Here is a 72,089-nt window from a genome sequence, read left to right as displayed (position 1 = left end):
AACACTCCGAATAGTGCCGAAGACAACCACAATCCCCTCCAGCACGATGTAGAGCCGGAGGATGAACAAGCTAGCCCTCCAGAGCAGGCTGCAGATGGAGAACCGGAGGAGGATGATTACATGCCTCTCTCCGAAGACGAGGCAAGCCTCGGCGACGAAGAATTTATCGTGCATGAGGATGCCGTCGAGCAGGAGCGCTTCAAGCGCTGGCTTATGGCCACACCAAATAGCCTGAAGAAAAAGCAACAACAGCTTCAAGCTGATCAAGACTTGCTAGGAGATAGATGGACCGAAGTCCTTGCGGCCGAGGAATTCGAACTCGAGCGCCCCTCTAAGAGTTACCCAAAACGCAGGTTGCTACCTCACCTCGAGAAGGAAGCATTGAAACCTCCATCACCAGTGTACAATGTGGCTGACCGGCCACGGTGTGGCCGAGCCGGAGAGGCGTTTCAGCCCGAAGTTCAGTCCGCACCCCGCCACCACTCAACCAAAAATACCAAGGCCCGGAGCAACACACAGGACCTACGAGACGTATTCGACAGTAAGGCAAAACTCGCAAGGTCAATATACGGGCCACGGGCGCGTGCGCCAATGCGGGACGATGATCGCCGCGCCGGATACACCAAAGGTAAATCCGGCCGGGCCGAATACAACAGACAAGACTCATATGAACTGCGTCAGGATATAGCCCGGCACAGAGGCGCCACACACCCCCTATGCTTCACTGATGAAGTTATGGATCATGAATTCCCGGAGGGTTTTAAACCCGTAAATATCGAATCATATGATGGTACAACAGATCTCGCTGTATGGATTGAGGATTTCCTCCTTCACATCCACATGGCTCGCGGTGATGATCTACATGCCATCAAGTACCTCCCACTAAAACTCAAAGGACCAGCTCAGCATTGGCTGAATAGCTTGCCAGCAGACTCCGTCAGTAGTTGGGAGGACTTGGAAGACACATTCCTTGACAACTTCCGGAGCACTTATGTGCGACCACCGGATGCTAATGAATTGAGCCATATAACTCAGCAGCAAGGGGAATCAGCCAGACAATTCTGGACGCGGTGCCTGACTAAGAAAAAACAAATTGTCAACTGTCCGGACGCAGAGGCCCTAGCGGCATTCAAGCACAACATCCGTGACGAGTGGCTTGCCCGCCACCTAGGCCAAGAGAAGCCAAAGTCTATGGCATCCCTCACGACACTCATGACCCACTTTTGCACGGGCGAGGATAGCTGGCTGGCTCGCAGCAACAACACATCAAGGAATCCGGGCACTTCGGATACCAAAGATGCCAATGGCAGACCACGTCGTAACAGACCAAAGCGCCGCAATAACCGCGATAACACCAAAGATATGGGAGTCAATGCCAGATTCATAGGCTCTAGATCCGGTCAGTGGAAAAAGCCATTCAAAAGAAGTACTCCGGCTCCGTACAGTTTGGATCACATACTGGATTGCTCGTGTTAAATCCACGGCACCCCCGACAAGCCAGCCAACCACACCAACAGAGAATGCTGGGTGTTCAAGCAGGCCGGCAAGTTAAATGCCGAAAACAAGGACAAGGGGCTGCATAGTGATGACAAGGAGGAGCCCCGGCCGTCGAACACAGGAGGACAAAAGGGGTTTCCCCCACAAGTGAAGATGGTGAACATGATATACGCAACCCACATTCCTAAGAGGGAACGAAAGCGTGCACTAAGGGACGTCTATGCGATGGAGCCCGTCGCCCCAAAGTTCAATCCATGGTCCGCTTGTCCGATCACCTTTGATCGCAGGGACCACCCCACTATTATCCGTCATGGCAGATCCGCCGCACTGGTCCTAGACCCCATCATCGACGGATTTCACCTCACTCGAGTCCTTATGGACGGCGGCAGCAGCCTCACTACAAAAAAAATACACTTCCGTGATGATACGTGTTTGTCACAGTAGGTCGCGTTTTTTGTCATGCATGTACATCCATGACAAATTTATGACAGAATCAAGATAGTCATACCTGTGCTTTCATAGAAGTGTTCCATGACATTACCAAAATTATCATCACGGAAGTGTCCACTTCCATGACGATAAATCGCGCGTCACAGAAGTGCTTTCGTCAAGGGTGACCAACACGTGGCATCCACCGTAACGGAATGCCTTTAAGCTATTGGGTCGGGTTTTGGATCCGATAACCCGTTAACAGCCCCGACCAATGGGAAATTTCCACATGTAAAATTCTTATTGGCTGGATGAAACACGTGTCAGCTCGTCAGTGGGTCAGATAGGCACCTATGATATGTCGACACGTGCCACGGCCCACCACCGGCCCATTTAGCTTACAAAGCCGGCCCGTTTGACTTGGTCAAAAGTTAACGGGCTGGCCCATGAAAAGCCTGTTAACGGTCTCTTCGCAAATATCCCATTTTACGGCCCATTAACTCATGGCCCGTTGGGCCCTAAAGGAAATCGGCCCAACAACGTCATGTGGGCCGTCGAATATAACACCAGCCCATTTCACTTTCGGCCCATGTATGGCCCATGAGGTCTTTCGGCCCATATGAGGCCTTCGTATCTTTCGGCCCTTTACAGGCCCACGGTGACTCTAGCCCATAATGAACAGTAATTTTCTTTATACCCATTAACGGCCCGTGATTTACATGGGCCGTTTCCAGCCCGTGTTAGCTTTCGGCCTATTGACGGCCCAAACGTTCTTGGGCTCCTTTTTGTCCCTCAATTACTTCCGGCCCATTACTGGCCTGTTCCCCTAATGGCCAAATTCGGCCCATGGCAAGAGTCGGCCTGTTACTGGCCTGTTCCCCTAATGGGCCAAATTCGGCCCATGGCAAGAGTCGGCCCGTTACTGTCTTGTTACCCTAATGGGCGAAATTCGGCCCATGGCAAGAGTCGGCCCGTTTCTGGCCTGTTAACCCATTGCGCCATTTCCAGCCCGTCCTATATTCTGGCCCATTAACGACCCGTTATGCCTGTGACAGAATTAAGACTTTGCTGTCCTACGGCCTGTTAATGGCCTGTTACCGTGCTGGGCCGATACCAATTACGTCAGATTACGGCCCATGTAGACCCATTTATCCGACGGCCCGAGGCCCACCGATTACATGCCCATTTATCGATGGCCCGTAGGAGACCCATGGATCCTACGGCCCGTATATGGCCCATGGTAGTTGCGGCCACTAGCAAACCAGGGAAAAAGAAGACTAGGAAATAAATAAGGCTGAAACTAACGCTAGGCTATTAAGGCGATTGCACAGATTACATCCACTCGGCATCAAAGATCGCCACCAGTGCAAATATAGGGAACACCCTACACTATACAAAAATGGCTTGCTGTTTTCTTCAGCCGGTGGCTACACGTTAAGAATAAATTTTGTATCGCACCAAAACAAATTACAACTATATAACAAAAGGAAGGTTGGCATAAAACTTAACAGTCTAGCAGATAAATGCACCACTAGAAGTTCAGAAGCTCAGTTCATTTGACCCGACTGTTACGTTTTCATACTGTATTGTCCGATGGAGCACCATAACCCTCGCCTTCATTTCCCCTAGGCTCCTGAACAACATAGCAAATGTCTGATAGTCTGGTTTCAAAACCATGCATATCTTGACGACATTGAGCAATGTTTCTCCATGTTTCACAAAGGGTCTCTGTTAGGGAATGGACTTGTGTCTGTAGCGCAGATACAACATTGCTTTGAGCTTGCATATCTTGACCATGAGGCCGTTTGGACGATATTGCCTTAACAACCAACCAGTATTACGCAGGAACGTGCTTTTGGCACTGTTAGTGGACAGGTACTGACCCACTGTAGCAAGAGCTGACATTGCGGTTATAGTTGCCTCGCCACCTTCAGAAGATGGCGGTTCCACCATTTTTTCCATAGCTCGCTAAAAAGTTGAGGTTTTACATTAGTAGTACCAGAACAGAAGATATTAAGGAGGCAGCAAAACCAAACAAAATAGCTTTGGTCTATATACAGAACTTATTCTGGTGAACCCATGTAAAATATTAGTTCTATTTTATTGCAAAGTACATAATAAAACCAGGTTCCAAACATATGACCATGTACCATCGCTAATGTATTGTCTATTTCTTCACATTGTATTGTGGGCTAAGGATAAAGAGACGAAGTTTATAATACGGTAAGCATAGTATGACATCATTCATATCACAAAACAACTGAGAACAGACAAACTGGCAATTGTAACATTGTGTGGGCAAGTCCAGCACGGAACTAGATTACGGGTCAAGATCAAAGGAACATCACTCCTCTCTTTTAAACCTTGTAAGGTGCAATGATACGCTAAGACAATTGTGTATAAAATTGAGAAGAGTAATAGACATTGGCTGCAAACCATGCAGTTCAAGGCACAAGTCAGAGTAAGTAGTAGTTAAAGGCATGAGGATTAAGGACTTACAACAACGGCTTTGACTGGTGTAGTCATGCCCTTCTTCTTGCTGGTGTGACAGTCCTTGAAGATTTCCACAACATTTGGTTCAGGTACTTTTTGGTCCTTGCGGGCTTTCCTCTACATTTCGAACAAGTCAATATAGATCTGATAATATGGTACAGCGAAAAGAGTGAAACAACATCTAATTACAAGAGCCTCGTAGTGTGCAATATAGCTACAAGATCCTGTCGTCTGTTGGAATTTCACTTTCGTACAGTTGGCCTTGTTCTTTGAATAGTTCACCTATAAGAAGATAGATTTGTGTGGCACATGTGTAAATAGGACCAACATGTGATCCGATCACATATATATGATGTACCTGATACTTCGGATCAGACTAGTGTTTAACAAGGCCCCTCCAGTCTTCATCTGATATATTTTCCATTGGAGATGTTTGGGAAAGTTCACTGTTAGCCTTGCCTTGAAAGTGAGTTTTCCTCAAGTTATACCGATACTATCGTAGAGCAGACTTGAAAACATGGGTGCAAGCTAGTCTGGTCGCATCATCTTGGCTATCCAACTTGAACCTCATCTGTTGAAAATTATGGGAGTTTCATTATCAGCAACCTAGAAAGTATGAGACAGAGCAAGACGATATTACTAGTTTCCATACATAACCATACTTACAGATAAATGGCCGAGGAAGGTGTTGAACTAGGTTTGGTCTTTGTCATTCCTATACTGAATCCATGTTGGGAGGATACGTACATGACACCTAACGGCAACCGCTGCCTCTGATACTAACTTGGCTGACTCTGTAGCATCACGTGGCCTTTTTAAACCTGCCTCAAAACGGATCTCCATTCTTCCTCCTCTAGATTTAGTTAACCTATCGAGCATTATCCCTGATGTTTGTTTCCTCTTGCGCCTAGGTGCTAGTCCAACAATGAACATAGGAAGTGTTAGTGTACATCAAACCGTGAGACTACATATAAAGAAGCATGCAACTGTAACTTGACTCCAGCAACTACCTTCTTGCTGTTGAAGCTCACAAGGTTCATCTGATATTGCCAACTCGTCTTGTGTCACGAGTGCTTGCGAAGTAGTGTCAGGTGGCAAGGGAGCTTGGGAACGTGCTGCTAGCTCAGTTGACGCAAGAGTAAGTCATGCAGCTGGTAGTACTGTGGTAGGTGTTGCAAGAACTAGGGCTGTCTCTGCTTGTTTGGTGGCAGCTATTTGTTTCTGTTTGGCTTTTTTTGCAACTCGTGTAGAATGGGATGCCGTGTTTGTAGAATTTTCCGCTGGACTTTGACCTTCTATTGCACCATCAGTACCAGCAGAATCTGCAGGATTCATCCGCTTCACATTCCCTGCCATTCTGTGTTTCTTCCTCTTTCTCTGTTCCATGTTAAGTCAAGCCGACAAGAAAAACGAATAACAATTTAGTTCTTCAGAACAAATTGATGCGTGATGCAGACGAACTGAACTTTGATGTTAGACAACCACATGATAGGAGGATGTAATATGTATGAAAAACAGGACGGAAGAGATAACTAGAACTATGATGTGTAAACTAAGAAGAAGACATTTCACCAAATTAGAAGCAATGCACTGGAATGTAGACACCATATGAAAGATGCTACAAATATCACTCTGCCAAGTTAACAGTGTCTCATCATAAATGGCGTTTAAACAAATGTGAAGCAGTACAAGAAGTAAATCATATGCAAGATGCAAACAACATCACACTACCATGTTAGAGGTCTCTCATCATTAGTGCCATTGCATATTCATAGCATTGCATATTCACAGCATTGCATATTCACAGCATTGCATATTCACAACTTATGATGTCTAAACTAAGGAGAAGGCATTTCAACAAATTAGAAGCAATGAAAGCTAGACACCATATGAAAGATGCAACGGATATCACTGTACCAAGTTAAAACTGTCTCGTCATAAGTGCCATTTCAACAAATTAGTAGTACAAGCTAGAAAATAATGTGAGATGTAACCTATATCACCCTCCGAAGTCAAACATGTCTTATGATAAGTGATTGTTGCAGTTTACACAATAGTAGTAATTTGATGTAAGAACATGGTGTGATAGATAGATATTATATGTTCTAGAAACAGGAACATGTGTCTTATTCAAGTATAATGTGTAAAGTAAGCAGATGGAATTCAACAAAATTAGAAGCAATACAAGCTAGACATCACACATAACATGCAACCATATATAACATTGCCAAGTTAGAGGGAGCACCGGTGATGCTACACTAGGGAGACGTGCCCATCATAAACACATCTTTGTTGAGTGTCTATGCATGTGTTGTCTTGGAAATCATCTTGGGGGTGTGGAGGAGTAGAAACTGTAGAGGCCCTCCGTTCGGAAGGAGCACCTTTATCCGCTGCCTTGCTAACTTCCTTCCGCTTTATTGATTTTGAATTGTCAAGTAAAACCGACAAGAAAAAGCAATAAAATTCTCTCTTCAGAACTCATTCATGCATGATACTGACAATCACTACTTTGATGTAAGGCAAACACATGATAACAGGATGGAATATGTACGAAAAACAGGACGGCATGGCATGTTCACAACTGTTTGTGTAAACTAAGCAGAAACCATTCCAGCAAATAAGAAGCAATGCAAGCTAGACACCACATGAAAGATGCAACCAATATGACTCTGCCAAGTTAAAAGTGTCCCATCATAAATGGAATTTCAACAAATTAGAAGCAGCGCATGCTATAAATCATATGAAAGATGCAACTAATATCGCACTGCATATACTAAAGGTGTCTCGTCATGTTGATTGATGCGGGATACAAAAAAACAATAGTTTTATGTAAGGACATGCTTAATAGACAGATGTACTATGTACTAAATACAGGAAGGCATGTCACATTAACAGGTATAATGTATAAGCTAAGCAGACTAGCACATGCAGTTTAACCAGATTGGAAGAATTACAATCTAGACACCATATGCAACATGCAACCACATATCACGCTGCCAAGTTAGAGCAAGCACCTGCGATGCTAGTCTAGGGGAAATGCTGTAATCAACTACAGAGCTACGTTCACTATGTTCATCTAGCATTTCTGTTTCTTGAGAATCATGTCGGGAGGCTGACGCTGCATTCTTTAAATGAGGAGTAGTCCCCTTGCCTGCCTGCCTCGTCATAAGTGATTGATGAGGGATACAAAAGGACATTAGTTTGATGTAAGAACATGGTTAATACACAGATGTACTAGTATGTACTAAAAACAAAAAGGCATGTCATATTCAAAGGTATAATGTGTAAGCTAAGCAAATGCAATTTAACCAAATTGGAAGCAATACAAGCTAGACATCCGGCTGGAGTGGTGAGCATGATCATCTAGGACCTGAGAGCCTGGTGGGAGGCGGGCTGCTTCACCACCATCACAGCTTTTTAGTTGGCTTCAGGTGATGCCTATCTTTGCTGGGCTTGTCACTGGCTCGGCCAGTGCCCTGACTAGCTATTTGTCTTCTGGTGCTCACGGGATGGTGGTTAATGTAAAAAAAATATCTTTCCTTATCTTACCGACTTGGGCCTTTCGAATACAAGCTAGACACCATATGGAACATGCAACCACATATGACACCACGAAGTTAAAGCAAGCACCTAGGATGGTGGTTCATTGTGAGCGAGGTCATCAACTCTAGAGCTACGTTTACCGTCTCCATCTGCTGATGGTGCACCCTTTATAGCGCTGTAACACGTCTTGCCTACCCGCATACGAAGCTGGAGCAACTTCTCTCTTTTCTTTTTGGCTTCTCTCATGGCAGCAAAGTCTGAAATACCCTTGCATAAAAACACAATAGTGAGAGTAAGGGTGAAGTGTGTGCAAAACTAGTGCGCTGTAAAAGTAGCAGATAGCAGGTGGCTGAAAATAAATGATAGGAGACATATGATAGCTCTACAACATTGCATGGCAAACAAAATTAGATTATACTCCGTATGATTTTGTAATATATGAGCACAGGAAATGCAGGTACTCCTCCAGCACACCACCACATGTGGTCATATCTAAGATAACAGTCGACTGAAAATAAATAGGTCAGTCGATTTTTTTAATGAACCTTCCGATCTATAAGGAATGGGCAGATGGCCTTCGTCTACCTCCCGCCAGTCACTGTTGACGATCTTTCTCGAACCGCCAGCGACCACCGGCCCAGACCCCTGCCTCCGCCGCCCCGCCCTCCCATCGACCTCACACCACCGCCGTGCTTGGCAGCGCCCCAAGGCCATCCCTTTAATCCTGACCGACCTCCAGATTGGGCGCCAGTAGCTCTAGGCCACACACGCCCCTAAGATAAACACCAAGGCGCTGCTTCCCCGGCGTAATAGGCATACTAGCGCCTGTTACGCCAGGGAATGCTTCCGTTAATTGGGAATCAACTGGCCAGAAATTGAAATTCAGGGGGCGGCGGACCTCTAGCTAAGGTGAAATAGTATATGAGGAGAAACCTTGTGCATCGCGAGTTACTAGAAACATCTAGTATCAAGAAGAAGCGGTCAACTAGTGTCTTCTGTGGGATGAATACCGTGCAAGTAGAGACGTAAGATTTGCACGAATAAGGGAAGAGGAGTACCTTTTTCGGTTGCCGGTTTGGTCAACTCCACATGTCGCGCCGATCTTCTTCTTTTTACCGAGGAAACCGATGTTCTGGAGGGTGCAGGCTTGGACGAACCCATGGCCAAATTGTTGACTGTGTTGCCGTGGCCGTATGTCGGCGGAGGGGAAGCAGATCCGAGGCGGTGATGGACGGCGTAGCAGGAACAACTCCGGTGCGGTGGAGGGTGGCGAAGTTGGAGCGGCAGCGGTGAGGCGCAGGACGCCATGGTTGAACTGGCTCGGGTACGGATGACTCGGCCGCGGTTTCAACTACTAGCCGTGGAGGGCGTTGCGGTTGAGGTTGCGGTGGACGACGACATCAGGGTATCGGCTCCGGCGTGATGGAGGAGGGCGGGAGTTGATGGGTGGGATGGGGTGGCGGACGGAGGACGTCGGGGTTTCACGGCTGGTGGACAGGTAGTTTTGGCGCCCACGGAGTACGAATGGGGAATCGTACGGGTGGGGGGGGGGAACCATGTTTCGGTCTGGGACGCGCTTGTTTTTGGCTTTTTTTAACAGAAGATGGGACGCGCTTGTTTGAAATTTGGGGAAAGTACAAACTTTGCCCTCCTCTTAAATTTCGGACCTACTGCGGGTCGGGGGTAGGATGGTAATCCCAGGTGTCCCAAATAGTGGGTGGGAGCGATTTCGGCCGCGCATATGTGTGCTTAGGCAGCCATTGTGTATGAATGTTTTTCGGATGCGGTTGCGTGGCGTCTAGATGAAGCTACAAACCTACCCCGGTTTAGACCTTTGGACGTCGGGCTGGTAGGTTTCATGGGTCGGAGTTATTAGAAAAGTAATTTCCTTGTACTACCAAACATTGGTCTCACGCGGTTTCGGGCGAGTAGAGGCTCTTTTGGCGCTTCGTTCGAAATTTTGAAACACAAGCATTCACGTTTAGAGTACTCTTGAACTATGAGGATTGACCTAAATAGACAACGTTATATTTGACCTTGTATGTTTGAAAACCTCATTGAATTATCCGCTTCTTTTTGAAATTTTGACACATGAAAATCCTATAACTACGATTATTTTGGAATGGAGGAGCTAAATTTGAATCTATTTTGTACACGACCCATAATTTAGGCATGGTTTACAAATGCCATGATATCAAATTCAAATAATTGAATGGACTCCATGTTGAATTCGATTTTTTTAAACCACCTTAAGTTGAATTCAAATGTATGCTAGTTCATAGGTAGCTATTTATAATGTCCATTGTGTAACTTTCGTATGTATAATGTGCTTTACACACACAACATGAACTATACTCACGTTTATATTCAAGTGCTAAAGCGATGCATTGTCTGGAGTTCAAAATACTAACTATGTGGATCAATTGTGTCGAATAATAACATAGACATGCTCAAATTCGATAGAATCTAGATGTCTGATGGATCAATGACCGCTCCTAACGCGAATTGCAAATATCATGATCCCATCCTAATATTTGGATACAATTTATATCTTTAATCAATGTGTAGAGCAGTCTTTTACGTGTAGTTTCACTCTCCATCGGTGGTCTCTCACACATGCTCACACACTCTCTCCCGAGGTGTCTTTCTCGCACACATGCTCTAGATATAACCCTCCCTCCCTCTCGTAACCATTTACAACTATTTCCACTAACCTTTGTCACAAGCACTCTTCCTCTCACAAACATACACACGCACAATCCTCATCGACCCTTTCTATATACATGGACCTGCCTACGTGTCTCATGTACGCACATTATCTTTACGCCTGTCTCTCACACATTGTCTCACACCTCTCTTCCTAATCGACGAGTATGATTCTAGCAGAGCATTCTGTAGGATGCCCCTTAAAGTTAGGTTGGATGAATAGTAACAGTGATAAAGGGGTTACCTTAGTCCGAGAACATAGGGTTACAAATCCTAGCCGGCTTTGTCAGTGGACACAGAGTCCATCACAATTCTGATATCTTTGTCTTGTACGACTAGTCATCCTTGGGTCTTCCTAAATGTGTCACGGGCCGACCAATGTGGCGCAGGACGGAACAGAACGAAGGGCCTCACCTCGACCCATCGGACCTCACGCGGTGACACACCCTCTGCCCCCACGTCTCATTATCTTCTCATAGCCACACATACCAACACAAACACCACACACACAGAAAATTTCTCCTGGTGCCTCTATTCCCTCCCCCCTTGCATATACACACTCAAGGGAATGGAATCTCTTGTCGTGACGTCATATTCATCTCTCTCTCTAGACCACTCTCATTTCTCGTGCTATCTCTCCCACACCCCCCCCCCCCGCCGGCCCCTCTATCCATGCCTCTCTCGAATACGTAATACACACACATACCTCTCTAGGCCCGCCAAATGCATCAACTACACATTCACACATGTTACATCACGTACTCCATTGATCTAAAAAGCCCTCTCTTCACGTTTATTTCGCATACAACATTCCTTTTGAATAAAGTGTGGCCAAAAAATTATTTTAGAGTTTCTACATATATACAACATTACAAAGTTATATGGAGGAGTACGAACGCTAATTTGCATTGCATGGTTCCCACAATGATATTTATTCCGCACTGTGAATTTGTATATTTTTATACTATATACAAAGTTAGTCATAATAAAGAGAAGCGAAGAGCATCTCTCTCTCCATCGCATACCCCCCCTGTACGCCCCTTTCACGTATGCACACAAAACTATCTCCAGGTCCTCTAAAAGTAAGCCCCCAGAAAATTCACGCATGTTTCATCTTTCTCTCGCGATATATGCAATGACGATCATTGTATTTGAAGCGAAAGCACGATACATACATTGGACTTCAGAATCCACTCATTACGGTCACCATTTACTTTTAGTGGTTATTATACAGTCACGGGCTCACCGTACAACTCTGTATTTTCTCATGACATGACTAGTTGACCAGTTAAACGCTCCACGTGGCACCTCTAGTGTTGCATCACATTATCTCACTACCATCGTGCCCACCTGTTGGCTTGTATCTACTCTACATCTACACTCTTATAAAATACATAAAATACACTCTTATAAAAAACAGAGTTGGTGATGATGGTGTGCCTGCCATCCTGCAATATAGGCCGTCCGATTTATATCTGACAGATAGGAAAGAAACTATGGCAATTTTGCAAAAAGGTACCCACACACCTCTCCACATTTGCAAATAAGGCCTTCCCTCGTTCATCCTTTTCTCTCACAAGATAAAAAAGTCATACAAATGCATCTTGATGTTACGTGCAAGGCACGGGCATCTTGCTAGTAAGAATGAAAACAAACGACAAAAAAATATTTGGACGGTGGTTCGAAGTCATGACTGCGGGCACAACAGACAAGGTGGCCCTATATTGGTATGCTGAGCCATCTGTTTTAACACACAGGAGCTGGTGTGGTGATTATACACACACGCACGCATGCACACGAACTGCATCCACGCAACACTCACACAAACACATGCACCCACGCACGCATGCAACACTCACACGTACACACGCAGCCACGCACGCACGCAACACTCACACGCACGCACGCAACACTCACATGCACACACACACGCATGCATGCACACACCAGTACACCACACGACCAACACACACTCTCACGCTCAAGTGCTCAACCTACACGTGCATGCGCACACATCAGGCCCTGACAGACACATACACAACCAGGTGATTCCCGCCCACAGGTTGGAGCCTTGTCGCGCCTACGTTAATTTGTGTTTATCTGACCTTTTGCCTATGCAAACTGACAGGTGGGACCCACAAGGAATGTGGTTAATTTAACTAGTCAACATGGCGCCACACAGACTATTTGGCCGGTCAATAGAGTGCAATCCGATGTTGAACTGTGAGCAAGTGACCGTATAATCACCGCAAAACGTATATAGTGACTGTAATCAGCTTATTCTGAAGTTCGGTGACCGTATTATGCTTTTCTCTCTGTAGGCCCTCCAAAACTACATCTCTACACGTTTTCGCATGTTACATCTAGCAACTATGCAATACAGCACTACTAGTACACTCTAACACAATAAATCATATGTGTTTTTAGTTTTACTAGATATCATATTGTTACTTATAATTATTCAGTTTGCATACTTTAAAATTGCCTTTGAAATGTATGGCCAGTATCATCTACCGCGCGGGAAAAATCCCGCCCTTTCCTGTTTAATCGGGTTTGTATCGATGGATCGTGCAAAACAACAAAACTATAGTACTATACAATACAAGTGACAGTTCACTGGGCCGTCGTGTCGTCTACTCCTCCGTCGTAAGAGTGGAGCGCTCGCTTTCATAAATCTTCTAGACCCTTTCGCCGACATGTGGGACATCAAGATACCAGGTCCACGTGCCATACCGGAATAACGTGCAGAGCAGCCGGGGTGAAGCACCCCAGTCATGGCGCCGGTGTAGTAATGAGCAATGAGGCGTCAAATCACAAAGCTGCACCTTTCCCTCAGTTAAGTTGGAGGGATGAAGCAACCATCATTTCACTCATTGCTGAATCCGCTTCTCCCTCATCTTCTTCAACTTAACCACGTGTTGCTTCTGCCATTGTTCTGCCTCATGTGGGACGCAGATCAGCTTGGTAAAGCACTGACACGTGGGACCGCATGTTAGCAAACCGCCAGGACAACGTCTTCCGAAAATAAGAAGCCTAATCCTAGACTTACAAAGGGCTACGTAGCTGCTACGTATACTTTCCATCAAATCTATATATGCCCCCCTGATTTTCAGGTGGGGTGGGCCTAATCCTCTCCTTTAATCCAATCAAATAGTCCCACATCACATCAGTTCGTAACTTTATGTAAACCATTACGTGGATGTAGCATTGCTCAACTAAGAAACCTCCCCCACCATCCGCGCGTTAAAATCACCTCCTTTTTACTAATCTTGATTCTATAATTTTTTAGATCAATATAATTGAGATTTGTATAGATAGCACATAGGAGCAAAACCAAGTGGTATGGTTAAGGGCATCCACAATGTGTAGCCAAATGTGAAAATAGCTTTTGGCATCATGGGAACCATTGTGGACGGTGTTGCCAAAGCCAAAAAGATGGAACCGAAGCTCCCTGATTGATTGATTGAAGGAATAGAAAAATGCAACGTCTCTCCCCTTTCTCCCATGCCTTGACGCGTGTAGTACAGTATAGAGCACAGAGTCTACTCCCCTATCCCTTCTATCACAAATCACAAAGCAGTGAGGCATCAAATCACAAAAGCACGGACGAAGCAACCATCATTTCACTCTTCGCCGACTCCGCTTCTCCATCGTCTTCTTCAAGAAACCATCTCACCGCACTAGTACTCCTAGTAGTACTAGTAAAAGACTTCCTAGATGCAAATAAGGCAGTTGTCTTGGCTTGCAGGCGGCACTTGCGAACGACTTACCGTGGTCTCCCTCAATGGTGTTCTCCGTCGAACGCACTTCACCAAACCACCAAAAAAAAGATATCGTTGACGTCACCGCAATGGGGAAGGAAGTCAAATATAGTTACTACCTCCATTTTTTTGTACACAAGGCCATTATATGAAAATTACAATTTGCAAAGGGCCACTAAAACTAATCGAGGCAAAATTGATGGCGTTAGCAACCAAGGACATTAATATCCCCTGCATGCATGCGGAAGCGAGAAGGTTGGTTTGCATGGCGCTACATTAATCAAGCGATGAGGAGTGATATGGTTAGCTCTTTGGTCTTGGGAGAAAAAAATACGCATTAATTGACACGTGAAACGAGGATTTGTATCGATTAAATCCCACAAAGGAAAACCCCGCCTTTCTTTTTTAACACTAGTACTCCTAGTACATACGTACTTATCCTGTTTGGGTCTAGGCCTTGCATTGCCAAACTTTGCCACACATTTTTGCCAAGCTTGCCTAAAGTTTTCAAAATGAGAAGGAGGTACACTTGCGCACGGCTGTCGCGGTCGCACCGCACCCTCACACGGTTGCTCCTGCACGCCGCGGTCGCACCGCACCCTCACACAGTCGCTCCTGCACGCCGCAAACCCAACCAAGGGAACGCACCCTCACTGACACGTGCTGTCGCATGTGAACAAACCAAACTCAGCCATCCTATCGCTGACACATAATTTTCGTTCATAGAGTATGTTTATCCAACGGCATGTTGGGGAGTATCCGTACGGCCCGTGCGGTGGTCTGTTGGGGAAGAAGAAGAGGTGAGAAAGAAGGAAAGAAGGGTTAGCAGACGTAGGATATTCATCCAACCGCCTGAAATGGTAGACTGACCCAAGTCAGGCGACTTGCATAACAAATATATGTTTTTACACAGCAAAAGATCCATAAAAACAACAACATAAAGAAAAACTATCACTGCTCACGGAAAGAGACGGCCTCGTCGTCTTTGGCTGCCGGCACGAACCAGCCGACGTGTGTCCCCGCACCGTGGTTGTCCTCGGCGTCCAGCTACTCGTTCAAGCGGAGCATGCGGGCGCTCTGCACGGACGAGAGCACATCCCGGTTCAAGTCGAGGATGTCCGGTTCCGCCTGCAGGAGGGCCTCGATGGCAGCGGCATCCGCGCGCTCCGCGTCGAGTCGAGCCTCCGCCGCCCGGTTCAAGTCCAGGATGTCCGGTTCCGCCTACAGGAGGGCATTGATGAGAGCGGCATCCGCGCGCTCTGCGTCGAGTCGAGCCTCTGCCGCCCGGTTCAAGTCCAGGATGTCCAGTTCCGCCTGCGGGAGGGCCTCGATGGCAGCGGCATCCGCACGCTCTGCCTCAAGTTGAGCCTCTGCCGCCCGGTTCACATCCACGACATCCGGTTCCGCCTGCAGCAGAGCCTCGATGGCAGCGGCATGCGCGCGCTCCGCGTCGAGTTGAGCCTCTGCCTCCCGGTCCTCCTTTAGTATCACCATGTTGAATTGTTGGTCCGCCTGCACCATGGGGGACTCGGACGGCGGCACGAAGTCGACGTCCATCGTCTCATACCCATCGGGGGCCTTCTGCGCCGCGACCTCCGCCATGAACATTGGATCGGCTTCCTCCTACTCGTAGCTTGGCTCCAGAGAACTCGGGGATTGGCCCGCCGCAAAGCGAGCTTGCGAACGGAGGTCTATGGGGCCGACAGCCGCCGCGATTTCTGCGCGGCGCTCCGGCGTCAGCATCTTGTAGTAAGCGATCTTGCGGCGCACCATGGCTTTTCGGCGAACTAGGGGACGCTTGATGTGGGCTAGGGGATCGAAAGGTGGGGGAATGGGCTGGAGATTTGGTGTGGTTTTAGGGCAGTGGCTAGCATAGGCTGAGCAGCGAAGGTTCTGGTGTGAATAGTGGTTCCGGTGACGACCGGTCAATCGGTTTTGACTGTACATCGCTCTTGTCGCGTTCGCGTTGCAGCCCGGCACGCTGGACCCTCCACGTCGCTCACCAAATGGAATGCGCTTCGTCTTGCGTTTTCGCTCGCTTGTGGGACCACAGTTGAGAGCAAACCGACGTCCCTCCCCCTCCCCGCCCGCGTCATTTATTATACCACCACTCCCTCCGTTTTATGCGGAGTAAATAAAAACAGAGGGAGTATACTATGGATGAGGATCCCCTGACGTGGCCGAACCCATTGAGTAACTGACATGCGGGGCCTAGCAAGCATGGGGTCCGCCAGTAAGTGACCGAAAGGGAGGGTAAGGCAGGGATACCTACATCAGAGGATCCACTTCCACTATATTACTTTGACCAAATGTTAGAGTAATAATATATGACATGCAACTTACACAAAGCATACATGGTCTAATGCATTTTTCGAGGCTAACTTTGACCAAATGTTAGAGTAATAATATATGACATGCAACTTACACAAAGCATACGGTCAAATTCGTATGTGAAAGGAGTTTCCAATGATATAATTTTCACATTATACATCTCATGTACTATTAATCTTGTCAATAGTCAAATTGGAAACCATCTCGAGTAGAAATCTAGGAGTACGTACGAATCTAACAATATTGATTGGGCGTTGTTGAATGTTGATACCTTTTTGATCAAAGTAGAGATACTTTGACTACACATAAAACTTATATGTAAACTAGAAAGGATAGGAGGGAGTATATTGTACGTTCAAAAATGAAACGAACATTGAATACCCTTTATATATGATTTGCGGATGCTATGATCACCGGTTCAAAATTTTGAATCCGCCTTAGGTATCACGTGCCCCCACTCGTTCCCTCTCGATTTCATCTCGGGGTCCAAAGATCTATTGAAAGAGGACTAGGGTGGGTACATGCGAATGATACTCGGCGGAATGTTCAAATGAGGCATGCGGGAGGATGGACTCGACTGGAGGGCGACATGATCGATGGAGAAGAGCATTGGAGAGGAATGAGAAATAAGGAAACGCCACATGATTATACTTGAACGACTCAAATAAAAAATAAGTTGTCTCGCTTGGCCTACATAGTGAAAGGCCTAATGCACAACGCGGAGCACTGACCTCGAATATGGCCGGGAAAACAGGTAAACCGACATGTGGGGCACACCCGCCAGGACGACGTAGCGCAAACTAGTCCAATGGAGGAGCTGGCCCACGACCTCCTTGCCACTGACAACCGTTCATGTGGGTCGTTGGGGCCAACAACAGGGCGCAGCTCCAGCACCGCCTCTGGACACGGTGACCGCGGTGAGCGACACACTCATATCGTAGCTAGACACGGTCGGTTTCAGTGTGCCGAGGGTGGCGTTAGTGCTGTGGCACGACCAACAGTATGTTTGGTTTGTGCCCAAGGTTTCCCCATCAAAGCATTGGGTAGCCAAAATTTTGGTTGAGGTATTGGTTGCCCATGATTTGGTCGACATTGGCAAGAAAAATGAACTAGAGTTGGCTAGAGTTCATTGGCATGCCAAAGAAATGGCAACCATCCAAACAAAGACCAATCTTTGGGTCATGACCAAAATTTTGGATGAGGTATTGGTTGCCCATGATTTGGCCGACATTGGCAAGAAAGATGAACTAGAGTTGGCTAGAGTTCATTGGCATGCCAAAAAATGGCAACCATCCAAACAAAGACCAATCTTTGGGTCATGAACAAAATTTTGGAAAGGTGCACTTTGGCCACAATCCAAACACACGCAAACACCCGGCTCGTCGAGGATGCACGGGGCGCCGCATCCGCGAAGTGGTGTAGCACGGCCAACTGCATCCTCTGGACCTGAGACCATGCCGGGTCGTCTTGCTTTTTCAATGACATGCGGGGATCGCATGTGAGCAAAGGGCATCTCCAACGTTGCCATGACCGCAGCTGACTACCCTGGCACACCAAAACCCTCGTCCCTCGCGCCGTCGCGCGGTGCGTTCCCAGCTGGCGCCAGCTGCCCGCATTCATGCCATCCGTTTGTATGTCGTCGTTAAGAGGCTCGGTGCCCGAGGAACCAACTCCGGCGACTTAATGACGCACCCGGACGCTTGGCCTCACCGGAATGTGCTACTTAAAGCGGCGACGCCCAGCTAACCTCCACACCATAGCGCATCGTCCTCCTACCTGGCACCACATCCGCCATGACCGCAAGTGTGAACACTCTGCGAGAGAGCTTGCCTTCGGGGATGAAGTTCGAGGTCGCCGCCCTCGCTCAAGTCGCCTCTCGCGACACAATAGCGGTGTAGCTGGACGCGGACGCGACCGCACAAGCGGTGGCCACGCTGGCGGCCGACGACGATGGGAGCACCGTTAGCCACGCGTTCTACTTGCCACCGTCCAACGTCCGGCACCGCCGAGGTCGGGGAATCCTCTAAGGATGAGTAGGGCATGGGAGGCGGCAGGGCATGGTGTGCCAACTCGCTGGTCCGTATCCCATGTTCTACTCTTCCTCGCCGGAGACCGCACCTTCACTTCATGGGTCTTGAACCCCGCCCCCGTACATAGAGATCGCAGATGGAGGACGCCGGTCGCCGCCGTAGAATAGGTTTAGGGTCGGGTTTCTTTTATTTTTCTGTCCTATAAAAGTTCGAAATGTAATGAAAATCTGCCGTGTTTGCATTAATCTCGGCCAGTGTATATGAACTTTCACAATAATATACATATTGTAGGGGTACTATTAAGATGCCCGTGCGTTGCACGGAAGATCAAGATCTTGTGGGAGAAAAGGATGAACGAGGGAAAGCCTTATCTGCAAATGTGGAGAGGAGTGCGGGTAAATTGTCATAGTTTCCTTCCTATCCGTTAGATATAGATCGGATGACCTATATTGCAGGATGACAGGCACACCATCATCACCAACTCTGCTTTTTATTGAACCGAGACAAATCTAACATGCGAAGTAAAATAAACACATAGGGTCTATACATACACAAATTATCTTAGGCACTCCAATAGTACGTCCACTACACATTCACGCATTTCACATCTTTCTACATCTACGGGAACCTACGAAAGGGTTAACGTAAATTGCCTCTCTCTCTCCTCCCCTGATTTTCATGGTGGTGGGCCCCTCCCTCCCCCAATCTACAATCAACATCTCACACGTTTCACATTACGTTAATTACGTAACTGGGATTACGTAGGTGTAGCATTACTCGTCCTAAAAAACCCAACTAAGCCAACCTCCCAGCATATCGCGCGGGAAAAGACCCGGTTGGGATTACCGGATTACTAGTAGTATCGATGGATCACGCAAAGCAACAATTTATTTTGAGGGGGCGAAGCACCTAGTTTAAAAGGAAAAAAGGCGGTACACTCACAGCACTCCTGTCGCGGTCGCATTGCACCCCACACACGTTCGTTCCTGCACACGGCTCACGCAAACGGAACGCGCTTCGGCTTGCCTCTTCACTAACACGTGGGACTGCACTTGGAGAAACTGACCATGCGCCAAACTCCACCCGCCCACCGCGCAAAAATCCTCCCCCCCACACCCAAAAACCCCCCAAATCCGATTCAACCGCCCTTCGGCCAACTAGCCAATAATATTCTCCAAACCCCCCTCCCCCCTCTCCCCCTCCACTCCATTCGCTCCGCCAAAGCCGCCCTCCCGGCCGCGCCGATACGTCGGCGCTGTGGTTCGGCGATCCTCTCGCTCCCACAATACGCTCTCGTAGACTGCCGTCCTCTAGCCGCGCCGCCACCTCTGGCTACGTTCTTGTGGAGGCGCATGGCGGTCAGCGCCGCCACCGCTGGCGACGTTCTTGTGGAGACGCACGGCGGTCAGCTTCTCCCATGGTACGTGCATTCTAGACTGAGGCTCCGTTCATGTCGGTGTAGCGCTGAATGTTAGCTGATAGACGCTGTTAATCTCACTGTTTGCCGAAGTAGTGTACTATCAATATGCTCTACTTAAGAAGCTTCCTTACCCTATTTTGCACTCAATCTTCTTAGCTGAGATGGCATGCCAAGGCCGATTAGTTGCTAAAATATCCTACCATATATTTATTGTGACGTAGATTGCCATGGTCTAGTAGCCAATCTGTTAGGTGAAATAGCTCTACACTGTCTTATACTCGATCTTTGTTGCTGCGATGGCCTTCGATAGTTCGATGGCCGTGTGCTCGGCCTCATTGACTGCTGAAACAACCTGCCATAATTTGGCACTCAAATCTGTTTGCTGAATTAGCTTTACATATATTTCGTTACTTAGATCTGCTCGTCCAAATATCTTGCCATAGCTTTAGACATCGACCTAGGTATTTTTTTCTGGACTTCATAAAAAAGCATATATGTTTTTCCTATAATATCTAGTAGAAGAACTAATTTCTATGTCTAACAGATGGACATGACTTGGATAACTTCTGCTCGAAGATTCTCCGCTGCATATGTCGAGGGGGTTGAAAACTTCATGAACTTTATCAGAGCTGAGTACGGTAGTCCGAAATCAAATGTGCTCTGCCCGTGTAGCAGTTGTATGAATTCAGTTACAAGACCCCAGTCAACTGTGCAAAATCATCTACACTTGTATGGGATGTCGGTCACATATACTAGGTGGGTTCATCATGGTGAAGCTGTGAACATCAATGTTATTGACTACGTGGAAGCAGCAGATCACCATCTTGATCCGCTTGATGCTCAGGTGGAAGAGGAGGAGGAGGTGGTGGTGGCGGAGCCAATGAGTTTGACCAACATTGAAACAATGCTACGAAATGCTCGTGCATTCCGTGAACTTTCACCTGCAGAAAAAAACGGTGGGCCCGCATGTTGGAACAATGCAACGTTGCTGTCACCCCAGGAAATAAGCTGTCAGTATTCTTAGCTATGGTCACCTTTCTTTAGGTGAAGACATCTGACGGATGACCAACAAATCATTCGATGCGATGTTGGCTGCTTTCCGCAAATCTTTCCCAGATGCATCTGAGCTGCCACATACCTACAGTAAAATGAAGAATTTCCTTCGTGCAGTTGGAATTGGATATGATATGATCCATGTTTGTAAGAATAATTGTGTTCTGTTCTGGAAGGATTATGCCAACTTAAGTGAATGCCCGAAATGCAAATCATCAAGATGGAAAGATGGCGATGTTGTGAAGAGGATTCCTCATAATGTTCTAAGACATTTTCCAATTACACCAAGATTGCAGAGGTTGTTTCATGATGCTGAAACAAGAGAGGATGTACTGTGGCATTCTAGGAACCAGGAGTACAAAGATCAGAATGTAATGAGCCATCCATCTCATGGTAGTGAGTGGAAAAGCTTCAATGATAAACACAAAGAGTTTGCTGCTAACCCGAGAAACATTAGACTTGGCTTAGCTCCAGATGGATTTAACTCATTTGGCCACCAGCGCGCCACATATAGCATGTGGTCAGTGCATGTGGTCAACAGCTATGGAAGGGTGTTCTCACTCGAGACCTATATAGCAACCCACCAGCTGATTTCTTTCTGCATGCTGTTATAATTTGGGGCATCCATGATTATCCGGCTTTGGGCACTATGTCAGGGCGAATGACACATGGTTACAATGCATGTGTTCGCCATGACAGGAATCCGCTGTCATACGCAATACTTAGCAAGATCTGTTACATTGGTTACCATTGTTTCCTTGCCAAGGACAAGCCGCATCCTAGAAAATACCGAAGACATGTGTTCAATGCAAAGCATGAAAACCGTGATGCGCCAAAGAGGCTCACCGCCGATGAGTTGCAAGTGGAATTAGAGAAGGTCAGGCATATTACACCAGGAAACCATCCTGGCAATGGTCGCGGGAAAAGGAAGCGTCGCAGGGTAGAAGAGAGATTACTGTTTACCCGCAGGTCCACTTTGTGGGACTTGGAGTATTGAAAAGATTTGGATCTGTGGCATAATCTTGATGTGATGCACATCGAGAAAAATATATGTGACAGCATTATCGGGACACTTCTTAATATTGAAGGCAAGACGAAAGATACCTTAAAAATCTAGGATTGATTTGACACACCTGGGTATCAGAAAGGATTTTCAGGTGCAAGATGAAGGTAAACCACGGGATATGGCACCAGCTGTGTACGTCTTGGACAAGGTAAAAAGAAAAGAATTCTGCGAGGTCCTGTCACGTGTGAGATTCCCACATGGATTTGCTTCCAACCCTGAAAGGAGAGTTAGTGCAGATGGAAACAAGGTACAAGGGTTGAAAACTCATGACTGTCACGTCCTACTTCAGAGGGTTTTACCTGTTATCCTTAGAGGATTGGGCCGCCCTGACTTATACAGAGCAGTTGCAGAGTTGGGACAATTCTTCAGGGAACTCTGCGGTAGGAATATCAGGATAGATGCTTTGGAGCGTCTTAGAGACAAGATACCAACTATCCTATGCGACCTTGAGAAGATATATCCTCCAGCCTTCTTTGATGTGATGGTGCATTTGGCTGTTCATCTACCTGACGAGGCACTACTTAGAGGTCCAGTACAGTATGGCTGGATGTACCCTATTGAAAGGCGGCTAGGCACTTTCAAGGGCTATGTTAGGAACAGAGCTAGACCCGAGGGTTCCATTGCAGAGGCCTACATTGCTACAGAAGCATTGACATTCTGCTCAAAATACATTGAAACAGCTGATCAGCTTAGCAAAGAGGTGGGTGAAGACAATCCGGGGCTCAATGTTTTCGATTATTCTGTTCGAGTTACACGGAAGAGTCGACAAGAGGACAAACCTAAAGATTTGGACAAAATGGTTTGGTATGTGTTGAATAACTGTCCTGAGATACTACCTTATATCAAGTAAGTGCAGTACTGCAGCTTATACATCGTAATCTACTAAACTTGCAGCACATTCTTATATATTTAGATGTTTGACGCGATCACTATGTTGTGCAACATCTACAAAGAGGAGTTACTGCCGCAAAATCCATGAAACATTGACAAACTGGTTATGACAGGATTTGCGAAATGGTTCAAGAACCATGTAAGCTTTTGAAGTGCACTGTCAGTTTTTTAATATATTGAGTACATAAGATGATCAGCTTGTCTATTTTCTAACCATAGGTTAAGAAGATGTGGGAGGATGGGCAGGTAGTTGATGATGCCCTTTACTCACTAGCAATGGGTCCTGATACTCGGGTAAGACATTATGAATCTTGCGTTATTGGAGATGTGCGCTACAACACCCTTGCACGAGACGACGGCAGGAAGACACAAAACAGTGCCATCATGAGCACGAATACATATGACAAAGAGACAACTGAAATGTATGCTAACATAATAGACATTGTTCAGTTGCAGTATATCTCCAGTTTCGAGGATCATCGGTGTGTGGTTCTGTTGTGCTGTCGTTGGTATAACCTGTTTTCTAGGATCGCAAAACCCAGAGCTGATGATTATTTGAAATCCATCAATGTCAAGGCGGCGTACCAGACCAACGAGCCTTTTATTTTGGCAAATCAAGAAGCACAGATATTTTTCTTGGAAGACACATTTGCACGTAGAGATGACTGGAGAGTATTGCACAGGTTTGAGAAGAGGAATTCGTTTAATGAAGTTGCACAACAAGATGATGCTTACACTGCTCCTGATGTACAAGATAACACAGATGTTCCTAATATCTTTGAGAACCATCATGTCAATGACGCCGGTGAAAAGATTGCCTGTCGTGCTGTGGACATACAAGAGTTGATCAAGAAGAAGCCAACGTTCAAGGACGTTGAGGACGAAGAAGAAGACACCATGGGGAATTACGATTCAGACTGATATACATGGTGAAGATGTTGATGTTGCTGCTGCGGATGATGATTACATTGCTTTTGTCGTATTTTCCTGCCAGAAGATGTTTTTTATCTACTATGTGAAATTGTGTTTGCTATGACAACTGAAACCTGATGCACATGTTGTTTAGTATTTTGCTGTGAGAACATCACTTGTTATGTATGCTGATTTGTGTTTGGTGATTGTATGACAACTAAAACATGATGACATTGTTGTTTAGTTGTACTCATATTTGGCTGTGAAACTTGAATTTGATGACATAGTTTGCCGTTGGACTGCAATTTGCTCGACGTCTTCGAATGAGAACAAAGCTGAACAGACAGGGCCTCTGCTATTTATTTATTTATATGAGAAAAAGGGGATACCCCCTGATTTCCGTTAATAGAAATCATTAGATGTTCACAACACTACGCCCAGCCTGCTACACAGGTTTCATTCATTACTAGTTTCAGCAAAGTGCTCATGTCGTAGCCACTGAATACATCACGAGTGCTACATACACTGCAAATAAAGAGACAATCATCCTACAGAGCACATCGATTTTGCCCATTATCTTCACAAGCTCTTTCATCTCCTCATTGCTGTCAAGGCCGTTCAGCGGCTGTTGCTTGGCCATGATCAGAGGAACTGCATCTTTAACCTTCTGCTCTGCATCTTCCTCTTCTGCCGTTCCTTCAGTTACTTGTCCAACACCCCAACCTGCTGGTATTGGGATTCCTCGGCTAACCAAATAATCAGCGTAGTTGCATTCCCCCACATCAGCAACTTCCTAGAAATACAAACCACACGAATCTTCCCTTTTCTGCATGAATCAAATTGGCAGATCATCAACCAAACTATTAAAAAAATCAGCAACTGAAAGCAGCAGAACAACACTTAAACATATTATTACCGCATGATTCGGGCATTTGTAGAAGTCTCGGCCAGGGTTGTGGATTGTGGTTGAGACACGACGGATGACTCTGCGTGATTTGCAGCAGTGGCACCACACCAACGGGAGCGGGTTGCGATGAGCAATCGGCTGCGGTGCGCGTGCTGGCGGGGGTGTGATGAGACCCACAGGCGATGGTACGGGTGGCGACTTGGCGCATATCTGGTTGTTGCCTGCTGAAGAGCAGGTGGACGAGCAGCCAGCGGACATGGTTGCTGCGGCCAGAGCTTCTGATGCTAGGAAGAGTAAGTAGAGAAGAGGAGAAGCGAATGATGGACATGTCAGTTTCATTACTTGCGGATTAGCATAGCACCATATATAGTCATAGTCTAGGTTTGGATTCGAACCAGCTACAGGAGCACGTCTTTCTTTTTTCTAAAACTCGGCAACGTCTCTTTACTGGTACACTAGCTTGTTCTGTACACCTTCCCAAGTCTTTGATTTTCTTTCTATATATAAAAAGTATGATACTTGGTGTCTGCTTAATCAACAAACGATTATGCCAACCTTGACCGTTGGATTGACATTCAACGTCTTCGCGTTTCTTCAGTCTCTTCTTCCTCGAGCCGCCAAAGCCAAACCAGCGCCGGCATGACCGCCTGCTCCCGCCTCCCACGGCTGGCTGTGATCTTCCCCGGCTCCTGTTCGTTCCCGTCCGAGGCCTCAGCATCGTCCTACGCCTTGGTTCGCTCGCCGCGGCGCCGCCCTCCGGTGTTGTCGACATGGTCAACAACCGAGAGGAATAAGGAGATGACTGTACATGGTGAGGATGACAGTAGGGACCCAGCAGCGCGCGTAGTAATTTTGTTTTTTCAGGACGGAGAAGGGTATCAACTGGGTTGTGCGGGACCTGTGGCCCATCTAGCCCAGGCTTTTATTTCATATGTTTAGCACATGACCAGCCCAGTTTGTTTTTTTCCTTTCTGAAAATGGCTAGCCAGCTATTTTGTTTTTTGCAGAATAACCAACATAGGCCTACTTGCTTTTCTACGCCCTGCTAGGCCGGAAATCTTTCAAGACGAGGAGGGATGCATTTTGCCCAGAAAATGGGCTATAAGTAATAAGAAATGGGCTATAAGTAATAATAAATGGGCTGTAAAATGAAAAAAATACAACAAAAAGGCAATTAGTTCCAAAATACTGCTTTCTTTCGGATTTTGATATTTTAAATTTCATTGTTTTTGTGCGGGTAAAATTTCATTGAATTTAAATTAAGGTATATTTAGATTTAAAATTAATTTGAATCTGGCTAGAAATTTCGGGCTGTATGCTGTTTGGGACAGATTTGGAGGCTAGCTTGTGGGTCTACTAGGTTGACGTGTACTTTGGCTTTGTTAACTTAGTCCACAAACGATTCTAGCAGCAGTGACCGTTGGATGTTAATCCAACGGCCGTGCTGCTTCTTCAATATCTGATCTTCTTGCTCCAGCCGCCCAAACCAGCTCCGGTGGGACTGCCTGCTCCCGCCTCCCGTGGCCGGCTGTGCTGCCGCACAGGCCGCACTGCCCCACCCTACTTCATTGCTGGCTAGACCATTCCTCTACTCACCCACACCTCCTGTTATTTTCCGGCGATGGCAGCCGGACCAGTAAACCCTCGTACTCCCCACCGCATGGGCAACCATTGTCGAGTCTTCCCCGGCCCCGTGTCTATCCCTTCCTAGGCCTCGCCGTCGTCCACCGCCATGGTGCTCTCGGCGCGGCCTGGTCAACATGGTCAACGAACGACATCCATCGGCCTAGGACTGTACGAGCAAAATAATGATTCCTCCACCTGACGGCTGGGACCCACCAGAAGGGCCTCTGTATTTCGCGAAAAACTGTTCCCCCCGCTGACATGTCGGACCCACCAGCTATATCTTCGCACGCAAGGAAGTGCCTCCTTATTACACACAAAAAATGAATACCCCCTGCTAGCTGGGACCCACCATAGTGGGAGGATGACTTGTTGGCCAACTAAGTTGATGGGGACGGAGGGCTTTGTCAACTTAGTCAATATGAATGATTCTAGCTCCAGTGACCATACGATGTCCATCCAACGGCCATAGTGCTTCTTCAACCTCTAGTCTTCTTGCTCCAACCGCCCAAAGCAGCACCGGTCGTGCCACATGCTCCTGCCTCCCGTGGCCGGCTGTGCTGCCGTGGAGGCCTCACCGCCCCCTACTATTCCCACCGCTGGCCAGGCCCTGCGGCGATGGCAGCCTCACACCACAGCCGAACCAGTGAACCCTCATACTCCTCTCCGCGCGGGCTTCCACTACCGCGTCTTCCCCGGCTCCGTGTCTCCCCTTCCTAGGCCTCGCCGTCATCCACCGCTGTGGTGCTCTCGGCGCGGCCTGGTCAACGTGGTCAAGGAACGACTTCCATCGGACGTGGACTATACGTGGAGAGGCTGACAGCTGGGTCCACGACCGAAGCAAGGAAGTGCCTCCTTATTACGTGGAAAATAATGATTCCTCCACCTGACAGTTGGGACCCACCGGACGGGCCACTGTATTTCGCGGAAAAAATGTTTCCCCCTGACTGCTGGGACCCACTAGCTTCATCTTCACATGCAAGGAAGTGCGTCCGGGCAAAAAAATGATTCACCCCCCTGACTGCTAGGACCCACCAGCTACACCTTCGCACACAAGGAAGTGCGTCCGGGCAAAAAAACAATTTGCCCCCCTGACTGCTGGAACCCACCGGCTACATCTTCGCAAGCAAGGAAGTGTGTCCGGGCAAAAAAAAAATGATTCGCCCCCCTGACAGCTGGGACCCACCAGCTACATCTTCGCAGGCAAGGAAGTGCCTGACAGTCGAGACCCACCTGGTCAAAGCATACGTAGCGTTGTCATTCTGGTCGCTAACGTGTACGTACATACTGGTCGATGTAGAGGCGCGCACATGTCGTAGTAGAGGCGCGCACGTAGCATGTACACGTACGTACAACGGCAGTGGGCAAGAAAGAAAATACGGCCATGTATGTGTACATGCGGGCGGGGTCTCGAACGCCTACTCGCGCATACGTACGGCCAGGGCTCGTGTACATGGCTGGGTCGGAAACGGAGAAATAGTGTCGTCGTCGTGTTCATGGGGAGGCAACGGAATGCGTCTTGTTCATGGGGAGGCAACGTTATGCATCGTGTTCATCGGGAGGCAACGGAACGCGGGGGAGCCAACTGGCTGGGTCGGAACGGAATGCGTGGTCGTGTTCATCGGGAGGGCTTGGACGGAACAGGCGATGGAAACGAGGCCTGGCGTACCGCATAATGGAGGAAAAGACCTCCTACGTTCGGAACGGGGTCCTGTTGATCGAGAGGGGTGTGGTGTACTGCAAAATGGAGGAAACGGACCTCCTACGGTCAAAATGGGGGTCCTGTTGATCGGGAGGGGTGTGGTGTACCGCAAAACGGACGAAACGGACCTCCTACGGTCGGAACGGGGGTCTTGTTGATCGGGAGGGGTGTGGCGTACCGCAAAAAGGACGAAATGGACCTCCTATGGTCGAAACGAGGGTCCTGTTCATCGGGAGAGGTGTGGCGTACCGCAAAACGGGACTCCACGGGATACTTTTCATCTCCACCATCGACCTCCTCCAGCCTCCACGGGCTACCGTCGACCTCCTCCAGCCTCCACAGGCTCCTGTTCATCCAGCCTCCACTGCGCGCTACTCCACCGGCTACTGTTCAACCACCCCTCCACGTGCACCCCTCCACCGTCTACTGTTCATCCAGCCCTCCACACCACGGGGTCCTGTTCAACCACCCCTCCACAGGCACCTCTCCACCGTCTACTGTTCATCCAGCCCTCCACACCACGGGGTCCTGTTCATCTAGAGGCAACGCCACCGCTCACTGTTCATCCAACCCCCCCGCAAGGCTCACTGTTCATCCAATCGATCGGCTTCAGTTAGCAGCAGTAGCGAATGAATCGCTCGATCGGGTTCAGTTAACAGCCATCGATCGATCGCTCGGGTTCAGTAACGCGTAGCCTGCAGTGCAATCGTTCAGGTTCAGTTAGAGCCCAATGCGTCGCTTGGGTTCAGTTAGAGCCAACGCCTCGCACAAACACGCGTACGTGTACGAGAGAAACGCGCATCGCTCGTCCCCCGACCTCCCACCATAACCGAGAACTCCCCGAAATTTTCCTCCCCCTCGCTTCTACCACGGTTTTTTCCATCATGGACGGCCCAAAGAATGTCATGCAGTTGCGTCTCCGGCCCGCCCAGGACGAAAAGCCCATTTTCTGTCATGATTTTTTGTCATAAAAGTAGGAGCCCACCACATCTATGATGATACCGGGTTTTGTCACAATTATCGTCATAGAAGTGTCATATGTATGACAGAAAAAAAATTCGTTCGGCCCAAAATGTCACGGATGTGTCTTTTTTTTGTAGTGCCTGAACCTGCTCTATCAGGATACAGTGCGAAAAATGGGTGTAGATCCCTCGAGGATCAAACCCACCAAAACCACCTTCAAGGGCGTCATCCCAGGTGTAGAGGCCCATTGCACGGGCTCAATCACACTGGAAGTAGTCTTCGGATCCCCGGACAACTTCCGAAGCGAGGAATTAATCTTCGACATCGTCCCATTTCGCAGTGGCTATCACGCACTGCTCGAACGAACTGCATTTGCAAAATTCAATGCAGTACCGCGTTACGCATACCTCAACCTCAAGATGCCAGGACCTAGGGGGGTCATAACAGTAAATGGAAACACAGAATGCTCGCTTCGCACGGAAGAGCACACCGTGACCCTCGCAGCAGAAGCAAAAAGCAGCCTTTTAAGGCAAACCACTAATTCGGCGATACAGCCCCCGGACACCTTCAAGCGAGTCCGGAGTAAACTGCAACAGGATAGCCTGGCATGTTCAGAGCTCGCCTAGCAATTCGGCCCCCGTCCCAGTCCCAGTCAAGCGACGAAATCCGTACCGCGCGTACATAATTACGCACTAAAAATACCATGGACATAGGCGGGGGCATGATCAGGGCACGTCCCGCAATGTGGCTTAACCGCCCTAGGGGCTGTATACCTTTACCATTTTTTCTCTTTTAGGATCTAGCTCTCTGGAAGCCCTGTCCGGTAGTATGATGGCCGGACACACTACAGGAAGGAAAAACCAAGGAGGCAATAAGCTAAGATGTATGCAGGAACCCTCAGCTGGTCTCTAATAATAATTGATATACCCGCTTTCTACTATCTATACGCAGCTTGCCCTTGGATAGGCCATGTCAAATATTCCTACTGTTTGCTTATTGCACCAGTTGTACCAATACGCTTCGACGTATTATTTAAAAAACAATGCATAGCACTAGTCTATTATTGCATTATTCATCCGTTTTTTCTTATATGTTCATTTACGACAATCCGTACCCATACATTTGGGTATGGTCAGTATGCCAGAGGCTTTTGTTTACCCCATAGCATGATAAGTCCGAACACTTTCGACAGTGCGGCACCCCGAACTTATAGCATTATATGCATCAGCTCCGAATCATGTCTTGGGTCAATAGTTGGGTTTTCCCGCCTGCCATGCTTTGGTACCTTACGTTCCGCTATATCGGCTAAGGTAGCGGTGGGAGAACTACTACGGTTGTGTCACGGTTCTTCTGGACAAGCACCTTAGTAGAGAAAGCCGAAAACTAACTGTCATGATAAGGCGAGAAACTGGTCGCTGTTCGAGAGGTCTCAAGTCCTTAAAGACTTTTTCCGCTTCGGGCGAGGAGTCAGCCTTGTCCGGCTTAGGCGTGTATAGCGCCCCAAATTCGGCCTTCTGAATACTAGGGGCTTCGCCAAAATTTAAAATTGTTGACTTCTATGGCTAAGTGAGAGTGATAAAGCCTTATAGTCCGATTGCCTGGTGCGTTGCGCTGAACACCTCCCTTGAAGGACCCAAAATTGGGGTAAAGAGTGTTCAGGTTTATCCCGAACACCCCAGTACTAGTTACATGGGGGCAGAAGCCGACGACTGGCCAACTCTCAGATTTCATAAACGGCTTCACAGAAGGTAATATTTTAAATTAAAAAAGCGTCGCACAGCGCAAATGAACTCGTTTCATATTACAGGATCACATGAGCATGTTCATTCAAAAATTACATCCCTGGCACATTCATCCGCCACAAGGCGGGAACCCTTCAGGACACTCTCATAATACATTTTGGGGCAGCGATGCTCCTTGCCCTCCGGCGGCCCATCCTTCACCAGCTTCACGGCGTCCAGCTTCGCCTAGTGCACCTTCGCCCGGGCAAAAGCCCTGCGCGCACCCTTGATGCAGATGGACCGCTTTATAACTTCAAGCCGTGGGCAGGCCTCCACAAGCCGCCTCACCAGACCGAAGTAGCTGCCGGGCTGGGGCTTGCCAAGCCACATCCGGACTATAAGGCCCCTCATGGCCTGTTCGGCTGCCTTGTGAAGCTCGACCAGTTGCTTCAGCTGGTCGCTCAAGGGCATGGGGTGTTCGGTCCCAGTATACTGAGACTAGAACAACTTCTCCGTCGAGCTCCCCTCCTGAGCTCGGTAAAACTCTGCGGCATCCAGTACACTGCGGGGAAGATCTGCAAACACCACTGGAGAACTCTGAACTCGGGTAAGTAAAAGGAAAGTTTCCTCCAAATGCTTGCTTTTCATAATGAATGCCTTACCCGCTGCTAGCTTCTTCACCGCATCAATCTCCTGGAGGGCCTTGTGGGCTTCAGCCTTGGCGCTCCGGACGCTTTCAAGCGCCTGCACGAGCTTGGACTCTCGCATCTTAGAGTCAAGCTCCAAGGCCTCGTGCTTTTTGGTGAGAGCCTCGAACTCTTGCTGCACCTCGCCTACTCGGGCTTCTTAGTTCTCCCGCTCAATGCGCTCCTTGGCCGCTTTGTCTTTGGCCTCGAACAGCGCCTTCTTTAGGGTCGCCACTTCGGTCGTGGCCCCTAGCAAATCATGATGATTCTATTACTTTACACCTGAACTTCTTTTTAAATATATAGACAAGGGTATTTCTTACATGTGCTCTCCTCGAGCTGCCTCTTGGTAAGGCCGAGCTCGTCCTCGGACTGCTCGACGTCCTGCTTCAGCGCAAAGACCTCCGCAGTACGTGCGGCAGCGGCCAGCAGTGAAGCCTGCACACACACATAGACATTTTTCTGATTAGACTCCTGGGTTACCATTTGATCCTCTATTCGGCCTTTCTTTGTGAACGCCAAACAGAGCATCCGGGGCTATTGTCCATGCGGTAATATTTTCCTATACTTGCATTTCTTACCTCAAAGCATGTTAGGAGGCTGGCACAAGCTTCGGTCAGTCCGTTCTTGGCGGACTAAACTTTCTCGATCACCGCACTCATGATAGTGCAGTGCTCTTCGTCGATGGAAGCGCCGCGAGGCGCTTCCAGTAAGTTGTCCGGCGCCTCCGGCTGGACAGAGGCCACCGGCATGGGCGGCTTGCCCCTCTTAACGGGGGGTCGCCTGCTGGAGTCCGGAACTACCGAAGGTTCCACCGCAGTGTTCGGCTGGGAGCCGAACTTGGAGCCCGTGGGGATTTTGCTCCCTTTGCGCCCAGGGTCCGGAAGGTCGCCTCGAGGTGGCCCCAGGACTACCTCCCCTTGGCCCGGTGCCTGTTGAGACAACACTTCGATGTTGTCCACAGGGCAAGGGGTGGAGGCGGTCGAAAGTGAATCGCTATTCATATCCGATGAGTCCAAAGAACCGTCCGACGAAGATACGTCGATACGGGCTCGGGACGGGCTGCATAATCATATTCAGCATATGTAGAAGCAGTGCAATAAAACATACCATGAATTACTATGGTATCTGGATACTTACGACTTCGCCAGGGGCTTGTCCCTGAGGAACCACTCGTCGTCGCTGTGGGCGGCCGTAGTGGAGCAGTCCGGATGGAGGGTCCTTCCCTTCTTGGACCCTTCGGCCTCCCCGATTGGGTCGGCCTTCCTTTTATTGTCTCCCCCGGATGGGGGGGGAGAACTTTCCTCTTGCTCCTCCTCATCTTCGTGGGAGGAGTGCGCATCGGAGTCATCGGACGATGAGTCCGATACAACCTTGCGCTCGAGACCCTTTTGGGTCCCCGTGGCCTTCTTCTTGGTCTTCTTCACCGGCACCTCGTAAGGTGCCGGAGTCAGCATCTCCGTTAGGAGAGCATCTGCATGATCTTCGGGCAGGGGGGCTGGGCAATCAAGCTGCTCCGCTATCTTTATCCAGTCCTGTTAATGACATAGAAGCTTAGATCCTGCATATGACTTAACTGGGGCAAATAAATACCCTGAGAGATATAAAAACTTACCGGATTGGCGCGGCGCTTTGTGCTGAGTCTGCGGTCCTCGGTGAGGGAAGGAGGTACCTCAGCGCCCTTGAACAGCACCCTCTAGACATCCTCGTGCATCGTGTCATAGAGCTCTTGCAGCGTCTAGTGCTTGGCCGAGTCGAACTCCCACAAATTGAATACCCGTCGTTGACATGGGAGGATCCGGCGGAAGAGCATGACCTGGACCACGTTGACGAGCTTGATTTTCTTGCTCGTCATGTTCCTAATGCAGGTCTGGAGTCCGGTCAGCTCTACCGAAGAACCCCAGGACAGGCCCTTCTCTTTCCAGGAGGTGACCAGCGTGGGGATTCCAGATCGAAATCTAGGGGCTGCCACCCAGTTGGAGTCACGTGGCTCGGTGATGTAGAACCACCCCGATTGCCACCCCTTTATGGTATCCACATAGGTGCCCTCGAGCTAGGTGACGTTAGGCATTTTGCCCACCATGGCGCCTCCGCACTCTACTTGCTGGCCAACCACCACCTTCGGTTTGACATTGACGGTCTTCAGCCATAGGCCGAAGTGGGGCTTGATGCGGAGGAAGGTCTCGCACACGACGATAAACGCCGAGATGTTGATGATGAAATTGGGGGCCAGATCATGAAAATCCAGCCCGTAGTAAAACATGAGCCCGCGGACAAGCGGGTGGAGGGGAAATCCTAGTCCACGGACTAAATGGGTAAGAAAAACTGCCCTCTCATGGGGTTCAGGCGTAGGGATGACCTGCCCTGCATTTGGCAGCCGGTGCGCGATATTCGCGGCCAGATATCCGGCTGCCCGTAACTTTACGATGTTCTCCTCCGTGACGGAGGAGACCATCCAGTTGCCTCCTGCTCCGGACATGCTTGGAGTGGTTTGAGAATAAGAACGCGAGCTTGGGCGCTGGAGCTCGAGTGCGTGAGAATGGATAAGAAAGGAGGTAGAAGGCGTGGGTAAAAGGGGATGAATCCTTGTCCCTTTATAAGGGCGGAATAGGCGATGCGCCTCCCCACTTGCCTGATAAAATCACTTATTCCCCAGGCGCCGTAGTTAATGGCGCGGTGGGGTTAACCACGTCCGTGTTAATGAGAATCCCGTAATAAGGGGGACACGATCTCTGCTTTGACAAGACGTGTCAAGAAAATCGCCCCGTGATGTGTGCGGTGCTGCTTGAGAAAAACGGTTTGGATAATGACCGGGCCACGACATGACGTCGTGCTGTCAGAACGCGTCAGCATATTAGATTTGTGGAAATATTATTCTCTCTATGGTAGTATGTGGAACTTGTTTTGCAGAGCCGGACACTATTCCGGTGTTCAAAATCTTCTATGGAGTATGCGGAGGAGGAACCCGCCTTGCAATGCTGAAGACAAAACTGCACGCCGGACTCATCGTCATTGAAGCCTGGTTCAGGGGCTACTGAGGGAGTCCTAGATTAGGGGGTCTCCGAACAGCCGGACTATATCCTTTGGCCGGATTGTTGGACTATGAAGATACAAGATTGAAGACTTTGTCCCATGTCCGGATGGGACTTTCCTTGGCGTGGAAGGCAAGCTTGGCAATACGGATATGTAGATCTCCTCCCTTGTAACCGACTCTACGTAATCCTAGCCCCCTTCGGTGTCTATATAAACCAGAGGGTTTAGTCCGTAGGACAATAGGCAATCATACCAAAGGCTAGCTTCTAGGGTTTAGCCTCTACGATCTCGTGGTAGATCAACTCTTGTAATACTCATATCATCAAGAACAATCAAGCAGGACGTAGGGTATTACCTCCATCAAGAGGGCCCGAACCTGGGTAAACATCGTGTCCCCTGCCTCCTGTTACCATCCGCCTTAGACGCACAGTTCGGGACCCCCTACCCGAGATCCGCCGGTTTTGACACCGACATTCTCCTAGATAGATCTTGCATGATCGTAGGCAAAATTTTGAAATACTACATTCCCCAATAGTGGTATCCGAGCCAGGTCTATGCGTAGATGTTATATGCACGAGTAGAACACAATGAGTTGTGGGCGATAATAGTCATACTGCTTACCATCATGTCTTACTTTGATTCGGTGATATTGTTAGACGGACCGGCCCAGACCGACATTACATGACCACATTCATGAGACTGGTTCTACCGACGTGCTTCGCACACAGGTGGCTAGTGGGTGTTTGTTTCTCCAACTTTAGTTGAATCGGGTTTGACTATGCCTGGTCCTTATTGAAGGTTAAAACAACACACTTGATGAAAAATCGTTGTGGTTTTGATGTGTAGGTAAGAACGGTTCTTGCTAGAAGCCCGTAGCAGCCACATAAAACTTGTAACAACAAATTAGAGAACGTCTAACTTGTTTTTGCAGGGCATGTTGTGATGTGATATGGTCAAGACGTGAAGATATAAATTGTTGTATGAGATGATCATGTTTTGTAATAGTTATTGACAACTAGCAGGAGCCATATGGTTCTTGCTTTATTGTTTGAAATGCAATCGCCATGTAATTGCTTTACTTTATCACTAAGTGGTGGCGATAGTTGTAGAAGCAATAGTTGGTGAGACGACAACGATGCTACGATGGAGATCAAGGTGTCAAGCCGGTGACGATGGTGATCATGATGGTGCTTTGAAGATGGAGATCAAAGGCACAAGATGATGATGGTCATATCATATCACTTATTTGATTTGAGATGATGTTTATAATTTATGCATCTTATTTTGCTTAGTACGGCGGTAGCATTATAAGACGACCTCTCACAAAATTTAAAGTATAAGTCTTCTCCCTGAGTATGCACCGTTGCTATAGTTCATCGTGCCGAGACACCATGTGATGACCGGGTGTGATAAGCTCTATGTTCACATACAACGGGTGCAAGCCAATTTTGCACACGCAGAATACTCGGGTTAAACTTGACGAGCCTAGCATATGCAGATATGGCCTCGGAACACTGAGACCGAAAGGTCCATCGCGAATCATATAGTAGATATGATCAACATAGTGATGTTCACCATTGAAAACTACTCCATCTCACGTGATGATCGGACATGGTTTAGTTGATATGGATCACGTGATCACTTAGATGATTAGAGGGATGTCTATCTAAGTGGGAGTTCTTATAGTAATATGATTAATTGAACTTTAATTTATCATGAACTTAGTGCTTGATAGTATTTTGCATGTCTATGTTGTTTTAGATTAATGGCCAGTGCTACTGTTCCTTTGAATTTTGATGCGTTCCTAGAGAAAGCTAAGTTGAAAGATGATGGTAGCAACTACATGTTCTGGTTCCGTAACTTGAGGATTATCCTCATTACTGCACAGAAGAATTACGTCCTGGAAGCACCGCTAGGTGTACCACCCGCGCCAGCAACTGCAGACATTGTGAATGCCTGGCAGACACATGTTGATGACTACTCGATAGTTTAGTGTGCCATGCTTTACGGCTTAGAACCAGGACTTCAACGACTTTTTGAACGTCATGGAGCATATGAGATGTTCCAGGAGTTGAAGTTAATATTTCAAGCAAATGCTCGGATTGAGAGATATGAAGTCTCCAATAAGTTCTACAGCTGCAAAATGGAGGAGAATAGTTCTGTCAGTGAACATATACTCAGAATGTCTGGGTACGACAACCACTTAACTCAAGTGGGAGTTAATCTTCACTGATGATAGTGTCATTGATAGAGTTCTTCAATCACTACCGCCAAGCTTCAAGAGCTTCGTGATGAATTATAATATGCAAGGGATGGATAAGACAATTCCCGAGCTCTTCGCAATGCTAAAGGCTGCGGAGGTAGAAATCAAGAAGGAGCATCAAGTGTTGATGGTTAACAAGACCACTAGTTTCAAGAAAAAGGGCAACGGGAAGAAGGGGAATTTCAAGAAGAATGTCAAGCAAGTTTATGCTCAAGTGAAGAAGCCCAAGTCTGGACCTAAGCTTGAGACTGAGTGCTTCTACTGCAAAGGGACTAGTCACTAGAAGTGGAACTGCCCCAAGTATTTGGCGGATAAGAAGGATGGCAAAGTGAAATGTATATTTGATATTCATGTTATTTATGTGTACCTTACTAATGCTCGCAGTTGCGCCTGGGTATTTGATACTGGTTCTGTTGCTCATATTTGCAACTCGAAACAGGGGCTACGCATTAAGCGAAGATTGGCTAAGGACGAGGTGACGATGCACGTGGAAAATGGTTCCAAAGTCGATGTGATCGCGGTCAGCACACTACCTCTACATCTAACTTCGGGATTAGTTTTAGACCTGAATAATTGTTATTTGGTGCCAGCGTTAAGCATGAACATTATATCTGGATCTTGTTTGATGCGAGATGGTTATTCATTTAAATTAGAGAATAATGGTTGTTCTATTTATATGAGTAATATCTTTTATGGTCATGCACCTTTAATGAGTGGTCTATTTTTATTAAATCTCGATAGTAGTAATACACATATTCATAGTATTGAAGCCAAAAGATATAAGTTTAATAATTATAGTGCAACTTATTTGTGGCACTGCCATTCAGGTCATATTAGTGTAAAGCGCATGTAGAAACTCCATGCTGATGGCCTTTTGGAATCACTTGATTATGAATCACTTGATGCTTGCAAACCATGCCTCATGGACAAGATGACTAAGACTCCGTTCTCTGGAACAATGGAAATAATACATACTGATGTATGCGGTCCGATGAGTGTTGATTCTCGCGGCAGGTATCGTTATTTTCTGACCTTCATAGATGATTTGAGCAGATATGGGTATATCTACTTGATGAAACATAAGTCTGAAACATTCAAAAGTTCAAAGAATTTCAGAGTGAAGTGGAAAATCATCATAACAAGAAAATTAAGTTTCTATGATCTGATCGTGGAGGTGAATATTTGAGTTATGAGTTTGGTCTTCATAGATGATCAAAATTTCATCCCAATCGGAGTTACGGATCTCCGGGAATATAAGAAATGGTGAAAGGGAAAAAATCTGAGAACGCAGAAACAGAGAGAGATAGAGAGACAGATCCAATCTCGGAGGGGCTCTTGCCCCTCCCACACCATGGAGGCCATGGACTAGAGGGGAAACCCTTCTCCCATCTAGGGAGAAGGTCAAGGAAGAAGAAGAAGGAGGGGGGCTCTCTCCCCCTCGCTTCCGGTGGCGCCGGAACGCCGCCGGGGGCCATCATCATCACCGCGATCTACACCAACACCTCCGCCATCTTCACCAACATCTCCATCACCTTCCCCCTCTATCTACAGCGGTCCACTGTCCCGCAGCCCGCTGTACTCTCTACTTGAACATGGTGCTTTATGCTTCATATTATTATCCAATGATTTGTTGCCATCCTATGATGTCTGAGTAGATTTTCGTTGTCCTATCGGTGGTTGATGAATTGCTATGATTGATTTAATTTTCTTGTGGTTATGTTGCTGTCCTTTGGTGCCCATCATATGAGCGCGTGCGTGGATCACACCATAGGGTTAGTTGTATGTTGATAGGACTATGTATTGGAGGGCAAGAGTGACAGAAGCTTCAACCTAGCATAGAAATTGATGCATACAGGATTGAAGGGGGACCAATATATCTTAATGCTATGGTTGGGTTTTACCTTAATGAACGTTAGTAGTTGTGGATGCTTGCTAATAGTTCCAATAATAAGTGCATAGAATTCCAAGTAAGGGATGACATGCTAGCAGTGGCCTCTTCCACATAATACTTGCTATCGGTGTAGTAAAGTAGTCAATTGCTTAAGGGGCAATTTCACAACTCCTACCACCACTTTTCCACACTCGCTATATTTACTTTATTGTTTCTTTATCTAAACAGCCCCTACTTTTTATCTACGTACTCTTTATTATCTTGCAAACCTATCCAACAACACCTACAAAGTACTTCTAGTTTCATACTTGTTCTAGGTAAAGCGAATGTCAAGTGTGCGTAGAGTTGTATCGGTGGTCGATAGAATTTGAGGGAATATTTGTTCTACCTTTAGCTCCTCGTTGGGTTCGACACTCTTACTTATCAAAAACTGTTGCGATCCCCTATACTTGTGGGTTATCAAGACCTTTTTCTAGCGCCATTGCCGGGGAGCAATAGCGTGGGTTGAATATTCTCGTGTGTGCTTATTTGCTTTATCACTAAGTAATTTTTATTTGCTGTTCTGAGCTGTTTTCTATCTTTAGTTATGGGTAGGGAACACAAAATACCAAAAAAATTAGTTGTACCTACTGAACCAATGGTTGAAGAACCACTCAAAATCTATCACACTACTGAAGCTTATTACTTGGATCATCTTCGGTCCCTTTGAGCTCGTGCCGAAACCCCAACTAGCCTGATTGAGGGCAAATCTTTAGATGAGCATGCTTGTTATGTGCGACACCGTATATCTGAAAAAGGGAAACTATTATGGGGTCAAATTCAACGTTTGTAATGCTATGCTTGGAATTTATGTGAAATATATGATTTTACTTGTTGCTCTGAAAACCCTAAGAAACACCTTCCCTACCAATGTGAGTTTATTGATAATGGAATCTTATCTTCATATGCTAAGGGTGTTTATAATTACTATGATGTTCAACAAATTGAAGAATTTGTTGCTTTTAAGGGTGCTTTTGAAATTGATTCTTTGATTGAAAAGTATGATGCTACTCTTTACAAATCTGAAAATTTTGCCATATTTAAATATTGCTATGATAATTATGCTTCTAATGCCTATGTTGAACCATATATTGAGTACTACTCTGCTGTCCAAGAAGAGACTAATATTTTGCAAGAGTCTATGGAAGAAGAAATTGATGAAACTGTGAGCTCATTGGATGAAAAAGATGATGAGGAGAGCGAAGAACAAAAGGAGGAAGAGCGGATTAGCTACCCATGCCCACCTTCTAATGAGAGTAACTCTTCAACTCATACATTGTTTAAATTCCCTTCGTGCCTACCGGAGGATGATTGCTATGATGATTGTTATGATCCCGTTGATTCTTTTGAAATATCCCTTTTTGATGATGCTTGCTATGCTTGTGGCCAAGATGCCAATATGAATTATGCTTATGGAGATGAACTTGCTATAGTTCCTTATGTTAAACATGAAGTTGTTGCTATTGCACCCACGCATGATAGTCCTATTATCTTTTTGAACTCTCCCAACTACACTATATTGGAGAAGTTTGCACTTATTAAGGATTATATTGATGGGTTGCCTTTTACCGTTGCACATGATGATTTTGATGAATATAATATGCATGTGCTTGCTGCTCCTACTTGCAATTATTATGAGAGAGGAACTATATCTCCTCCTCTCTATGTTTCCAATACAATAAAATTGCAAGAAACTGTTTATACTATGCATTGGCCTTTACTTTGTGTGCATGAACTGTACTTTTATGACATGCCGATGCATAGGAAGAGAGTTAGACTTCGTCATTACATGATATATGTTACCTTGTGCTCACTACTAAATTACAAATCGTTGCTAATTAAAATTGGCTTTGATATACCTTGGGATCCAGGTGGATCCATTACTTGAGAACTATAGGCCTAGCTTAATGGCTTTAATGAAAGCGCTGCCAGGGAGACAACCCAGAAGTTTTAGAGAGTCATTTATTTCTGTTGAGTGCTTTCATATAGTTTAAAAACAACAAAAATAAAGAGGGGAACCCAAAACTTTTTCGAAAAGGAAAGTGAAAGTGAGAAAGACAAGCATTGTTGAAGTGGGAGAGCTCCTTGAACTTTGTTCATGCTCACTGAAACTTTGTGAATCTTGATTACAGAAACTTTTCAACAAAAATAATTATCCCCTTGTACAATTCCATTGTATTATAAAAATAATGTGCCAATGTTTGCCTTTAGGATGTTTACATTTGCTTGATGGTTTGTACGGTGCAGGACAGAAACTTTGGCTGTAGTGCGCGATTTTACATTTTTAGCTGGAACGTCAAATGGTTCTGATTCTTCTTGCACCGCCTTCCTATATAAATTTTTTATTTTTCCTAATTTTGGTAGAAGTTTTCAAGTATCTGAAGTATGGTGAATGTTCATATTATTACAGACTGTTCTGTTTTAGACAGATTCTGTTTTTGATGCATAGTTTGCTTGTTTTGATGAAACTATCAATTTATATTAGTGGATTAAGCCATGAAAAAGTAATATTACAGTAGACACAATGCAAAAACAAAATATGAATTGGTTTGCAACAGTACTTAGAGTAGTGATTTGCTTTATTATACTAACGGATCTTACTGAGTTTTCTGTTGAAGTTTTGTGTGGATGAAGTGTTCAATGATCGAGAAGGTCTCGATGTGAGAAGAAGGAAGAGAGGCAAGAGCTCAAGCTTGGGGATGCCCAAGGCACCTCAAGTAAATATTCAAGGAGACTCAAGCGTCTAAGCTTGGGGATGCTGGGAAGGCATCCCCTCTTTCTTCAACAAGTATCGGTATGTTTTCAGATTCGTTTCATTCATGCGATATGTGCAATCTTGGAGCATCTTTTGCATTTAGTTTTCATTTTTCTTTTATGCACCATGCTGGTATGCGATAGTCCTTGGTTGATTTATATAATGCTCATTGCACTTCACTTATATCTTTTGAGTATGGCTTTATAGAATGCTTCTTGTGCTTCACTTATATCATTTGAAGCTTGGATTGCCTGTTTCTCTTTACATATACAACCGCCATTTGTAGAATGCTCTTTTGCTTCACTTATATTTGTTAGAGCACGGGCATATCTTTTGTAGAAAGAATTAAACTCTCTTGCTTCACTTATACCTATTTAGAGAGATGACAAGAATTGGTCATTCACATGGTTAGTCATAAAATCCTACATAAAACTTGTAGATCACTGAATATGATATGTTTGATTCCTTGCAATAGTTTTGCGATATAAAGATGGTGATATTAGAGTCATGCTAGTGGGTAGTTGTGGATTGTAGAAATACTTGTGCTGAGGTTTGTGATTCCCATAGCATGCACGTATGGTGAACCGTTATGTAACGAAGTCGGAGCATGATTTATTTATTGATTGTCTTCCTTATGAGTGGCGGTCGGGGACGAGCGATGGTCTTTTCCTACCAATCTATCCCCCTAGTAGCATGCGCGTAGTACTTTGTTTCGATGACTAATAGATTTTTGCAATAAGTATGTGAGTTCTTTATGACTAATGTTGAGTCCATGGATTATACGCACTCTCACCCTTCCACCATTGCTAGCCTCTCTAGTACCGCGCAACTTTCGCCGGTACCATAAACCCACCATATACCTTCCTCAAAACAGCCACCATACCTACCTATCATGGCATTTCCATAGCCATTCCGAGATATATTGCCATGCAACTTCCATCATCACCATATTCATGACTTGAGCATTCATTGTCATATTGCTTTGCATGATCGTAAGATAGCTAGCATGATGTTTTCATGGCTTGTCCATTTTTTTGATGTCATTGCTACGCTAGATCATTGCACATCCCGGTACACCGCCGGAGGCATCCATATAGAGTCATACTTTGTTCTAGACATTGAGTTGTAATATTGAGTTGTAAGTAAATAAAAGTGTGATGATCATCATTATTAGAGCATTGCCCCAGTGAGGAAAGGATGATGGAGACTATGATTCCCCCATAAGTCGGGATGAGACTCCGGACCTTACAAAAAAATAAAAGAGGCCAAAGAAGCCCAAATAAAAAAAAGAGGCCAAAGAAGCCCACCAAAAAAACAAAAAAAACAAAAAAATGAGAGAAAAAGAGAGAAGGGGCAGCGCTACTATCCCTTTTCCACAATTGTGCTTCAAAGTAGCACCATGTTCTTCATATAGAGAGTCTCTTGAGTTATCACTTTCATATACTAGTGGGAATTTTCATTATAGAACTTGGCTTGTATATTATGATGATGGGCTTCCTCAAATGCCCGAGGTCTTCATGAGCAAGCAAGTTGGATGCACACCCACTTAGTTTCAGTTAGAGCTTTCATACACTTATAGCTCTAGTGCATCCGTTGCATGGCAATCCCTACTCACTCACATTGATATCTATTGATGGGCATCTCCATAGCCCGTTGATACGCCTAGTTGATGTTAGACTATCTTCTCCTTTTTTTCTTCTCCATCATCATATTCTATTCCACCTATAGTGCTATGTCCATGGCTCACGCTCATGTATTGCGTGAAAGTTGAAAAGGTTTGAGAACATCAAAAGTATGAAACAATTGCTTGGCTTGTCATCGGGGTTGTGCATGATGTGAATATTTTGTGTGGTGAAGATGGAGCATAGCCAGACTATATGATTTTGTAGGGATAACTTTCTTTGGCCATGCTATTTTGAAAAGACATGATTGCTTTATTAGTAGGCTTGAAGTATTATTGTTTTTATGTCAAATGATAGACTATTGCTTTGAATCACTCGTGTCTTAATATTCATGCCATGATTAGATATGTGATCAAGATTATGCTAGGTAGCATTCCACAACAAAAATTATCTTTTTTATCATTTACCTACTCGAGGACGAGCAGGAATTAAGCTTGGGGATGCTGATACGTCTCCGTCGTATCTATAATTTTTTATTGTTCCATGCCAATATTATTCAACTTTCATATACTTTTTGGCAACTTTTTATATTATTTTTGGGACTAACATATTGATCCATTGCCCAGTACCAGTTCCTGTTTGTTGCATGTTTTTTGTTTCGCAGAATATCCATATCAAACGGAGTCCAAACAGAATAAAAACTGATGGAGATTTTTTTGGAATATATATGATTTTTGGGAAGAAGAATCCACGCGAGACGATGCTCGAGGGGCCCACGAGGTAGGGGGGCGCGCCCTGGGGAGGCAGGTGCGCCCCTGACCCTCTTGGCCACCGCGTAAGGTGGTTGGTGCCCTTCTTTCGCCGCAAGAAAGCTGATTTCCGGATAGAGATCGTGTCAAAATTTCAGCCCAATCGGAGTTACGGATCTCCGGGAATATAAGAAACGGTGAAAGGGAAAAATCTGAGAACGCAAAAACAGAGAGAGACAGAGAGACAGATCCAATCTCGGAGGGGCTCTCGCCCCTCCCACGCCATGGAGGCCATGGACCAGAGGGGAAACCCTTCTCCCATCTAGGGAGAAGGTCAAGGAAGAAGAAGGAGGGGGGCTCTCCCCCCCTCGCTTCCGATGGTGCCGGAACGCCGCCGGGGGCCATCATCATCACCGCGATCTACACCAACACCTCCGCCATCTTCACCAACATCTCCATCACCTTCCCCCCTCTATCTACAGCGGTCCACTCTCCCGCAACCTGTTGTACTCTCTACTTGAACATGGTACTTTATGCTTCATATTATTATCCAATGATGTGTTGCCATCCTATGATGTCTGAGTAGATTTTCGTTGTCCTATCGGTGGTTGATGAATTGCTATGATTGATTTAATTTGCTTGTGGTTATGTTGATGTCCTTTGGTGCCCATCATATGAGCACATGCGTGGATCGCACCATAGGGTTAGTTGTATGTTGATAGGACTATGTATTCGAGGGCAAGAGTGATAGAAGCTTCAACCTAGCATAGAAATTGATGCATACGGGATTGAAGGGGGACCAATATATCTTAATGCTATGGTTGGGTTTTACCTTAATGAACATTAGTAGTTGTGGATGCTTGCTAATAGTTCCTATCATAAGTGCATAGAATTCCAAGTAAGGGATGACATGCTAGCAGTGGCCTCTCCCACATAATACTTGCTATCGGTCTAGTAAAGTAGTCAATTTTTTAAGGGGCAATTTCACAACTCCTACCACCACTTTTCCACACTCGCTATATTTACTTTATTGTTTCTTTATCAAAACAGCCCCTACTTTTTATCTACATACTCTTCATTATCTTGCAAACCTATCCAACAACACCTACAAAGTACTTCTAGTTTCATACTTGTTCTAGGTAAAGCGAACGTCAAGCGTGCATAGAGTTGTATCAGTGGTCGATAGAACTTGAGGGAATATTTGTTCTACCTTTAGCTCCTGGTTGGGTTTGACACTCTTACTTATCGAAAACTGTTGCGATCCCCTATACTTGTGGGTTATCAAAGCTTCAACCTGATAAGCTTGAAGCCAAATCGGAGAAATGTGTCTTCATAGGATACCCAAAGGACACCATTGGCTACACCTTCTATCACATATCCGAAGGAAAGATATTTGTTGCTAAGAATGGATCCTTTCTAGAGAAGGAGTTTCTCTCGAAAGTGTTGGAAATATGCCCTCGAGGCAATAATGAAGTGGTTATTATTATATTTCCTTGTTCATGATAATTGTCTATTGTTCATGCTATAATTGTATTAACGGAAACCGTAATACATGTGTGAATACATAGATCGTAATATGTCCCTAGTAAGCCTCTAGTTGACTAGCTCATTGATCAATAGATGGTCGTGGTTTCCTAACCATGGGCATTGGATGTCATTGATAACAGGATCACATCATTAGGAGAATGATGTGATGGACAAGACCCAATCCTAAGCATAGCACAAGGTCGTAGTTCTTCTGCTAAACTTTTTCTAATGTCAAGTATCTTTTCCTTAGACCATGAGATTGTGATACTCCCGGATACTGTAGGAATGCTTTGGGTGTGCCAAACGTCACAACATAACTGGGTGTCTATAAGGGTGCAGTACGGGTATCTCCGAAAGTGTCTGTTGGGTTAGCACGAATGGAGACTGGGATTTGTCACTCCGTATGATGGAGAGGTATTTCTGGGCCCACTCGGTAATGCGTCATCATAATGAGCTCAGAGTGACTAAGGAGTTAGTCACGGGATCATGCATTACGTAACGAGTAAAGAGACTTGCCGATAACGAGATTGAACAAGGTATTGGGATACTGACGATCAAATCTCGGGCAAGTAACATGTCGATGGACAAAGGGAATTGTATACGGGATTGATTGAATCCTTGACATCGTGGTTCATCCGATGAGATCATCGTGGAACATGTGGGATCCAACATGGGTATCCAGATCCCGCTCCTGGTTATTGGTCGGAGAGATGTCTCGGTCATGTCTACATGGTTCTCGAACCCGTAGGGTCTACACACTTAAGGTTCGATGGCGCTAGAGTTGTTATGGAAATAGTATGTGGTTACCGAATGTTGTTCGAAGTCTCGGATGAGATCTCGGACGTCATGAGGAGTTCCGGAATGGTCCGGTGGTGAAGTTTTATATATGGGAAGTCATCATACGGTCACCGAAAGCATTTGGGGGTTTGCCGGTATTGTACCGGGACCACCGAGGGGGTTCCGGGGGTCCACCGGGAGGGTCCACCTGCCCCGGAGGTCCCTATGGGCTGTATGTGGAAGGGAACCCGCCACTAAGTGCGCTGGGTGCCATCCCTCCTAGGGCCCATGCGCCTAGGGTTAAGGGGAAACCCTAAAGGGGGGGGGGCCTTGGCTTGGGGGCAAGCCCCCTCCCCTTGGCCGCCGGCCCCCTCTAGATCTCATCTAGAGGGGTCGGCCCCCTCCCCCCTTCACCCTATAAATAGAGGGGAGGAGGGAGGGCAGCAACACCTCATCCAAGGCGCATCCCTCCCCCTCTCCTACACCGCCTCCTCCTCCGTTGAGCTTGGCGGAGCCTTGCCGGAGAACTGCAATCTCCACCACCACGCCGTCGTGCTACCGGAGTTCTTCCCCAACTTCTCCTTCCCCTTGCTGGATCAAGAAGGAGGAGATGTCCCCGTGCTGCACATGTGTTGAACGCGGAGGCACCGTTGTTTGGCGCTTAGATCGGAATCAACCGTGATCTGAATCGCTGCGAGTACGGCTCCTTCATCCGCGTTCTTGTAACGCTTCCGTCTCACGATCTTCAAGGGTATGAAGATGCACTCCTCTCTCTCGTTTCTAGTCTCTCCATAGATTGATCTTGGTGATGCGTAGAAATTTTTTAATTTCTGCAATGATCCCCAACAATGGCATCATGCGCTAGGTCTATGCGTAGTTTCTATGCACGAGTAGAACACAAGATGTAGTGGGTGTCGATTATGTCAATTTACTTGCCGTTACTAGTATTATCTTGATTCAGCAGCATCGTGCGATGAAGCGGTCCGAACCGACCTTACACGTACACTTACGTGAGATAGGTTCCACCGACTGACATGCACTGGTTGCATAAGGTGGCTGGCGGGTGTCTGTCTCTCCCACTTTAGTCGGATCGGATTCGATAAAAAGGGTCCTTATGAAGGGTAAATAGAAATTGGCATATCACGTTGTGGTGTTGGCATAGGTAAGAAACGTTCTTGCTAGAAACCTATAGCGGCCACGTAAAAACTTGCAACAACAATTAGAGGACGTCTAACTTGTTCTTGCAGCATATGCCGTGTGATGTGATATGGCCAAAAGGGTGTGATGAATGATATATGTGATGTATGAGATTGATCATATTCTTGTAATAGGAATCACGACTTGCATGTCGATGAGTATGACAACCGGCAGGAGCCATAGGAGTTGTCTTAATTTATTGTATGACCTACGTGTCAATGAAAACGCCATGTAAATACTTTACTTTATTGCTAAACGTTAGCCATAGTAGTAGAAGTAACAGTTGGCGAGACAACTTTATGAAGACACGATAATGGAGATCATGGTCTCATGCCGGTGACGATGATGATCATGGCGCCCCGAAGATGGAGATCAAAAGGAGCAAAACGATATTGGCCATATCATGTCACTATTTGATTGCATGTGATGCCTATCATGTTTATACATCTTATTTGCTTAGAACGACAGTAGCTTAAATAAGATGATCCCTCGCTAAAATTTCAAGAAAGTGTTCCCCCTAAGTGTGCACCGTTGCGAAGGTTCGTTGTTTCGAATATCCACGTGATGATCGGGTGTGATAGATTCTATCGTTCGAATACAACGTGTGTAAGCCAGATTTACACATGCAAAACACTTAGGTTGACTTGACGAGCCTAGCATGTACAGACATGACCTCGGAACATGAGAGACCGAAAGGTCAAACATGAGTCGTATAGTAGATACGATCAACATGGAGATGTTCACCGTTGATGACTAGTACGTCTCACGTGATGATCGGACACAGCCTAGTCGATTCGGATCATGTATCACTTAGATGACTAGAGGGATGTCTGTCTGAGTGGGAGTTCATTAAATAATTTGATTAGATGAACTTAATTATCACGAACATAGTCTAAAATCTTTGCAATATGTCTTGTAGATCAAATGGCCCACTCTAATGTTGCCCTTATCTTCAACGCGTTCCTAGAGAAAACCAAGCTGAAAGACGATGGTAGCAACTATACGGACTGGGTCCGGAACTTGAGGATCATCCTCATAGCTGCCAAGAAAGCATATGTCCTTGAAGCACCGTTAGGTGACGCACCCATGTTCCCAGCAACTCAAGACGTTATGAACGCCTGGCAGTTGCGTAGTGATGATTACTCCCTAGTTCAGTGCGGCATGCTTTACAGCTTAGAACCAGGGCTCCAAAACCGTTTTGATCAGCACAGAGCATATGAGATGTTCCAAGAGCTGAAAATGGTTTTCCAAGCTCATGCCCGGGTCGAGAGATATGAAGTCCCCGACAAGTTCTACAGTGGTAAGATGGAGGAAAATAGTTCTGTCTTGAGCATATACTCACTATGTCCGGGTTACACAACCGTTTGTCTCAGTTGGGAGTAAATCTCCCACATGACTTGGTCATTGACAGGATCCTCCAGTCGCTACCACCTAGCTACAAGAGCTTTGTGATGAACTACAATATGCAAGGGATGGAGAAGTCCATTCCTGAGTTATATTCAATGCTAAAATCAGCGGAGGTGGAGATCAAAAAGGAACATCAAGTGTTGATGGTGAATAAGACCACTAGTTTCAAGAAGGTCAAGGGTAAGAAGAACTTAACGAAGGAGAATAAGGGAGTTGCCACGCCCGGTAAATCAGTTGTCGGGAAGAAGCCAAAGAATGGACCCAAGCCTGAAACTCAGGGCTTTTATTGCAAGGGAAATGGTCATTCGAAGCGGAACTGCCCCAAGTACTTAGCGGACAAGAAGGCCGGCAATACCAAAGGTATATATGATATACATGTTATTGATGTGTACCTTACCAACACTCGTAGTAGCTCCTGGGTATTTGATACCGGTGCGGTTGCTCATATTTGTAACTCAAAACAGGAGCTACGGAATAAGCAGAGACTGGCGAAGGACGAGGTGATGATGCGCGCCAGGAATGGTTCCAAGGTCGATGTGATCGCCGTCGGCACGCTACCTCTACATTTACCTACAAGATTAGTTTTAAACCTCAACAATTGTTATTTAGTGCCAGCCTTGAGCATGAACATTGTATCTGGATCTCGTTTAATGCGAGATGGCTACTCATTTAAATCTGAGAATAATGGTTGTTCTATTTATACGAGAGATATGTTTTATGGTCATGCCCCACTGGTCAATAGTTTATTCTTATTGAATCTCGAACGTGATGTTACACATATTCATAGTGTGAATGCCAAAAGATGTAAGGTTGATAATGATAGTCCCACATACTTGTGGCACTGCCGCCTTGGTCACATTGGTGTCAAACGCATGAAGAAACTCCATGCAGATGGAATTTTGGAGTCTCTTGATTATGAATCATTTGACACGTGTGAACCATGCCTCATGGGGAAAATGACCAAGACTCCGTTCTCCGTAACAATGGAGCGAGCAACCAACTTATTGGAAATCATACATACTGATGTGTGCGGTCCAATGAGCATTGAGGCTCGCGGTAGCTATCGTTATGTTCTCACCCTCACTGATGACTTAAGTAGATATGGGTATGTCTACTTAATGAAACACAAGTCCGAGACCTTTGAAAAGTTCAAGGAATATCAGAGTGAGGTAGAGAATCAACATGATAGGAAAATAAAGTTCTTATGATCAGATCATGGAGGAGAATATTTGAGTCAGGAATTTGGCATGCACTTAAGGAAATGTGGAATTGTTTCACAACTCACGCCGCCTAGAACACCTTAGCATGATGGTGTGTCCGAATGTCGTAATCGCACTCTATTGGATATGGTGCGATCTATGATGTCTCTTACCGATCTACCGCTATCATTTTGGGGTTATGCTTTAGAGACTGCCGCATTCACTTTAAATAGGGCTCCGTCGAAATCCGTTGAGATGACACCGTATGAATTATGGTTTGGGAAGAAACCTAAGCTGTCGTTTCTGAAAGTTTGGGGATGAGATGCTTATGTTCAACCTGAAAAGCTCGAACCCAAATCGAAAAATGCGTCTTCATAGGATACCCTAAGGAAACTATTGGGTATACCTTCTACCTCAGATCCGAAGGCAAGGTCTTTGTTGCCAAGAATGGACCCTTCCTGGAGAAAGAGTTTATCTCGAAAGAAGTAAGTGGGAGGAAAGTAGAACTTGATGAGGTATTGCCTCTTGAACCGGAGAGTAGTGCAACTCAGGAAGATGTTTCTGTGGTGCCTGCACCGACTAGAGAGGAAGTTAATGATGGTGATCATGAAACTTCAGATCAAGTTGCTACTGAACTTCGTAGGTCCACAAGGACATGTTCCGCACTAGAGTGGTACAGCAACCCTGTCCTGGAAATCATGTTGTTAGACAATGGTGAACCTTCGAACTATGAATAAGCGATGGCGGGCCCGGATTCCAACAAATGGCTTGAAGCCATGAAATCCGAGATAGGATCCATGTATGGAAACGAAGTATGGACTTTGACAGACTTGCCCGATGATCAGCGAGCCATAGAAAATAAATTGATCTTTAAGAAGAAGACAGACGCGGATGGTAATGTGACCATCTATAAGGCTCGGCTTGTCGATAGGGTTACCGACAAGTTCAAGGGGTTGACTATGATGAGACCTTCTCACCAGTAGCGAAGCTGAAGTCCGTCTGAATCATGTTAGAAATTGCCGCATTCTATGATTATGAGATATGGCAAATGGACGTCAAAACAGCATTCCTTAATGGTTTCCTTAAGGAAGAATTGTATATGATGCAGCCGGAAGGTTTTGTCGATCCTAAGAAAGCTGACAAGATATGCAAGCTCCAACGCTCAATCTATGGGCTGGTGCAAGCATCTCGGAGTTGGGACATTCACTTTGATGAGATGATCAAAGCGTTTGGGTTTACACAGACTTATGGAGAAGCCTGTGTTTATAAGAAAGTGAGTGGGAGCTCTGTAGCATTTCTCGTATTATATGTGGATGACATACTATTGATGGGAAATGATATAAAATTCTTGGAAAGAATAAAGGCCTACTTGAATAAGTGTTTTTCAATGAAGGACCTTGGAGAAGCTGCTTACATATTAGGCATCAAGATCTATGGAGATAGATCGAGACACCTCATTGGTCTTTCACAAAGCACATACCTTGACAAAATATTGAAGAAGTTCAATATGGATTAGTCCAAGAAGGGGTTGTTTCCTGTATTGAAAGGTTTGAGATTGAGCACGGCTCAATGCCCGACCACGGCAGAAGATAGAGAAAATATGAGTGTCATCCCCTATGCCTCGGCCATCGGGTCTATTATGTATGCCATGCTGTGTACCAGACCTGACGTGAACCTTGCCGTAAGTTTGGTAGGAAGGTACCAAAGTAATCCCGGCATGGAACTCTGCACAACGGTCAAGAATATCCTGAAGTACCTGAAAAGGACTAAGGATATGTTTCTCGTTTATGGAGGTGACGAAGAGGTCGTCGTAAAGGGTTACGTCAATGCTAGCTTCGACACAGATCTGGATGACTCCAAGTCTCAAACCAGATATGTGTATATTTTGAATTGTGGGGCAGTCAGCTGGTGCAGTTGCAAGCAGAGCGTCGTGGCGGGATCTACATGTGAAGCGGAGTACATGGCAGCCTCGGAGGAAACATATGAAGCAATCTGGATGAAGGAGTTCATTACCGACCTAGGAGTTATTCCCAATGCGTCGGGCCCGATGACTCTCTTCTGTGACAACACTGGAGCTATTTCCCTTGCCAAGGAGCCCAAGTTTCACAAGAAGACCAGGCATATCAAGCGTCGCTTCAACTCCATTCATGAAAATGTTCAAGATGGAGACATAGATATTTTTAAAGTGCATACAGATCTAAATGTCGCAAATCCGTTGACTAAACCTCTTCCACGAGCAAAAAAGATCAACACCAGAACTCTGTAGGTGTTCGATTCATCACAATGTAACTAGATTATTGACTCTAGTGCAAGTGGGAGACTGTTGGAAATATGCCCTCGAGGCAATGATAAAGTGGTTATTATTATATTTCCTTGTTCATGATAATTGTCTATTGTTCATGCTATAATTGTACTAACCGGAAACCGTAATACATGTGTGAATACATAGATCGTAATATGTCCCTAGTAAGCCTCTAGTTGACTAGCTCATTGATTAATAGATGGTCGTGGTTTCCTGACCATGGACATTGGATGTCATTGATAACGGGATCACATCATTAGGAGAATGATGTGATGGACAAGACCCAATCCTAAGCATAGCACAAGGTCGTGTAGTTCTTCTACTAAAGCTTTTCTAATGTCAAGTATCTTTTCCTTAGACCATGAGATTGTGCTACTCCCAGATACTTTAGGAATGCTTTGGGTGTGCCAAACGTCACAACGTAACTGGGTGGCTATAAAGGTGCAGTACGGGTATCTCCGAAAGTGTCTGTTGGGTTGGCACGAATCTAGACTGGACTTGTCACTCTGTATAATGGAGAGGTATCTCTGGGCCCGCTCGGTAATGCATCATCATAATGAGTTCAGAGTGACTAAGGAGTTAGTCACGGGATCATGCATTATGTAACAAGTGAAGAGACTTGCCGATAACGAGATTGAACAAGGTATTGGGATACTGACGATCGAATCTCGGGCAAGTAACATGCCGATGGACAAAGGGAATTGTATACGGGATTGATTGAATCCTCGACATCGTGGTTCATTCGATGAGATCATCGTGGAACATGTGGGAGCCAACATGGGTATCCACATCCCGCTCTTGGTTATTGGCCGTAGAGATGTCTCGGTCATGTCTACATGGTTCTCGAACCAGTAGGGTCTACACACTTAAGGTTCGGTGGCGCTAGAGTTGTTATGGGAAATAGTATGTGGTTACCGAATGTTGTTCGGAGTCTCGGATGAGATCCGGGACGTCACGAGGAGTTCCGTAATGGTCCAGAGGTGAAGTTTTATATATCAGAAGTCATCATACGGTCACCGAAAGCATTTGGGGGTTTGCCGGTATTGTACCGGGACCACCAAAGGGGTTCCGGGGGTCCACCGGGAGGGTCCACCTGCCCCGGAGGGCCCTATGGGCTGTATGTGGAAGGGAACCAGCCACTAAGTGGGTTGGGAGCCATCCCCCTAGGGCCCATGCGTCTAGGGTTGAGGGGAAACCCTAAAGGGGCGCCCCCTTGGCTTGGGGGGCAAGCCCCCTCCCCTTGGCCGCCGGCCCCCTCTAGATCTCATCTAGAGGGGCTGGCCCCCTTCCCCCTTCGCCCTATAAATAGAGGGGAGGGTGGAGGGCAGCAACACCTCATCCAAGGCGCATCCCTCCCCCTCTCCTACACCCCCTCCTCCTCCGTTGAGCTTGGCGAAGCCCTGCCGGAGAACTGCAAGCTCCACCACCACGCCGTCATGCTACCGGAGTTCTTCCCCAACTTCTCCTTCCCCTTGCTGGATCAAGAAGGAGGAGATATCCCCGTTCTGCACGTGTGTTGAACGCGGAGGCACCGTTGTTCGGCGCTTAGATCGGAATCAACCGCGATCTGAATCGCTGCGAGTACGACTCCTTCATCCGCGTTCTTGTAACGCTTCCGTCTCACGATCTTCAAGGGTATGAAGATGCACTCCTCTCTCTCGTTGCTAGTCTCTACATAGATTGATCTTGGTGATGCGTAGAATTTTTTAATTTCTGCAACGATCCCCAACAATGGCATCATGAGCTAGGTCTATGCGTAGTTTCTATGCACGAGTAGAACACAAGATGTTGTGGGTGTCGATTATGTCAATTTACTTGCCGTTACTAGTCTTATCTTGATTCAGCAGCATCGTGGGATGAAGCGGTCCAGACCGACTTTACACGTACACTTACGTGAGACAGGTTCCACCGACTGACATGCACTGGTTGCATAAGGTGGCTGGCGGGTGTCTGTGTCTCCCACTTTAGTCGGATCGGATTCGATGAAAAGGGTCCTTATGAAGGGTAAATAGAAATTGGCATATCACGTTGTGGTGTTGGCGTAGGTAAGAAACGTTCTTGCTAGAAACCTATAGCGGCCACGTAAAAACTTGCAACAACAATTAGAGGACGTCTAACTTGTTCTTGCAGCATATGCCGTGTGATGTGATATGGCCAAAAGGGTGTGATTAATGATATATGTGATGTATGAGATTGATCATATTCTTGTAATAGGAATCACGACTTGCATGTCGATGAGTATGACAACCGGCAGGAGCCATAGGAGTTGTCTTAATTTATTGTATGACCTACGTGTCAATGAAAACGCCATGTAAATACTATACTTTATTGCTAAACGTTAGCCATAGTAGTAGAAGTAACAGTTGGCGAGACAACTTTATGAAGACACGATGATGGAGATCATGGTGTCATGCCGGTGACGATGATGATCATGGCGCCCCGAAGATGGAGATCAAAAGGAGCAAAACGATATTGGCCATATCATGTCACTATTTGATTGCATGTGATGCTTATCATGTTTATACATCTTATTTGCTTAGAACGACGGTAGCTTAAATAAGATGATCCCTCGCTAAAATTTCAAGAAAGTGTTCCCCCTAACTGTGCACCGTTGCGAAGGTTCGTTGTTTCGAAGAACCACGTGATGATCGAGTGTGATAGATTCTAACGTCCGAATACAACGTGTGTAAGCCAGATTTACACATGCAAAACACTTGGGTTGACTTGACGAGCCTAGCATGTACAGACATGACCTCGGAACATGAGAGACCGAAAGGTCGAACATGAGTCGTATAGTAGATACGATCAACATGGAGATGTTCACCGTTGATGACTAGTACGTCTCACGTGATGATCGGACACGGCCTAGTCGATTCAGATCATGTATCACTTAGATGACTAGAGGGATGTCTGTCTGAGTGGGAGTTCATTAAATAATTTGATTAGATGAACTTAATTATCATGAACATAGTCTAAAATCTTTGCAATATGTCTTGTAGATCAAATGGCCCATGCTAATGTTGCCCTTATCTTCAAGGCATTCCTAGAGAAAACCAAGCTGAAAGACGATGGTAGCAACAATACGGACTGAGTCCGGAACTTGAGTATCATCCTCATAGCTGCCAAGAAAGCATATGTCCTTGAAGCACCATTAGGTGACGCACCCATGTTCCCAGCAACTCAAGACGTTATGAACGCCTGGCAGTCACGTAGTGATGATTACTCCCTAGTTCAGTGCGGCATGCTTTACAGCTTAGAACCGGGGTTCCAAAACTGTTTTGATCAGCACAGAGCATATGAGATGTTCCAAGAGCTGAAAATGGTTTTCCAAGCTCATGCCCGGGTCGAGAGATATGAAGTCTCCGACAAGTTCTACAGTTGTAAGATGGAGGAAAATAGTTTTGTCAGTGAGCATATACTCACTATGTCCGGGTTACACAACCGTTTGTCTCAATTGGGAGTTAATCTCCCAGATGACTCGGTCATTGACAGGACCCTCCAGTCGCTACCACCTAGCTACAAGAGCTTTGTGATGAACTACAATAGGCAAGGGATGGAGAAGTCCATTCCTGAGTTATATTCAATGCTAAAATCAGCGGAGGTGGAGATCAAAAAGGAACATCAAGTGTTGATGGTGAATAAGACCACTAGTTTCAAGAAGGGCAAGGGTAAGAAGAACTTCATGAAGGACGACAAGGGAGTTGCCGCGCCCGGTAAATCAGTTGTCGGGAAGAAGCCAAAGAATGGACCCAAGCCCGAAACTCAGTGCTTTTATCGCAAGGGAAATGGTCACTGGAAGCAGAACTGCCCCAAGTACTTAGCGGACAAGAAGGACGGCAATACCAAAGGTATATATGATATACATGTTATTGATGTGTACCTTACCAACACTCGTAGTAGCTCCTGGGTATATGATACCGGTGTGGTTGCTCATATTTGTAACTCAAAACAGGAGCTACGGAATAAGCGGAGACTAGCGAAGGACGAGGTGACGATGCGCGTCGGGAATGGTTCCAAGGTCGATGTGATCGCCGTTGGCACGCTACCTCTACATTTACCTACGAAATTAGTTTTAAACCTCAATAATTGTTATTTAGTGCCAGCTTTGAGCATGAACATTGTATCTGGATCTCGTTTAGTGCGAGATGGCTACTCATTTAAATCTGAGAATAATGGTTGTTCTATTTCTACGAGAGATATGTTTTATGGTCATGCCCCACTGGTCAATGGTTTATTCTTATTGAATCTCGAACGTGATGTTACACATATTCATAGTGTGAATGCCAAAAGATGTAAGGTTGATAATGATAGTCCCACATACTTGTGGCACTGCCGCCTTGGTCACATTGGTGTCAAACGCATGAAGAAACTCCATGCAGATGGACTTTTGGAGTCTCTTGATTATGAATCATTTGACACGTGTGAACCATGCCTCATGGGAAAAATGATCAAGACTTCGTTCTCCGTAACAATGGAGCGAGCAACCAACTTCTTGGAAATCATACATACTGATGTGTGCGGTCCAATGAGCGTTGAGGCTCGCTGTGGCTATCGTTATGTTCTCACCCTCACTGACAACTTAAGTAGATATGGGTAAGTCTACTTAATGAAACACAAGTCCGAGACCTTTGAAAAGTTCAAGGAATATCAGAGTGAGGTAGAGAATCAACGTGACAGGAAAATAAAGTTCCTATGATCACATCATGGCGGAGAATATTTGAGTCACGAATTGGGCACACACTTAAGGAAATGTGGAATTGTTTCACAACTCACGCCGCCTGGAACACCTCAGCGTGATGGTGTGTCCGAATGTCGTAATTGCACTCTATTGGATATGGTGCGATCTATGAGTTCTCTTACCGATCTACCGCTATCATTTTGGGGTTATGCTTTAGAGACTGCCGCATTCACTTTAAATAGGGCTCCGTCGAAATCTGTTGAGACGACACCGTCTGAATTATGGTTTGGGAAGAAACCTAAGCTGTCGTTTCTGCAAGTTTGGGGATGCGATGCTTATGTTCAACCTGAAAAGCTCGAACCCAAATCGAAAAATGCGTCTTCATAGGATACCCTAAGGAAACTATTGGGTATACCTTCTACCTCAGATCCGAAGGCAAGGTCTTTGTTGCCAAGAATGGACCCTTCCTGGAGAAAGAGTTTATCTCGAAAGAAGTAAGTGGGAGGAAAGTAGAACTTGATGAGGTATTGCCTCTTGAACCGGAGAATAGCGCAGCTCAGGAAGATGTTTCTGTGGTGCCTGCACCGACTAGAGAGGAAGTTAATGATGGTGATCATGAAACTTCGCATCAAGTTGCTACTGAACTTCGTAGGTCCACAAGGACATGTTCCGCACTAGAGTGGTACAACAACCCTGTCCTGGAAATCATGTTGTTAGACAATGGTGAACCTTCGAACTATGAATAAGCGATGGCGGGCCCGGATTCCAACAAATGGCTTGAAGCCATGAAATCCGAGATAGGATCCATGTATGGAAACGAAGTATGGACTTTGACAGACTTGCCCGATGATCGGCGAGCCATAGAAAATAAATTGATCTTTAAGAAGAAGACAGACGCGGATGGTAATGTGACCATCTATAAGGCTCGGCTTGTCGATAGGGTTACCGACAAGTTCAAGGGGTTGACTATGATGAGACCTTCTCACCAGTAGCGAAGCTGAAGTCCGTCTGAATCATGTTAGAAATTGCCGCATTCTATGATTATGAGATATGGCAAATGGACGTCAAAACGGCATTCCTTAATGGTTTCCTTTAGGAAGATTTGTATATGATGCAGCCGGAAGGTTTTGTCGATCCTAAGAATGCTGACAAGATATGCAAGCTCCAACGCTCAATCTATGGGCCGGTGCAAGCATCTCGGAGTTGGAACATTCACTTTGATGAGATGATCAAAGCGTTTGGGTTTACACAGACTTATGGAGAAGCCTGTGTTTATAAGAAAGTGAGTGGGAGCTCTGTAGCATTTCTCGTATTATATGTGGATGACATACTATTGATGGGAAATGATATAAAATTCTTGGAAAGCATAAAGGCCTACTTGAATAAGTGTTTTTCAATGAAGGACCTTGGAGAAGCTTCTTACATATTAGGCATCAAGATCTATGGAGATAGATCAAGACACCTCATTGGTCTTTCACAAAGCACATACCTTGAAAAAATATTGAAGAAGTTCAATATGGATCAGTCCAAGAAGGGGTTGTTGCCTGTATTGCAAGGTTTGAGATTGAGCACGGCTCAATGCCCGACCACGGCAGAAGATAGAGAAAAGATGAGTGTCATCCCCTAAACCATAGGGTCTATTATGTATGCCATGCTGTGTACCTGACCTCATGTGAACCTTGCTGTAAGTTTGGTAGGAAGGTCTCAAAGTAATCCCGGCATGGAACACTGGACAGTGGTCAAGTATATCCTGAAGTACCTGAAAAGGACTAAGGATATTTTTCTCGTTTATGGAGGTGACGATGAGCTCGCCCTAAAGGGTTATGTCAATGCTAGCTTCGACACAGATCTGGATGACTCCAAGTCACAAACCAGATACATGTATATTTTGAATTGTGGGGCAGTCAGCTGGTGCAGTTGCAAGCAGAGCGTCGTGGCGGTATCTACATGTGAAGCGGAGTACATGGCAGCCTCGGAGGCAGCATATGAAGAAATATGGATGAAGGAGTTCATTACCGACCTAGGAGTTATTCCCAATGCACCGGGCCCGATGACTCTCTTCTGTGACAGCACTAGAGCTATTGCCCTTGCCAAGAAGCCCAAGTTTCACAAGAAGACCAGGCATATCAAGCGTCGCTTCAACTCCATTCATGAAAATGTTCAAGATGGAGACATAGATATTTGTAAAGTGCATACAGATCTAAATGTCGCAAATCCGTTGACTAAACCTCTTCCACGAGCAAAAAAGATCAACACCAGAACTCTATAGGTGTTCGATTCATCACAATGTAACTAGATTATTGACTCTAGTGCAAGTGGGAGACTGTTGGAAATATGCCCTCGAGGCAATGATAAAGTGGTTATTATTATATTTCCTTGTTCATGATAATTGTCTATTGTTCATGCCATAATTGTACTAACCGGAAACCGTAATACATGTGTGAATACATAGATCATAATATGTCCCTAGTAAGCCTCTTGTTGACTAGCTCATTGATCAATAGATGGTCATGGTTTCCTGACCATGGACATTGGATGTCGTTGATAACGGGATCACATCATTAGGAGAATGATGTGATGGACAAGACCCAATCCTAAGCATAGCACAAGGTCGTGTAGTTCTTCTACTAAAGCTTTTCTAATGTCAAGTATCTTTTCCTTAGACCATGAGATTGTGATACTCCCGGATACTGTAGGAATGCTTTGGGTGTGCCAAATGTCACAACGTAACTGGGTGGCTATAAAGGTGTAGTACGAGTATCTCCGAAAGTGTCTGTTGGGTTGGCACGAATCGAGACTGGGATTTGTCACTCCGTATGACGGAGAGGTATCTCTGGGACTACTCGGTAATGCATCATCATAATGAGCTCAGAGTGACTAAGGAGTTATCACGGGATCACGCAGTACGTAACGAGTAAAGAGACTTGCCGATAATGAGATTGAACAAGGTATTGGGATACTGACGATCGAATCTCGGGCAAGTAACATGCCGATGGACAAAGGGAATTGTATACGGGATTGATTGAATCCTCGACGTCGTGGTTCATCCAATGAGATCATCGTGGAACATGTGGGAGCCAACATGGGTATCCAGATCCCACTCCTGGTTATTGGCTGGAGAGATCTCTCGGTCATGTCTACATGGTTCTCGAACCCGTAGGGTCTACACACTTAAGGTTCGGTGGCGCTAGAGTTGTTATGGGAAATAGTATGTGGTTACTGAATTTTGTTCGGAGTCTCGGATGAGATCCCGGACGTCACGAGGAGTTCCGGAATGGTCCGACGGTGAAGTTTTATATATGGGAAGTCATCATACGGTCACCGAAAGTATTCGGGGGTTTGCCGATATTGTACCGGGACCACCGAAGGGGTTCCGGGGGTCCACCGGGAGGGTCCACCTGCCTCGGAGGGCCCTATGGGCTGTATGTGGAAGGGAACCAGCCACTAAGTGGGCTGGGCGCCATCCCCCCTAGGGCCCATGTGCCTAGGGTTGAGGGGAAAACCTAAAGGGGGCGCCCACTTGGCTTGGGGGGCAAGCCCCCTCCCCTTGGCCGCCGGCCCCCTCTAGATCTCATCTAGAGGGGCCGGCCCCTTCCCCCTTTGCCCTATAAATAGAGGGGAGGACGAAGGGCAGCAACACCTCATCCAAGGCGCATCCCTCCCCCTCTCCTACACCCCGTCCTCCTCCGTTGAGCTTGGCGAAGCGCTGCCGGAGAACGGCAAGCTCCACCACCACGCCATCGTGATACCGGAGTTCTTCCCAAACTTCTCCTTCCCCTTGGTAGATCAAGAAGGAGGAGATGTCCCCGTGCTACACGTGTGTTGAACGCGGAGGCACCATTGTTCGGCGCTTAGATCGGAATGAACCGCGATCTGAATCGCTGCGAGTATGACTCCTTCATCCGCGTTCTTGTAACGCTTCCGTCTCACGATCTTCGAGGGTGTGAAGATGCACTCCTCTCTCTCATTGCTAGTCTCTCCATAGATTGATCTTGGTGATACGTAGATTTTTTTTAATTTCTGCAACGATCCCCAATAGAAAGAAATGAGTGGGAGGAAAGTAGAACTTGATGAGGTAATTGTACCTGCTATCTTATGGGAAAGTAGTTCATCACAGGAATTAGTTAAAGTGATTCCTACACCAATTAGTGAGGAAGCTAATGATGATGGTCATGAAACTTCTGATCAAGTTACTACCGAACCTCGTAGGTCAACCAGAGTTAGATCCGCAGCAGAGTGGTACGGTAATCCTGTTCTGGAGGTCATGTTACTTGACCATGACGAACCTACGAACTATGAGGAAGCGACGATGAGCCCAGATTCTGCAAAATGGCTTGAGGCCATGAAATCTGAGATGGGATCCATGTATGAGAACAAAGTGTGGACTTTGGTTGACTTTCCCGATGATCAGCAAGCCATAGAGAATAAATGGATCTTCAAGAAGAAGACTGACGCTGACGGTAATGTTACTGTCTACAAAGCTCGACTTGTTGCAAATGGTTTTCAACAAGTTCAAGGAGTTGACTACGATGAGACCTTCTCACCCGTAGCGATACTTAAGTCTGTCCGAATCATGTTAGCAATTGCCGCATTTTATGATTATGAAATTTGGGAAATGGATGTCAAAACTGCATTCCTTAATGGATATCTTAAAGAAGAGTTGTATATGATGCAACCAAAAGGTTTTGTCGATCCAAAAGGTGCTAACAAAGTGTGCAAGCTCCAGCGATCCATTTATGGACTGGTGCAAGCCTCTCGGAGTTGGAATGTATGCTTTGATAGTGTGATCAAAGCATATTGTTTTATACAGACTTTTGGACAAGCCTGTATTTACAAGAAAGTGAGTGGGAGCTCCGTAGCATTTCTAATATTATATGTGGATGACATATTGTTGATCGGAAATGATACTGAATTTCTGAATAGCATAAAAGGATACTTAAAAAGAATTTTTCAATGAAAGACCTCAGTGAAGCAGCTTATATATTGGGCATCAAGATCTATATAGATAGATCGAGATGCTTAATTGGACTTTCACAAAGCGCATACCTTGATAAAGTTTTGAAGAAGTTCAAAATGGATCAGTCAAATAATCGGTTCTTGCCTGTGTTACAAGGTGTGAAGTTGAGTCAGACTCAATGCCTGACCACTTCAGAAGATAGAGAGAAAATGAAAGTCATTCCCTATGCCTTAGCCATAGGTTCTATCTTGTATGTAATGTTGTGTACCAGACGTGATGTGTGCCTTGCTATTAGTTTAGCAGGGAGGTACCAAACTAATCTAGGAGTGGATCAATGGACAACGGTCAAGAACGTCCTGAAATACCTGAAAAGGACTAAGGATATGTTTCTCGTTTATGGAGGTGACAAAGAGCTCGTCGTAAACGGTTACATCGATGCAAGCTTTGACACCGATCCGGATGACTCTAAGTCACAAACCGGATACGTATTTTTATTGAATGGTGGAGCTATCAGTTGGTGTAGTTCTAAGAAGAGCATTTTGGCGGGATCTACATGTGAAGCGGAGTACATAGCTGCTTCGGAAGAAGCAAATGAAGGATTCTGGATGAAGGAGTTCATATCCAATATAGGTGTAATACCTAGTGCATCGGGTCCAATGAAAATCTTTTGTGACAATACTGGTGCAATTGCCTTGGCAAAGGAATCTAGATTTCACAAGAGAACCAAGCACATCAAGAGACGCTTCAATTCCATCCACGATCAAGTCAAGGAGGGAGACATAGAGATTTGCAAGATACATACGGATCTGAATGTTGCAGACCCGTTGACTAAGCCTCTCTCACGAGCAAAACATGATCAGTACCAAGACTCCATGGCTGTCAGAATCATTACAATGTAATCTAGATTATTGACTCTAGTGGAAGTGGGAGACTGAAGGAAATATGCCCTAGAGGCAATAATAAAGTTGTTATTTATATTTCCTTATATCATGATAAATGTTTATTATTCATGCTAGAATTGTATTAACCGGAAACATAGTACATGTGTGAGTACATAGATAAATAGAGTGTCCCTAGTATGCCTCTACTTTAGTAGCTCGTTAATCAAAGATGGTTAAGTTTCCTAGCCATAGACATGTGTTGTTATTTGATGAACGGGATCACATCATTAGAGAATGATGTGATGGACAAGACCCATTAGTTAGCTTAGCATAACGATCGTTTAGTTTTTCTGCTATTGCTTTCTTCATGACTTATACATGTTCCTCAGACTATGAGATTATGCAACTCCCGAATACCGGAGGAACACCTTGTGTGCTATCAAACATCACAACGTAACTGGGTGATTATAAAGATGCTCTACAAGTGTCTCCAGTGGTGTTTGTTGAGTTGGCATAGATCGAGATTAGGATTTGTCACTCCGTATATCGGAGAGGTATCTCTAGGCCCTCTCGGTAATGCACATCACTATGAGCCTGGCAAGCAATGTGTCTAATGAGTTAGCCACGGGATGATGCATTACGGAAAAAGTAAAGAGACTTGCCGGTGACGAGATTGAACTAGGTATGATGATACCGACGATCGAATCTCAGGCAAATAACATACCGATGACAAAGGGAACAACATATGTTGTTATGCGGTTTGACCGATAAAGATCTTCATAGAATATGTAGGAGCCAATATGAGCATCCAGATTCTGCTATTGGTTATTGACCGGAGATGTGTCTCGGTCATGTCTACATAGTTCTCGAACGCGTAGGGTCCGCACGCTTAACATTCGATGACGATTTGTATTATGAGTTTCATATTTTGATGACCGAAGTTTGTTCGGAGTCCCAGATGAGATCACGGACATGACTAGGAGTCTCAAATTGGTCGAGACATAAAGATTGATATATTGGAAGGCTATATTCGGACATCGGAATGGTTCCGGAGAAGTTCGGGTATTTTTCAGAGTACTGGGAGGTTACCGGAACCCCCCAGGGAGTTGATGGCCCTTAGTGGGAAGGAGAGGCGTCAGCCAGGAGGAGGTGGCGTGCCCCCCTAAGCCCAGTACAAATTGGACAAGGGGTTGGGGGCGCGGCCCCCCTCTCCCTTCCTTCCCACTTCTCCTTTAGGTGGAAACCTACTAGGACTTGGTGTTCTAGTAGGATCCCCCTTCTCCTGGCGCGCCCTAGCCTGGCCGGCCTCCCACTCCCTCCTTTATATACGGGTGCAGGGGGGCACCCTAGAACACACAAGTTGATCTTTTAGCTGTGTGCGGTGCCCCCCTCCACAGTTACACACCTAGGTCATATCGTTGTAGTGCTTAGGCAACGCCCTGCGTCGGTAACTTCATCATCACCGTCACCACGCCGTCATGATGACGGAACTTTCCCTTGGCCTCAACTGGATCAAGGGTTCGAGGGATGTCATCGAGCTGAACGTGTGCTGATCACGGAGGTGCTGTGCATTCGGTACTTGGATCGGTTGGATCGCGAAGACGTTCGACTACATCAACCGCGTTACTAAACGCTTCCACTTTCAGTCTACGAGGGTACGTGGACACACTCTCCCCGCTCGTTGCTATGCTTCTCCTGGATAGATCTTGTGTGATCGTAGGCAAATTTTTGAAATATTACATTCCCCAAAAAAAGGAGGAGGATGGTGTGGGTGGGGTGTGGATTACCTGACCATATCAACGAGGACACGCAGCAAGAAGAAGGGTCGGCGGCGAGGAGGCCGCACTGCAAGAAGAATGGTCACCGGCGAGGAGGCGGCGCTGCAAGAAGAAGGGTCGCCGGTGAGGAGGCGGTGCTGCAAGAAGAAGGGTAGCCGGCGAGGAGGCGGCGCTGCAAGAAGAAGGGTCGCCGGTGTGGATGCTGAGCTGCCAGTAAGCAGCAGTGAAGGTTTGAACTTGGAAAGTAAGGAGGAATAGTGGAAATGTGGCTTTTGGTGGGAGGAAGGGAGTGGGGAGATAGATATATCCGCGGTGGAAAAAAATTCGCTCGGTGCCGCGAGAAACTGGCGCGCAAGTGTGGTTCAAGCGGGGGCGATGAACTGTAGACAATGAAGCTTCCTACGTAAGACAGACAAGATGGTGCGCTAGCATATTTTATATCGCATCCCACACGATTCTTTGTAGTAAACTGTTTGTGGTATACCTGATTTTTTAATTATGTTTTGAAAGACAACATGGTGTTACGGAGGGAAAGGATGGTGTTTGAATTGCTAGAACATTTACGTATAGTGAACATGCAACTAGTGAAATAAATAAGCCCTAGAGGCAATAATAAAGTTGTTATTTATATTTCCTTATATCATGATAAATGTTTATTATTCATGCTAGAATTGTATTAACCAGAAACTTAGTACATGTGTGAATACATAGACAAAAGAGTGTCCCTAGCATGTCTCTACTTGACTAGCTCATTAATCAAAGATGGTTAAGTTTCCTGACCATAGACATGTGTTTTTGGTTGACGAACGGGATCACATCATTAGAGAATGATGTGATGGATAAGTGTAACATCCCAAATTTTCAATTTGGAATGTTATACAATAGATCATCATTGCATATCATATTTTATTGCATTTTGGTTGATCCTAGTAATTTCACGCAACTCAAGGACCCTCGGAGAGAGTTGGGGATTTCGTTATTTTCATATTTGAGTTTTCTCAAATTTTGAAAATAGGATCATTTGATTTTATTTTTTTATCTTCAAATATTTATATTATCAAAATATGAGAGAGGTAATAAAATGACTTTCTCAAAATAAAGAAATATTGAGGATTTAATAGTAAAATCAAATAAGATTTTATTTTGGATTTATTTGCTATTTTATTTGAATTTAGGAAAATGCGCGTTTTTCAAAATTGCATTTAGGCCCCAAATAAATGTTCATCCCGTGCGGCTTGATTTTAGAAGCCGGGGAAAATTTATTTTGGGATTTTTGGAGTCCGTTTAGTATTCCTTTTTTTAGCGTAAATTTTTTTTAAAAAAAAAGTCGAACCGACCTAACCGGGCCGTGTCCGACTAGGACACCTGGCCCGGCCGGCCTTTATAGCCGCGAGGGCCCGAGCGGAGCCGCAGCCCCAGCCGAAACCCTAGCCGCCAGGAGCGCCGCCGCCGCCTCGATTCGCACGCGCCGCCGCTGCCTCGATCCGCGCGCCGCCGCCGCCTCCCGCCGCCGCCGCACTGGAGCCACACCGCCCCGCCGTCGTTCTCCTGAGCCGCCGAGGTAGCCGCCGTTGCCTCGGTTTTCGCGAAGAAAACCGATCGGTTTTTTTTCGAAAATCTAGATCCGTTTTTTTATTTTCTCCGGTTCGGTTTGCTTTTTTGATTTAGTTTATTTAGCGAGTGTTCGCTCGTTCGTTCGTTTTAACGAACGCGTTCATCGATTAGATCCAGATAATGAACGTTCATTCGTTACTCTGTTCGTCGTTTTTCTTTTTCTCGGATTAAATCCACGATTTTTCTGATCGCGATTTCTGATCCGATTTTCGTTCTAGTATAACTTTTCGCTCGTTTGTCGGAATCAGGCGATTCAAGCGCCTGGAGTTTCGTCTTGAAACCCTCATTCCGTTTAACCAACTCAAACAAGTTTTTGCCTCTATAAAATTTGACCTAGATCCAGAATAGTAAACGAACCTTGTTTCTTTTGCCGTTTGTCTTTCGTTGCTTCGTTCGATTTGATTCTTTTTGCCAACCAGAGTTCTTAAGTTGAACTTTCTGGTTAGATCTCTTATTTGAGTTTTACCTGTGCATTAGTTGAGTACTTATTGTATGCTTATTTGTTTGCGATAGAGTACCCGGAGTGCGCCGCTTGCTACTTCGAATCGCTAGGTTTCGCGGATCATCAGCAAGGCAAGTAACACTTTGATCATACTTCCTTTTACCCAGTTTTTATTGCATTAGATCAATCGTCACACATTGCATGATTAGTATCTAATTAAATTGTGGGTTTGGGAAGTAGTTGAGGTAGCACCTACAACCTGTCTTATTATCAAACCTTTGGGAGTTACTTCTACGTTTGCTTATTATGCCATGCTATGCTTGTAGACGTGGATTGGGTGAGTGAAATCCATGACAGATGTGAGTTTGTTAAATTAATGGTTTATCTAAGGTGGCAACTTAAATGCACGTCTGGGTGGATTGAGGCACCTGGGTATTCCAGTGATTGCCTGTTTTTCTTTATGGACCGCCACCCAGGCTCAAAGGGATCATGAGATTATTTCATACTAGAAACTTCCGTGTGCAGCCACAAGCTACTATGGGCTCTAGCATAGTTGACTAAGTTGTGCGAACTCTTACAGTGGTAGACTAGCAGATGTAGGGGAAAGTAGGTATAATGGTCTACCCGTTCGTAAGGTGTTAGCGCTTCTGAAAGACTATGTCTCAGTCATCCGTTTCTCAAAAACCATGTAGTGCGAGAATCCCAACGGAGGAGATTGAGTCTTGTGGGAAAAGTGCGCAAACCTCTGTAGAGTGTATAAACTAATCATGGTTAGCCGTGTCCCCGGTTATGGACATCTTGAGTATCTAGTACTTGGATTATCATGTGAATCTCATCATGTTACTCTAATTAATTTTGTTGGGTTTTTAATGTTGATGTTTAATTGGGATTAAGAGCGTGTCTACACTCTTAATGTTTAACAACCACCATGATAGTTAAATAAAATGTATTCCTTTGCAGTAGGGAAAAATTGGCTTTACGAAAAACTGTAACCATAGAGCTTTCCACCAGCCAAATATGCATATAGTATAGCCACATTCTTTCATTGCCCTCTATGTGTTACATTGCCAGCATATTCCATGTGCTGACCCGTTTCGAGCTGCAACGTTCATGTTGCAGACTTTTCAGATGACGAGTAAGGTGCTTTTAGGTCATGGTTCTATACTCAGTGATGTCGTTGGAGTTGATGGACTCACTTATCTTCCAAGCCTTCCGCTGTAGTCGTTTTTAGATGGCCTTAAGCCATATTTATTGTAATAAGTTCTCTTTTGAGACACTCGATGTAATAAGTGTGTGATTGCTACTCTGTTATAAATCCTTCAAGTACTGTGTGGTGTCAGCATTACTGATCCAGGGATGACACCGGAGCACAGAGATTGGACCGTTTGAGGTCTGGTCGCTACAATAAGACCCATCCGATAGCTTAGCATAATGATCGTTTAGTTTTTCTACTATTGCTTTCTTCAGGACTTATACATTTTCCTCAGACTATGAGATTATGCAACTCCCGAATACCGGAGGAACACCTTGTGTGCTATCAAACATCACAACGTAACCGGGTGATTATAAAGATGCTCTACAAGTGTCTCCAATGGTGTTTGTTGAGTTGGCATAGATCGAGATTAGGATTTGTCACTCCGTGTATCGGAGAGGTATCTCTGGGCCCTCTCGGTAATTCACATCACTATGAGCCTTGCAAGCAATGTGTCTAATGAGTTAGCCACGAGATGATGCATTACGGAAAAAGTAAAGAGACTTGCCGGTGACAAGATTGAACTAGGTATGATGATACCTACGATCGAATCTCGGGCAAGTAACATACCGATGACAAAGGGAACAACATATGTTGTTATGCGGTTTGACCGATAAAGATCTTCATAGAATATGTAGGAGCCAATATGAGCATCCAGATTCTGCTATTGGTTATTGACCGGAGATGTGTCTCGGTCATGTCTACATAGTTCTCGAACCGGTAGGGTCTGCACCGCTTAACGTTCGATGACGATTTGTATTACGAGTTATGTGATTTGATGAACCGAAGTTTGTTCGGAGTCCTGGATGAGATCACGGACATGACGAGTCTTGAAATGGTCGAGACATAAATATTGATGTATTAGAAGGTTATGTTTGGACACCGGAATGGTTTCGGAAAGGTTCGGGCATTTTTCGGAGTACCGGGGGTTACCGGAACCCCCCGGGGAGTTAATGGCCTTCATGGGCCCTAGTGGAAGAGTGGAGGCGTCCGGGTGGAGGCGCGCCCCCCAAGCCGAATCATAATTGGACTAGGGTTGGGGGGCGGCCCCCTTTCCTTCTTATACTCCTTCTCTTTCCCCCTTCCCCCTTCTTCAGAAAGGAAAGGGGGGGCGAATCCTACTTGGACCGAGAGTCCAAGTAGGACTCCCCCCTTGGCGCGCCCCCTCTAGGTCCAGCCTCCTCTCGTCCCCCTTTATATACGTGGGAGGGGGCACCCCAAAGGCACACCAAGTCTTCTCTTAGCCGTGTGCTGTGCCCCCCTCCACAGTTTCATGATTTTCAGGAGTGTTTTTGATTTTCAGGAGCTCGGCTGGAAAGATTGAGAAACTTGGTTTTTTAATTCCTATAAATCAAAAACACTCCTGAAAATCATGAAACTTGGCATGGTGTCATGACATGGCACCAACATGCTACGGTAATTGTTTTGGCCGAATTGGGACAAGCTTTGGTGTAAGCTTCTTGCAAACCGGAGCTTCTCTCAAGAAGGCTCGTGGTTCCGAGAGGAAACGTGTCGCCTCCGTGTGCGAAACGACATACGTACACTGCCTTCTCCCGTCTTAATTTTTTTACACAGGAAGATTAGACCAAATAGAAGTATCATGCTAAATTTTGGAATTATTGCAGGTTCGTTTGGCTTTTTTATTCATTAATTGAATTTCTGGGCATTTAATGTGCATAATTCAAATTTGAACTACAAGCGCATGCTCCAGTGCACCGAAGTTGGTTGAAAAATCACATGTGTGTACTTGGTTGAATTTATAGGTCCCATGCAAGAAATGGGAATGAAATTCAAACATCTGGGCGTCATGGCTCGGCCAGAAAGATTGAGAAACTTGGTTTTTTAATTCATGTAAATCCAAAACACGCCTGAAAATCATGAAACTTGGCATGGTGTCATGATATGGCACCAACATGCTGTGGTAATTTTTTTGGCCGATTTGAGACAAGCTTTGGTGTAAGCTTCTTGCACACCGGAGCTTCCCTCAAGAAGGCTTGTCATTCCAAGAGGGAACGTGTCACCTTCGTGTGTGAAACGACAAACGTACATTGCCTTCTCCCGCCTTAATTTTTTACACAGGGAGATTAGACCAAATAGAAGTATCGTGCTAAATTTTGGAATTATTCCGAGTTCATTTGGCCTTTTTTATACATTAATTGAATTTCTAGGCATTTAATGTGCATAATTAAAATTTGAACTACAAGCACATGCTCCGGTGCACCAAAGTTGGTTGAAAAATGACATGTGTGTCCTTGGGTGAATTTATAGGTCCCATGCAAGAAATGGGAATGAAATACAAACATCTGGGCGTCGTGGCTTGGCCGGAATGATTAGAAACTTGGTTTTTTAATTCCTGTAAATCCAAAACACGTCTGAAAATCATGAAACTTGGCATGGTGTCATGACATGGCACCAACATGCTGCGGTAATTTTTTTGGCTGAATTGGGACAAGCTTTAGTGTAAACTTCTTGCAAACCGGAGCTTCCCTCAAGAAGGCTCGTGGTTCCGAGAGGGAACTTGTCACCTCCGTGTGCGAAACTAGCTACATACGTACACTGCCTTCTCCCGCATGAATTTTTTTACACAGGCAAATTAGACCAAATAGAAGTATCATGCTAAATTTTGGAATTATTCCGGGTTCGTTTGGCCTTTTTTATACATTAATAGAATTTCTAGGCATTTAATGTGCATAATTCAAATTTGAACTACAAGCACATGCTCTAGTGCACCAAGGTTGGTTGAAAGTCACATGTGTGTCCTTGGGTGAATTTCTCGGTCCCATGCAAGAAATGGGAATGAAATTCAAACATCTAGGCATCGTGGCTCGGCCGGAAAGATTGATAAACTTGGTTTTTTAGTTCATGTAAGTCCAAAACAAGCCTAAAAATCATGAAACTTGGCATGGTGTCATGACATGGCACCAACATGTTGCAGTAATTTTTTGGCCGAATTGGGACAAGCTTTGGTGTAAGCTTCTTGCAAACCGGAGCTTCTGTCAAGAAGGCTCGTGGTTCTGAGAGGGAATGTGTCACCTCCGTGTGTGAAATGACATACGTACACTGCCTTCTCCCGCCTTAATTTTTTTACACAGGCAGATTAGACCAAATAGAAGTATTGTGCTAAACTTTGGAAATTATTCCGGGTACTTTTGGCCTTTTTATACATTAATTGAATTTTTGGGAATTTAATGTGCATAATTCAAATTTGAACTACAAGCACATGCTCCAGTTGTAACGCCCCAGATATAACTTTCCCAATTTGTACTCCAACTCTTGCCGTTTCCGGCGTTAAGTTATATTTATTTCCTCGGGTTCATGTTTTGTCTCCGTGTGTTGTTTTCTTTTTCATGCATCTCATATCATGTCATCATGTGCATTGCATTTACATACGTGTTCATCTCATGCATGCGAGCTTTTTCCCCGTTGTCCGTTTTGCATTCCGGCGCTTCGTTCTCCTCCGGTGGTCATTTCTACCTTTCTTTCGTGTGTGGGGATTAAACATTTCCGGATTTGACCGAGACTTGTCATGCGGCCTTGGTTTACTACCGGTAGACCGCCTGTCAAGTTTCGGGTCATTTGGACTTCGTTTGATACTCCAACGGTTAACCGAGGGACCGAAAAGGCCTCGTGTGTGTTGCAGCCCAACACCCCTCAAATTTGGCCCAAAAACCCACCAAACTCTGCTCCATGTCCTAGAGCGTTCGATCACGATCGCGTGGGCGAAAACCGTACCTCATTTGGACTCTCCTAGCTCCACTTATGCCTATTTATACCCGCTCCATTCGGATCTTCTTCCCCGTCCAAACCCTAGTCTAAAAAAAACATCAGATCCCGTGCGCCGCCGGACACTTCGCCCGCCGACGAACATTGTCCGCCCGATCCGTCCAGATCTTAGATCCATGATGCCCTGTTCGAGGCCTCGTAACTCTGTAACCGTAACTCCGTTTTGGGCATATAATATATCAAAATCTTCGCCTCGACATGTATATCAT

The sequence above is a fragment of the Triticum urartu genome, chromosome 5A (assembly GCF_056163025.1).
Source record: "Triticum urartu cultivar PI428250 chromosome 5A, HENAU_Tu73, whole genome shotgun sequence".
NCBI classification, from domain to species: domain Eukaryota; kingdom Viridiplantae; phylum Streptophyta; class Magnoliopsida; order Poales; family Poaceae; genus Triticum; species Triticum urartu.
This window is presented reverse-complemented; position numbering follows the sequence as displayed.